At 42.5% G+C, this 72089-nt stretch overlaps 1 protein-coding gene across 2 annotated transcripts; it reads left to right on the top strand.

Moving 5' to 3' along the window:
* Positions 1-11450: 11450 nt before the first annotated feature.
* Positions 11451-71863, top strand: NTF3 (neurotrophin 3). 2 transcript variants are annotated; one of them, XM_034784849.1, is made up of 2 exons: positions 11451-11903; positions 70626-71863. In XM_034784849.1, exon 2 carries the CDS (start codon positions 70647-70649, stop codon positions 71418-71420), a length of 774 nt encoding a protein of 257 aa, XP_034640740.1. In that variant the 5' UTR covers positions 11451-11903; positions 70626-70646; the 3' UTR covers positions 71421-71863. The 2 variants fall into 2 exon arrangements, with proteins under 2 accessions (XP_034640740.1, XP_034640733.1); XM_034784842.1 differs by lacking the exon at positions 11451-11903 and adding an exon at positions 12631-13350.
* The last annotated feature ends 226 nt before the right edge of the window (positions 71864-72089 follow it).

The following is a 72089-nucleotide window of genomic DNA, read 5'->3' as shown; positions in this document are numbered from 1 at the left end:
TCCCCGATTCCTCCCAGCAGAGGAACATGGGAGGCAAGCAGTGATGCACAGATACTGCTCCCACCCTTAATGTTTCTCTGCACCCCTTAGGGGCCTGTGGGACAGGAGGGGGAGTGAGGAGCAACGCCAGCTCACTTTCCCCTCCTGGACTGGACTGTGAGGCAAGCATCAGGAGCTGCTGCTCTCCTGCCCTGCACTTATGCAGCCCAGGTAGGGAAAGTGACCTGGATGCAGGGAGCCCTGACATTGTTCCTCACTCCCAGCTCACAGCCCCCAAGGGGTACACAGAAGAGCAACGATGTGGGGGGGGGAGAGGAGCAAGCAGCAATGCCAGCAGCTCTGTGCATTAGGGTTGCCAACTTTCTAATCACACAAAACCAAATACCCTTACCCTGCCCCCTGCCTTGCCCCTTCTCTGAGGCTCCGCCCCCCCCCACTCACTCCATTCCCCCTCCCTCTGTCACTCACACTCCCCCACCCTCACTCACTCATTTTCACTGGGCTGGGGCTAAGGGTTGGGGTGAGGGAGTGGTGAGGGCTCCCGCTGGGGGTGCAGGCTCTGGGGTAGGGCCAGAAATGAGGGGCTCAGGGTGCAGGAGGAGGTTTCGGGCTGGGGGGTGGACCGATGGGTTCAGAGTGTGGGAGGCGACTCTGGGCTGAGGCAAGGGTTTGGGGTACAGGCTCAAGAAGGGAGCTTGGGTGTGTGAGGGGCCCAGGACTAGGGCAGGAGTTGGGGTGCAGGAGGGGCTGAGGGCTCTGGGTGGCAATCTGCTCCATCCAAAGGACTGCAGCAGATTGAACATCACCCCTCATGCACAAGGAGCAGTCCCAGAGAGTTTCCTGCTCAGGCTGTGCATTTCTGCACAGCCCCAGGCCAGGGCTTTGGTATAAATACCACAATCTGGCCCAAAGGGCCAAAATCTGCTCTCAGTTACACTGGTGAAAATCCAGAATAATGCCACTAACTTCAGTGGAATTTTGCTGGATTTACACCAGTAGAAATGAATGCTGGTTTTGCTCCAGAAAGATGTTTGGTTTTACAAGCTAATCATTTAATTCTTTGTTCAGTTTTTATTAGTATGGGACATGATCCTGTATGGTTCTAAACCCTTTCATTAGAATTAAGGGCTTGATTGTGATCTCCCTTGCCCTGCTCTTTCAACAACACAAATCCATGGACTACAATGGAGATACTCCTGATTTACACCAATGTCAGGCCAGAAAGCGAGATGATCAGCATCTTCAGCTCTGAGGATTAGGTCAGGATTTGTTTAAGAGAAACTGATATGGGGCTGAAAAGTTTGAGTAGTGGTTACATAAGCCACTGATCTGCTTCAATTTCCTTCTCACATGCCAACAACAACAGGGAAATTTGCTTTCGGAATCAAACCTGTAAATGAAAACGGTAAATGAATTCAAGCAGCAGTCAATGAACAGGACTCCTGCCAGATTCAAGGCAGTACATGCATTCACTCAGTGTCATTTGCACAGCAGCCAGATTAAGTCTGTCTCTTTTATTTAGTGAAATTTTGACATGCTACATAGAAATGAGGAGAAAGTTTTTAGAGCTTTGGTGTGGTTTTTGACGACACCTCCACTGCATCCTCTCCCTCACCATTTTCTCTCTATTATCTTTCTCATCTCCCCCTTCTTCCTGTCTTTCATCAACTCCTCCCATCTCCTTTCTTAGTTGAATGCTTCCACCTTAAAAAAGAAGGATGAGCCAAGCTTGAAACACATTGGCAGATGTGGGACACTTGCACTACAACTGCCCAGACTATGTTCTGGGGTTCAAAAGCGTATTTAATTCCATCACTTTTCAACAGGAGGGGATGGATAACCCAGTGGTTTGAATCCTAATCTGGGATTTTGGAGACTCAGGTTCAATTCCTTGCTCTATCCCAGCCTTCCTGTAGGAATTGGGAAAGATATTTAGGCACTTAAAGATGCAGATAGGCACCTAGTAGGATTTTGAAAGTGCCTAATTCTTATAAGTATGAGATTTTGAGTGCAGTATAAATATGCAGGGAGATTATATTAACATTTGGGATTTGACTAAAAAGTACAAATATTTTAACATATCTTGTGAGTATAATAACAAACTACATATATGCAATTTACATTTATTTTAATTGCATACTACACCACCTGGATAAACAGACCTAAACATAGGAAGAGAAACTAAAGTGAAAGAATAAATGGTAAATTAAAGTGAACATATCTGAACAAGTGTATCAGAAACTAGTGGTATATCTAATTTCAAAAATGTATGTTCTCTCTACAAATCTGCTAGTAATTCCATTTGCTTTATCAGATTTTTGTAGATGTCACAAAATGCTAGTACCAGCTGTCATGCATATAATCAGAAAGGAGGAGTTAAGAAAGGAGCATTTTCAATGCTTTAAAGACCATGTGGGAGAGGCGGTTGAAAACAAACAAACAAACAAACAGAATTTCTGTCCCACAGGAAATTCCAATAGTTTGAAATTTGAATCAGGAAAAAAAAGTCAATATCAAAATTTTTCATTAAATGGAATATTAAATTGATTTGGAAATGTCATTTGACATTTTCCATAACAGTGAAATGCTTTGCTATTCCTCAATCAAAATATTTAGTTTTGGTTTGTTGAACCAAATCAAAATACTTCACTTCAATTTAATACAAACATTAATCTGTGCCCATTTAAGCTTCCGCTGCGCTTCATGGGAGTTCAGGTTCCTCATGCTCCCATTCTCCTGTGTGGGCTGGGATCCCCATTTAGACTACATCTTCCAGGCTGCACCTTGATCACATGATTTCCACAATGCACCACTGTGGTTTAACTGGGATAGAGATGCCAGTGCATCCTGGGACATGTAGTCCATCCAGGGAGCCTAGAGAGGAGAATGGTGGCCTGAAGCATTTGAATTACAACTTCCTTGAGCCAATGACACAGCTCAGACAGACACAGATTAATAACAAACTGACCTCCCCATTTTGTTTTTATTTGGGTTGACAAACCAAAGTATTTCAATTCAGGGTCAATTAAACCCAAAACAAAATATTTCATTTTGATTTTCCCAATGGAAAACTGAAAAACTTTCAACAAACCCCAGAATTTTCTGGCAGAAAACCCCAACCATCCACATTTCAGTGGAAGATTCCTAACGAGCTCTACTTTCAGCCTGATTCTCATTCACCCTAAAGCAGTGGTTCTCAAACTTATTTGATCACGCCCCCTTTCTTTGTGTCTAGAAGTTTATGCCCCTCCCTCACTCCACACAAGTACATATACCAATAAATTTTTTTTAAAAAATCAACATGCAACTCATTAAATATAAAAAAAACAATAAGGCATTGATTTAAACAGAGCCCTTTAAATATATAGCATGTAGCTCTCCAGCCACCCAGCTCTGAAGGCAGTGCCACCACCAGCAGCAGTGAAGAAGTAAGGGTTGCAAAACCATACCATGCCACTCTTACTTCTGCACTGCTGCTGGCAGCAGAGCTGTCTTCGGAGCTGGGTACCTAGCCAGCAGCTGCCGCTCTCCATTCTGCCTTCTCATGCTCTCCAGTTTGAGCGCCTCCTCCCTAAAACCACTTTACCCCACTCTGCCAGGGAAGAGGGGCTTTAAAGTGGGCACAAATGATATTTATATTCATTTTAAAGGCCCTTTACACTGGCAGAGCGGTGTAAAGTGGCTTCAGTGTAAGTGAGAATCAGGCACTTAGAAGCCAACCTTGGAAAGCAGAGAGAGTTTCTGAAGTGCCTGTTAATCTGATAAAGAGAATACATTGCTGATCTTGCAAGGAACAAATGGGATTTAAAGCATCAATCTGCACTAACAATAGACACACTCATGAGCGGTTTTCATAGCTATAGCTAATGGAAGGGAAAGGCTTATTTACTTTTCAAATCTTTTCTTGGACAACCCAAACCAAGAGCAGTGACATTTCTCAGCAGAACTGCTGCTCCCTCCAGTGTGGGATTACAATGTTTACCTCCTCAGGGACTGAAGAGAAGCCCTCCCATTGCTACTGTTATGCCAGCCCCTAATACTCAATGTTAGTCTTGCCTGCCTGGTGTATGACATCAGCAGACTCAAGGGAGCTGTGGAAAACTCATCAATTTGGCTCTTTGCATCAGGAAAACAAAGCTGGAACAGTTCACCATACTTTCAAATGAGAGTAACTGATCTCTGGATCTCCTCTGACAAGGCTGCCCTTGACTTCTGCAATTCATAGATTCCAAGGCCAGAAAGGAATATCTTTATAGAGTTGCCAACCCTCCGGTATTGTCCTGAAGTCTCCAGGAATTAAAGATTAATCTTTAAAGAAAGATTATATCATGTGATGAAACCTCCGGGAATACATCCAACCAAAATGGACAACCCTATGTTGTGATCATCTGGTCTGACCTCCTGTATAACACAGGCCATAGAACTTCCCCAAAATAATTCCTAAACCATGTCCTTTAAAAAAACATCCAGTCTTGATTTAAAAATGTATTAAGGGAAGGTCCATCCTTGGAATGATCTATGATTTGTCCCAGGCTCTTATGGTGTTTACACCTTCTGCATGCAGTAATCAAGAGGAGAAATGCCAGTACCACACACAGCTCACATTTACACTAGAAACCACACTTTAGTTCAGTAGAGCCCAGTCTGCTGCTATTGACTTCAATGGCAAAATACCCAAGGCCTATTCTCCATTGTCTTTCTCCATGTTTAGTCATTTTCACCAGTGGGCAGTGGATGTACAATGCTGCAGTTCCGATGTGGTGGTGTTTTACAGCCTCTTTGCACTTGTGTGAATGAATAGACATGGTACAAAGCAGTGGGCGTATCATAAGTCTAGATTGACCAAGGGCAGAATGTAACTCATATTCTTCACAATTCACTTGCTGTCATCACCACGGGCAAAGAAAGGTTGTGGAAAAGTAAGTGGACTATACACCAAGTTGTATATTTTCATCAAAGTAATTTTGACATAAATGGCTTTTCAACAAAACTGAATTTTTGATGGCAAACTTCATTTGATTAAATTTTCCATTTTGCAGGGAAAATGAGCATTTTTACCAGAATCTGAAATTCTTTTTGCCACAAGGTGTTTTCAAAACCCATTTCTTAAGCCAAAATGCAAACAAATTTTCAAAAACCAAAAACATTTTTCAATTTTCCGTTTGTTTTTCCATAAAGAAAAAACAAACCCCTTTTTATTGGAAATTTTAACAAAAATGGAAAAAAGGATTTTTCAACCAGCTCTACTGTATTATAATATAAATGAAAACATCTACTGAAATCCTGAAGTTATATGGAAAATCCCATCAACAGATGCTAAACACTAACTTGATAATACAGCTGCAAACTATCCTGCTTCCATGTCACATCTGGGTTCTGGACACACATTTCTGAGCACAAAGGATGATCATTTAAAGCCCAATTGTGGCTTTTAGTCACTGGCCTAAGTAGGAAGTGGTGTGGAACTGCACCACCCTGAAGCAACTCCAGAAGGGATGGGGCACCTGGTCAGAATGGGTGGAGGAACAGAGTCATGACCCCACCTCCTCCCTCTTCCCTTTGGGATGATTTGCACCACCAATGTGCACAGAGGAAGCAATCTCTGTGTTCTTCTAAATTCAGGGACTTATTGTCCTGGTCCTTCTTGAAAGCTTCTAATGTCCCACCCCTCACCCACAGAGTACTCTGCTCTCCCACCCAAGAACTAGGGACAATCTGGCCCTTATTAGGGTGGGTGGTGTGTTAAGGTCTTGATTCTGACCACATATTGTGCATAATTGGTATACATGACCCCACACATGCATAGCACCAAAAGGTGAAATTCTCTATGAATCTGAGACATTAACATCAGCCTGTGCACTGAATGGTTGCTGCCATGGGACACTGCCGCCTTTTAGAAAAAGTTACTGTAGGTCATGTAGGCATATCCAGTTAATCTGTTCTGGAAGATGAAAGTGAGCCATAAACTGGGTAACATTTGGGAGATTTCAGCCATAGGCACCAATTCCATGCACACTCTTGCCTGAAACAGTCATACTTGGAGCACAATATCTTCTATATTCACAACCCCCTTCCCACCAATGCAGCTGTGTCACTGTAGCGCTCAGTGAGGACGCTACCTATGCCAACGGGAGACCTTCTCCTATTGTCATAGGCACTCCACCACCCCGAGAGGCAGTAGATATGTCGATGAGAGAAGCCCTCCCATCAACATAACGTGGGTATAATGCGTCACTCAGAGGGTGTAGATTTTCCACACCCCGGAATGATGTTATACTGACATAAGTCTGTAGTGTAGACCCAGGCTCTCATGCAAAACCCAGCATTCACATAGATTTATACCTCCCCTTGGTGGAATTTGTGCCACCATCCTTCTTTCCCCCTTCCCACCCCCACAAATGTATCACATACAGCCATATTTTTTTCACCTGTAACAGTGAGACTTAAGTTCTTCCCACTTACACTGTTGTAAATCAGGGGTAACGCCACTGAAGTTAATGGAGTCACTTTCATGTAAAGCAGGTGTAAGTGGGAAGAGAGGCAGAGCCACTATATTTGAAAGATTAGTCCAAGGATAATTTCGTAAAAATTCTTTTGATGTTCTCCATTTTATTTAGCTGAGTCAGAACACCATCCCTAGGAAGACACATTGAAAGAAGCATGAAAATTGTCCTGAAAATTTGAGCCGTTACATGTGGCAATTCCTCTCTGTGCAGGGAAAGGCACGTTGCATGTTTTTTTTCCAAGCAGAGCCTACCTTAGATGACACATCACAGCATAAAAATCAGTGCATGGGGGAGCACTGAGAAGAAGACCACATGCTACAAGGTCTTTCAGTTCTAGCTGCTAAATCTGGCAGGGTATTCCTATGAGGGGTCCTCAAGTAACATATGCCTTATACCACAAGTGTTGTCAGGTAAAGCATTCTTAACTCCTATATTTCACACCATTATATAAATTAAAGATGCACTCCTTTGTCTCATAGTCATAGGACTATTTCCACTGATGTCAATGGAAAGTCACATAAGTAAAGGTTGCAGGACTGAAATCCTGCCTTTATAATATACTTCTAGATTTCCAAACCCATGGCACTGGGTTTTTCAAAATAAGCACTTGAGGTGGGGGGAGGGGGGGAAGAGTAGGGGAACTCTAAGACGGATAAATGTCAGACAAAGCTTGACATGTGCACGATAACCTTATGGTGTGACAACGTGAGGGGCCCCATAAAGTTTTCTATTGTTATTTGTTTTGGAAAATTTGTATGAGTCATGCATTGGGCTTTGCCACTTGTGAGCAATGTATGACCATCCCTATCTTGTTGTAATAAACACTCTGTAGCACTCCACACATCAGAGTTTCTCCCTCTCCTTCCTCACAGGATACTAACCTCAGTTACTATTCTGGTCCTTGTTATGCTTGATAAAGAAATGGCTAGATTGCACGACTGGAATGAGGCACATGACAGACAACAAAACATGTGAGTAGAAGCCTTCACATGGTCATAAGTGTGGGTGAAACAGTGACCATATTTAGCAGAGATCTGCCACAACCAACTAACAGAGCAGTAATCAGCATGAACAAAGAGATACGTTGTTCGGGGTTACAGTTATTATAAACTTCAAGTGGGCAAGAACTACATCTTGTACAGCACCAAGCACAGTCGTTATTCAATAGTAAGTAATAATAATACACTGGCTTTTTCCAGTAATTCTCCTTTTTCACATAAAAATCAGAATCAAGCAGTTTGTAATTTTTTGTAATTTCAAATCACTATCTAGCAACCCTGGTAGAAAATACTATCGTTTAGATTGAGAAGGGCACTGCCATTCTAAATTCCTCTTTCTTATTCCTTCTAATTTTCTTTTACAAGTTTACCTTTGAGGTGAAACTTCATATGCTTGGTCTCCAGCTAAATAAATTTGGGAGGATGGTCAGAGGTGGATTCTGAGGAAAAATTGGTTCAGCTAATTTTTTGTGAAATAAGTGGGGAAACAAAAATACCTTGTCAATTTAAACAACAAGGAGTCTAGTGGCACCATAAAGACTGACTAAGATTTATTTGGGCATAAGCTTTCATGGGTAAAAAACCCACTTCTTACCCACGAAAGCCTATGCCCAAATAAATCTTTTAGTCTTTAAGGTACCACCGGACTCCTTGTTGTTTTTGTGGATACAGACTAACATGGCTACCCCCTGATTCTTGTCAATTTAAGTGTTGTTGGGGTTTTTTTGACCACAGTTAAGCAAGGTACTTAGGCACATGTTTAACTTTAAGCACTTGATCAGTCCCATTGACTTCATGTGTTTAAAGTTGGGCACATGCTTCAGTACCTGCTGAATCAGGACCTTTTCTAGCATATCTTGAAAAATGAATGAATGCTAAAACTTCAAATCTGGGCAATGTTCCTGCAAGCCCTCTGCCCAGGGAAGTCCTATTGAAATCAGTACGTTTTGCATGTGGCGGGCTTGTAGGATTGATATGTATGGCTAGGTCTAGCACACTTGCGAAGTTTCAATTTTTTTAAATTGTAGGGTCAAATCATGGGATCACTGATTTCACTGGGAGTAGAATTTGGCCCATAATAATTTAAAATTATATGTCTGTGCACATGCAGTAGTTGTAGTAGATCTTTCCGTTCTGAAATTCGATCTGCACTGTGCCTGCTGCCCCTTCCCCAGCAGATGGGATTTCACATGAAAGCTTTTGCAGAATTCAAAAACTGAAGCAAGTAGTCTGCCAGCAGAGTCAGTTAAGCAAAATGTGTAAATATGCAATTAAAATTACAGGACTGGATTGCACAAGCATTTACTACAGGATACGTCATTCTGGGAGTTGTCCCATTGACTTCAAATGATTGACTCCTTGTATTAAACATGTGGCATTGACTGTATTCGGGATCAAGATTCAGTCTACTCTAACATACATAATTTAATGCAAAAAAAAGTGAATGGATTATGAAAAATTCCATTGCCCAACTGCAGTTCCACTTTTACCCAACTTGTCTGCTGCTTGCAAAGACTATTTAAATGCCATAGTTTGGGGTGAAATTGTTTTACTTAGTATTCTTATTTTTTCTCCTCCCCTGCTTCTTCTCTCTCTCTTTCTCTCTCTCATTTTTTTAAGGATATTACAAACCCAACCACCACTTTAATTCAACATTAAAGCTGAACATGTAAACACACTGAAGTCAGGAAATGATAACACTTAGACTTCCCTGAATCTGGAGCAACATTAAATTTCTCACATTACACAAGTGCACTAATCATGTTGATGATTGTTAATGCCTTTAAAAACAACATGGATAGTTCAGGCAATGTAGCCAAATGAGCAAAGCTTTGGGAATCTAAGCTCTGGAATTGTCTGATTTTTTGTGTTTAGGTTTTTAAACTTAAAATTGCATTGAGGTAATGTTTTGCATTTCATTCTCTTTTAAGCTTTCCTGACACAAATACTGGGATCCCATTAGATTTTACAATCTAAGCAGGATTAGACCTGGTCAGCCATTGTACATGAAACCACGAAGGACCAACTACTTACTGGAGGAAGTGGTGTTAGTGTTTCAGTAAGCAGAACTGCCATAGGTAGCTTTTCAGTAGGGAGCATGAAGTCAGTGCTGATCGAGCCCCACAGCATGGTGGCTCAAAATCAAGCCATAGATATTTCAGCAAACTTCTCAGTTGGATTTCAATGAGGAATTCTGCATTAAAAACAATGCTAGGGGATATTGTGCTACTAGAAATAGTGTCTTTCAGGTAAAATGTATGTAATGTCTGACTCTGAATCTTCTAGACTATCTTGAGTAATTAAAAATGTACAAATTCCAATTTATGTAGGTACTTTTGCCTGTTTAAATTCTTCCTGCCATTTTAATTGGATAGTTTTCTTCCTTTTTTTCTATTGTAACATTACTGGAAGTCTACAGGTAGCATTATTGCAGATAATGCTAACCGGGAGGGGGGCGGTGCTGAAAATTCCCAGTGTAGACACACCCTATGTCTACATATTCAGCCCTGGTGTGAGTGGACACAAATCCAAACACATTAGTTAGCTTACATCCTAGCATTTCTTTTAAACAATCTAACCCGATTCCGCACCACCACCACTTTTCCTAGTTGTAAAAAAACATTCAGTCTCATTTTCACGCCACAGAAAAATCTTTACTGAACGTCTTTTTGTTTACTTCACAGAGTTTTCAAAGTGATGTTGATGTTTGAAAGAAAAAAATCTCCTGAACTTCAGTTTTTACTTAAACAAGTTGATGAGTAAAAGGAAAAAAATAAGTTAAGGCAATATGGAAAAATAGGGAGATACCATTTCTTTGTTTTCTCTTATTTACTTTGGAATCAAAACTACCTTTTAATAAAATGGATCATTAAACGTATTGTAACACATTTCCATTGCAGCTTGTTGTTTTTGTCAGTGTGTATCAATGCTACTATGGAAACACCACAAATTTGCTGAAATACATGTAGCATACATATGAACACAGATCTTTCCACACCTTTACATTTCTATTCAGTATTTCAACCACAAAGTGGCGCTATTGCAAAAGCTAACAGTTAGTGGGCAAACCCTAATTCCCTCCTTTTCTAATCACCCAAGATGTAGGTAAACCCAATGAAATATTGACTTTAGCTACCCTTTTATTTACTAAAGTGCATCTCGTATGTATATAAATGTCATAATAAATATACTGTTTTACTGTGTAATACCAAAATTAAATAGCTAGAGATATATGTTTAAAAATAGTTTCTGTATATGTGCGTGTAAATGTTTGAAGGCTCACCCAGGCCTAAAATGAACAGATCAATGCTTTAGTGATCAGCACAATTTAAAACCACAAAATAAATAGCATAATTACTTTCCATGGCATGTACATAGTAATATTTGTAAGTTTTCAAAGTAATCTCATTTATTTTTAAGGACTGAACTGAGTATCAATTTCATAAAGTATTACCATGTCAGTACTTCTGACATGATGGTTACTTTTAAAACAAATCAATCATTTTCATATGTAAACATTCTACTCTGACTCTATTAGCAATAGTTTTACATAATATTGAAAGTTGTAGAAGAGCCACTGGTAGTTCTAAGGATTATGATGAAAGTGTAGAATAAATAAAGATAAACACGTGTAAAAGTGGATAGAAAAATCAGGAGTAGTTTTGAACCATTTAAGAGGAAGTTTGGGAAACTGAAAGTAATGAACATATCTTCGCTTCCTCTAGCTGTGAAAATAAATACCCCGTCTACAATGCTTTTTACAGAGCACACATATTTGGCAAGATTAAGGTGTCACATCTCAAATTACAAGGCGTGTTGCTGGCATGCAGACACAAGTACAGAGCAAAACCCCTCAAATTGTGCACAATGCATGGTTCTGGTTGGTTTACCTCCCATCAGAGGTAGCCAGCCCCTCTATGCAGAAATCATTTACTTGTAGCCTACTTGTTTCCCTTCTTTTTGCTGGACTGGCTGCAATAGCGAAGTTCCCGGCTCTGGGCTGTCTTCAAAAACTTAACCCTTTGACTGCTGCTGCTGGAGCATAATACTGGCCTGCCACAGGAAAGATTTCTATTGCTGGCTCTTCAGGAGATTAAAAAGGCACCCAGGTCTGACTGCACTGTGTGTATGAGGGGGAAGAGAATTTACATCTGACTCCACTTTTTGTTACAAAGGCTCTAAAAAAAAAAGTCTTGATGGAAGTTCTGCAGACAGGCAAAGTGTGAAGAAGAAAACGCGTTAGAGTTGCTCAGCCTTTAAGCTACGTGTGGATTGTGAGAGCAGCAAATTTTAGAAGAATATTCTTAGGAGGCATCGGTGGAAGATTGCACTTTTTCCTTCTGAGCCTGGGCATTCAGATGTGACAATCAGCTCAGGCAGTGATGATGATATAAGACAGGTACACTGTGTATAGTACAGAGGTCCCCAATGGTGTTATTTTACCGATGATGATAGTAATATATATTTTTTAAAAAAAACTGTCAATTTACAGCTGAAAATAGATCCCTAAAACGTGACAAACCTCCAGCTAGATTTAAAGGTTCAAAGGGGGGTAGAAAGATGCTCTGAGGGCATGAAGGGTGAAATGACACTATACAAAACAAGAAGGAAACTAGTTTGATTGAATAAGGAAATAATATAAACCACATTATCTCATAGAACTGAGATTCTTGAAGGAAATGTCTTCCCCAGAAGAGTGTGCGCGCCATACAAACGGTTCTGTGTGCCCCCTTGATTTGGGTTATGACTTGCTCAAATTATACTTGAATCAAAAGAAAAGAAAGATGACATAAGCATTTAAATTTAGAGAGGGAGACTATTAGAGGCACGCAGCTAAAATTATCAACGATCGCTGTGAGCGATCACTCTAAATAAAAAAGTTTGGAAACCAGTCACTGCTGACGGCTGATGAACTTTCCATGTTTTTGGCACCCCCCGCCCCGTCCTTTTCTTAATGGACTAATCTACAAATCAAAACGTGAGGAATATCTGGCCACGAATCCACCCCTGGGTTCTCTTCTTACAAACGAATATTGCTTCCAAATTGGGGGGGGGGGGGGCACTTGGCTGACAAAAATGCTAACCGACCAACCAACCCAGCAGGTTTAAAATTTGGAGTTAAATAAAAAAAAAAGGGGGGGGGAGAGGCTTATTAGAATGTACTTCCTTCTGCTTTTCTTTTTCACCTGTTTTATGTGCCCTTTAATGACTTCTGAACGTGGGTAAGAATAGCAACACATGTAAACAGTTTGACCAGGGTGTGTGCGGGCTGGAGAGAGGGTGGACCATTACAGTGCTAATGCATAGACATTTGGGCTATAAAATACTTCTCTTCTGAGAATCGTATTTAGACAGAGATGTTTATGATTTAACAAAGGAATTCTGTAAAGCGTTCCCTGGTGCTGACACTGTTCTTAATAGGAGGAGATCCTGTTAGGAGGGGGATAACATGATCAACAAGTCTTTTAAATTGTGCTTCTTTAAAACGCACACGGGGGAACTACCTTTATGGGGGCTTGTTCGTTTGCAAATTAAAAAAGGGGCTTCATTCGCTGACTTTCCCAACCAGGCAGCGTTATGGGAAAGGGTAGGTAGGGAAGGCAGCGTGTGGCAATAAAGGGGTTAATCCGCAGAGCACAGAGCCATCTGGCTGAGCTGGTTTGTTATAATCGAGCAGATTATGTTCACGGGACTCAGAGTTTAAGGCTCCTCTCCCATAGAGCAACTCTGCACAGCCCAGGCAAACCAACTTTGGGACTTTGAATGAACATATTTACATCAACCTCTCTCTTCATGTCGACTTTTCTGGAAACATTCACACGGATGCCATGGTTACTCCTACCACGGTAAGGGAAAGATGACATTTTCTAATAGGGTCGTGAAGGGAGGGGGGGTCTTTAAAATCTAGAGGGGAGTCTTGTTGAAAGATCTGTCCCAACCTCTAGAGCCTGTTTCAGTGCGTTCACCCCCCCAGACCTTTCTTTAGTCTGGAGACTCCTCTCTCGCTGCTCTCCACAGCCTGGCAGTTCAGGTCCGCGGCAGGGAAGCAGCCGGGGTGGGGGGAACTATGAGGTGCTAAAGGAATCCGATTTAAGAGGCAAAAGCAAAGAAGACTCGTGGCTTTATTTTAAGAGAAACCAGCACCTTCAGATATAACAAAAGGATTGCAAAGCCTGAGCGGGGAATGCAAGAAATCAGCTTCAGCACACTTGCCCCGAGGGAAAGGTAGAACCCATGACAAGCAAAGTCAGAATTCCCAGTTTCTAGACCTCGCCTCTCTCAGGTAACTAACTTCGTTGGTGCTTTTTCTTGTGCCAGACACAGAGCGCCTATGCATGACCTTTAAAACTACCCCCACATTCCCTTCAAACCCAACCACTAAATTCTCTGGAAGGGACTGGAGATCAAAGGATTATCTGCACATCTGTGTCTAGGTGAACTGATACATTCACTTGCAAGGCAGGAAACGTATTCCGACGCTGTACGATTTCCAGTTTTTGGAAAGTGCCTTCTAGGAATGTAGCAGGCAGCCACACACGCACAGAGAGGGAAATAAAAGCGGCTTCTCGACCAAGCAGCTGAATCGAAGCTTAAAAAGTCAGTTTCGGGCGGGGGTTGGGTGTTTTTTGTTTTTTGTTGTTGTTTTTTTGGGGGGGGGGGGGAAGACACCCAACTGCTCTTAGCCAAGGGATAGTAGTAGTGGTGGTGGTGTAGCCTTGAATGGCTCAGATAGTTCTCCAATCAGTTCTTAATCCTTCATTAAAACAAACATTTCCCTTCTCTCTTGCTCTAGAAATATGCTGTATCTAGAGAGAGGAACAGTTGGGGTTGAATTAGGCTACTACGAGGGCATTGTCTGATTCCCATATTGCAAACCAGTGATGTAGAGACGAGAACCGTCTCAATAGACAGGGATGTGCGAGATCTGCTCCGCTCTGTTCCCTATAAGCTCTCAGAGAAAGTCCCCTTTGCTGCTAGGCTCGCGTGAAGCGTGCAAATAGCGTGCGAAGTTCGCCCTAACGCTGTGCCTACCGACAAGTGCCCTGACAAAAGACAGCCCTCCCAGGCTCAGCCATACCTGCTCTGTGTATAAGAAAGTGAAGGGTGACAGACTGCAACTCCTGCCAAAGGTGTCAGCAACAGCCGACGTAAAACAACCCCAGTCCCCACGCTTATGGCACAATGGACAAAAGCAGCCGAGAGGCAAGCGAGTGAGGAGTGATTCCAGCTGCTTGTAGTACGAAGGCTGGTCTCGGATACACACGTGTCAGTATCAGGAGCGCTGCGTGTGCGAGAGAAATTGGCGAGGGGGGAAGATAGGTATAAATGTGGGAAAGAGTGTGTAGGGAAGTGGGGCTGGGGAAGGGGTGCGTGGCATGGTAGGCTGCTACGGTTGAGGTTAGGGATGTAGGGTTTTTTTTGCTGGGGGGATTAAGTGGAGTGTGTGCAAAGGGGAAAGACCAGGGGTGTGGGGGTGAAAGGATTATGACAGAGGAGAGGGAAGGCTGTGTGTTTGGTGCACATGACAGGTGAGGGGTGCAAGGGGGAACGTAGCTGGGTGGGTGGGAAATCACGGGTGTGCTTGGGAGACCATAAGGGAAAGTAAACACGTGGGGGGGGGGGGGGAAGAGAAAGGGTGTGGACTGGGGACAGGGGTGGGGGGGGGGGGGGGTGGGGTTGGGGGGGGGGGGATGTATGAGTGGAGGGGGAAGGGCACAAGGCTGTTTGTTTGGGGAGGACAGGCAGCCAAGGAATGCCTGTGTGGGGTCTAAAATGAGGCCTGTAGGATTCTGTCGAGGAGGAGGTGAGGGGGAGGAGTCTGGGTATGGAAGGTAGGGGCCCTGTGGAAGCAGAGAGCACCTCAGGGAGTGGGGGGCTGGAGAGGAAAGGGTATGCAGGGCAAGGATGGTGGGTGAGTGTGGGGGAAGATCAAGGGAACTGCAAAGGTGTATGGGGAAGGAAGAGACCAGAGTATGCAGGGCAGGTGGCCAGGGGTCATGGGTGAGGGAGGTCAGGAGGCTGGTGGAGCCAGGAGAAGTTATAGTGTGTGGTTGTGAGGCAGGTTGGAGTAAAAGGTCGGAGTGGGGATTGGAAGGGGGGTGAGCTAATGGCAATGGGGGGGGTGAAGTGTGAAGGGAGGGTAAAGAAAGATGTGGTGGGGTTTGAGGCATGTGGATGTAGGTGGGAGGATGGGGAGATGTAAAGGGGGTGTAGATGGGGGAATGCATGGGGTTCATGTGAAGGGCAGGTGAGGGGCACAAACACAAGGCATAGTTTTAGAGGAGAGATGGGATATGGAAGTGAGAAACATTGTAGGAGAAGGGCGAGCAAAGTGCAGGGGTATATAAAATCATGGGCATGTAAGGAGTGAGGTAATAGGTGTGAGGTGCATAAGGGGCTTGGGCAGAAGTGGGAAAAGATGCATATTTGTGGGGAGGTAGGAAGCATTTGTGGAGGAGGGGAGTGTGGTATGGAGGAATGTAAGGCACATGAGGGCAAGGTGTGACGAAAGGGATGGCTATAGAGTTGTATGTGTTGGGGGAGGTCAGTGTGAAGTCAGGGCTGGGTAAGGGGAGTGTGATTGTCTGAAGGGGGATTGAGGCATAAGGTGTGGGTGTGATGGGAGAATGGTGGGGCCAGGTAAAGGGATGTGAGGGAAAGGGAATTAGCAGAGAAAGGGCCTCTAATTATTTATTGGCACTATGGAGGTGGGGGCTATAAGGTGTGGGGAGCAGAGGGAGTGGGAGGGCTGGCTATGTGGAGGGGTAGTTAAGGGTATAAATCTGAGGGGAGTCAGGAGCGGGAGTAGAGCATGTGGTATTATGGGAAGGCAAGGGGTGTTGGTAGGGGCATAGGTTACATGCAGGGGAAGAGGAAAGGGGATGTTGGAAATAGTTAACGAGTGAGTGATGAGAAGGCCAGTGTATTTGTGTGAGGGGTTCAGGAATAGGGTGGTCTCTTTGGGAAGTATGGAGGGATGGTGACAGGTTATGGCATGAGTGGGGAGGGACATTTATGGATGTTTATGAGTGTAGGAAAGGGCTATTCAAGGAAGGATAAGAAAGTTGTGGTGGGGAGGGAAGAGGGTCAGGATGTGTGAGGGTGCATGGATAGTGTAGGGGTGCGTGGGAGTAGGCACGCAGGGAGATGGAGTAGGGGTGGATGGAGTGTGTGTGGTGAGGAATAGGAATGAGTGTGGGGGCGGGGAGTCTGGGGTAAATGCAGGGCAGTATGGATGTAGGGGTAGAGAATGTTGTGTAAGGGTGTGGGAGGTTACATATGCATGCGTGGCACTGTGAGTAGTTTTTGAGTGTGTCTGGTGTAGGGGAGAGGGTATGGGAAGGGTAGATGAATTCTTGTTGCAGGTGGACCCAGATGACGTGTTGGGGGGGATTGGTAGATGTGGCTACTGTTTGTGGATTGGGTTGGGGATGTGTGGGTACATGGGGATTGCGTAGGAGGTGGTGTTTAGATTATCGTCAGAGAGCTTTAGAGAGAAGTGTGTACTGGGGCAGGGAGATGGTAGTAAGTTTGGGGACATGCAGGAGTAGATGAGCTGTGTAAGAGCCTGTGGTTATTGAGGGGCTTGTGTCTGGGCAAACGTTATAAAGGGGTGTGTGTGTGTGTGTGTGTGTGTGAGCAATGCTGTTTGTATATGTATTGGGGAGGCTATTGGGAGAGATGTGTGTGATGGGGTTGCAACAGATCTGAATGTGGGGTCTGGTTGTTTTGGCATAAGGGGTGTGAGGAGCAGTATAGGTGTTTGTACGGGGTTAGATGATGTGTTTTTGTGGAGGGAGTAGGGAGAGATGGCTAAATTGAATATGAGTGTGATAGGCTGTATGTAGGGCAGAGAAATGTTGGGGACAGAGAGGTGAATTGCAAAGGTGAAGAGCACCATCTCAGTGTACCTGAAAGAAGAGCATCTGGCTGAAGTTGAAGACTGAGGCAATGCTGAAGGCAAGAGGGAAACACTGAGGAAGTCTTTTTCTCCATAACAATCTTATCCATTTGAGGCATGTGTTCTCAGATTGTTAAAATTGATCTGCAGCCTCGGGGTCCTCTTGGGCAGCATTTTTCACTGTGGTTATCTGAGTATCCAAGCATAGCACAGTGCCTATTTCCATCTGCAGCATTCCATCTGTCAGAAGATGGAGTCTGGTATGATCAGGCAAAGATGTGGCTACTGTGATCAGCTCAAACATAACACCACAGCTTGACTATTGCAATTCTGTGGGCCATGACTTCAGCTAGCACTGAAGCCAATGTAGTTTTGCTGACTTACACCAGCTGAGAATCTGGCCCACTATAACCAGGAATCCCAAGTCCCGCAAAAGCCCTAGCAACTTCAGGGCTCAGCAAACCCACTTGGTCAGCAACAAAGCATGCCAGGAAAACATCATCCTAATTCAATACTGTCTGCACTGATTCTCCATTGAACGCGGAGTCCAACTCAGGATCCTTTTCCTAATTTTTCAAATCCATGCGTGAAACTGGTTCTAGCTACCCAATAGACCATTTCCCTCTGTGTGTGATCACAAACTCCCATGATCATTACATCCCACTGGAACAATGAAGCACTTGACCAACAGAGGGAGACTCATGACCACAGGAGACAGACACTTCATAGGAACTGTGCCAAGACTATGGAACTCATTGCCAGATGAAATAAGAATGACTACAAGTGTGCTGAGCCCACAACTTAGTCCAAAAAATCCCACAATTATACCTTACTTATACCAAAGCTCCTGCTCTATATTCCATAATAATTTAAAAAACAAACAGCAGCAAACAAATCCGTAAGCCTGCCAGAAGAGAAGGGAAACACATTGGTTCCAGGGGTGCAATTGGTGCTGTAGTTTCAGGGGCATACAGGAAGGTGTGGGAGTTTAGGGGCGAGAGTATGGGGATACGTATTAACTTTGGCAAACTGCATACACAATCCTGACAACAAAGCTATTGAAATCTATATTTGCAAAGGGTGGAGTATATTATTTTCTGTGGGGACGTCTGTGTCCATGATGAGTAGGGGTTATGTTTCCCTTTCTGTTAAGGTTAGAGGAGAGGTAAGAGTAGTAATAGTTTGTGGCAGTAGGTGTGTGTGGATAACAAGGACTGTGGTGTATAGGAGGTGTTTTTGTGTGGGTGGTGTCTAGCCACCTATGGATAGTGCAGGATGTGGAATTAGGTGGGGGGAAGGGAGGGGAGGGGAGGGGAAGTGTGTGAAGAGTGGATGGTAGGATGTATATATGGAGTAGCTGGGGTGTTGAGAATTAATTGTGTGTTGGAAGGAAAGTATAAAGCTAGATTGAGAGAGAGAGATAGACACAGCCTTGTGTATACTGCCTCTAGTATGGTGCTGTACTTCCCAATGAGAAGCCCCAGGAAAGATTATGCCTGGGGAGAGATTATAAAAGCGGCACCATCCATTCAAATACTACAGCCTACTTCCACTGATGCAGCTAGCCTGCTATGTGGACCACTGCAGTAGGGGGTGGTGCCAGGGTTCTGCCTCCTCCCTATCCCTTTGTGTTCTTCTGGGGAACATGATGCCCCAAGGGGAATTGTCCTTGTACTCTTTTCCCCCTCCACACTCACTTTCCCAAGCACACTCACCTGTGTTTCCCAATCTGCTCTATAGTGAGGGATTGGGAGTTTTGTGTAGGGTGGAGGTGTGTATAAATGGTAGGGGGTTGTATATAGTAAGGTGATGTCATCTGGAGCGCAAATACAATCAATCAGTTCCATCTCAGGGTTATGGAAAGAGATGGCAGTTCATCTCATGTGTTTCCAGAACAAGGCAATCTTCAAAGCACAGTAAACAGTTTCTGTGCATCAGCTAAGTGCTTTGGTCTAACCATCACCTTAAGCAAGACAGCAATAAATGTCCCAGCCATCAGCTGGTCATTCACACCCTTTGAACAATAAGTTCCTCTACTATGGGTTTGTCCAGACTACAGATTTTGCACTTGTTACTCATGTTAGCAGAGTTAATAAATTTGGACAATCCACAAATATTTGTTCCGAGGCAGAGCCTTAGGGTAAACCACACATGTTTGTGGACTGTCTAGATTAGCATTTCCAAAGCTGGTAGTTAACTCAAATTAATTGGCAATCAGTTAATCAAGTTAGAACAGAAGCAAAAAGCTAGCATAGACATACCCTGAAGGGCTTGTCTATGCTTGAAAGTAAATTTGGATTAACGGAGGGTGTGCATTTAAACAAGAGCTATTCTGCAATAACTCCATGTATAGACAAACCCTAAGATAGTGACCATCACTCATGAGGTGAATGACCAAATTCACAAGACTAGCAGTTCCTTTGATCTGTTGAGAGGCAGGATTTGGAATGCATGAGGATTCAGCTCCAAACCAAGATCAGATTTTATCCTTCTGCTTTTGCAGCTATGATATATGGGCCTCATAACAATGGCTCATAAATCTATTGGCTACATTAAATCAATGTTTCCAAAGTACTATCCTCAGGATAAATTTTCAGGACCACCAGGCACTGAAGTCTTTGATAACATTGGCATCAAAGCTGCAGTAACAAAGGTAAAAATGAGACCTAGAAGCCATGCCATCAACTGGCCTGATTAAAATAAATAATAAAATGATACTTTATAGCCAGCTGAGCTAAGAAAGATGCATCTAAAGGAGAAGGGCAGAAGAAATGCTTCAGACACATTTTGGAAGAATCTAAATGCATGCAGGGTTGTTTTGTTTCATCCTGTGAAATACGCTGCATACAATAGAGCTAAATGGAGGATATTGGAGCACCAAGATGCAGGCAGCAATGCCCAGTGACACCTTTGAAACAACAGAAACCTCACCCTACGTGGTGGCACTGAACCTGCCAGGAGTACGGTTGTGAAGGGGTAGATGTGTGCTTATGTAGAGAAGTACATATGATCTCATGGTGTATGCAAGACATCTATACGTTTGTGCCGGGTATATTTGTTAGGAGCTTGTACATGTGATTATAGAAGAGACCTATTAAGTTTATCTGCTGGATCTCCTGTCGACAATGTAGCATTGTATTCTCATGCACTCTCGTACAGTCACGTTTTAAATGACTGTTTTCGTAGCCTCCATTTGGAGTCAATTCCACAACTTAAATCTCAAGGTATGGAATTTCCTGATTCAGCTTACATTTGTTTGTTCTCCTAGTTAAACCTTCCTTAACCCTAAACACCTCCTCCCCCTCATTGGTGTTTACAATTTTCAAATACTTGTGCCTAGTTATCTCCCTTAGCTGTCCACACTTAGTCATTGTTTGGCTACAATATAGAGTACATATTTAATTTTTCCTTATAAAACATTCCTTCCAATTTTTAATCATTCTTGTTACTCTTCTATGAAGTCCCTCCAATTTATCCCCGTCTTTCTGGCACTGAGGTGGCCAAAAATGAAGGCAGTATTCCAGTTGTGCCAGAGATGGTGGACTTCTTTCAACTCTTTGTTCCATGACATGTTGCTTCTGCATGTCACTGTTAATCACATTTGATTTTTTGAATACTCCCATATCACACTGGAAATTCATATCTAATTTATTGTCCCACGTCATGCCTAGGTCTCTTTCAGCATTACTGCTTTCCAGCTTTCTCCCTCACATTTAATCTTTGTGCTTCATATTAATTTTCCCCAGATGTATTAGCTTTGATATTTCCACTCTGAATCTTTTACTTTCTGCCCATTTTTCTAACCTTTCTAGGTCCCATTGTATTATTTCCCTGTCTCTCATGGCGTTTGCAACACATCTCAGTTTAGTATGGTCTATACATTGAACTACATGCTGTTTATTCCACTTCTTCCAGATCATTTAAAAATACTGTTCAACAACAGGTCTAACCCTGATCCATGCGGTACCCCACCAGACACCTCCCCTACTTTGATAATCACTGTTTATCATTGCTCTTGGTTTACTACCCTTCATCCAGTTTTCAATCTGGGTATTTTTTGGAGAATAGATAGGAGGCATGTGTCTGAACAGAAAGTGTCTGGGGCAGGTGCCTGTGTGTGACTGGGAAAATATTGTACTTTATTACTTTCACCTCCTCTTCTCTGGGCTTCCTGGCACCCTCTTTGCCTCTCTAGTTCACATGAGCACTGCCACTAAAAATGTCTTCATTTGTTGCTCTGACCAAATCATTGTTCCGCTTTGAATTTCTGCACTGAATCAAGATCAAGCTTCTTATTACTTTCAAAGCTCTGAATAACTCTGCCAATCATGCAAGCCTCATCTTGCTATTTGTCAGCTTCTCTCGTAAATATTCCTGTGCTTTTTCCATGCTGTCACCTATGCATCACATTTCCCTTCCTGAGCACGTTCGAGAAACCACTACACTATGAATTCAAGTCTCTCCTGAACCCCCACGGCTGCTGTGACACTTATGGGGAAACTAGCTAACTTATTCCGACAACTATAAGGAGTAATTGGGAGTAAATTTATATATTCTACTTCAAAAGGGAAAATACCCTGTGTAAACTTAACAGTCTATTATAAAGATGCTGGCAAGCAACACTTCAACCACTCTACTAGAGCTTAGATAAGAGAACAACCATAACCTTGGTGATCACTCTACTTAGAGGACTATCTGAAAGAATAGGAATGAAGGATACTCCTGGAAATTAATAATTTTCATCTTTAAGCTCCAGAAGACTGAAATGGAATAATATTGTACAAAAATTATTAATGAATTACAAGAACTAGGTCACTCAAAAAAGCTACTTGTTATTCAGGATTTTCTTTTGATTAATTGTATTTATTGGTCAATACTTAAAGTTCTCCCATAGGTATAGGTAAGAAAACTCATTTTCAAGGAATTAAGAGCAAAACATTTCATTTGATGAACATATAAAAAGTAAAACTTCTTAACGTAGCTAGATATGTGAGGGCTTCAGAGTACCTAGGATTTATAATGTCTAGAGAGATCCTCCAGTGACTTCATCATAAACTTATATAAAATAAAAAGCAGCATTATATAAAAGCTCTTTGGCACCAATCTGAGAATGCTACAGAAGAAGTCATCTACCAAATTTGGGAACCTGGTGTTCTTAGGCTCCAACAAATATGGGATGGGATTTTCAAAAGCACTCGGCATTGGCCTAACTGCTCCCACTGAAGACAGTGGAAGTTTTACTTTGTCATCAGTGGGAGCAGTTAGGCTAATGCTGACTGCTTTTGAAAATTCTACCCACATTGTCAGTATATCTGTTATATTCCCTCAAATGAATAATTATAATATTTTATAAATCCATTTATAAAAAGTAGAGTTCCTGTTTTTCTTCAGTCATGCCTGGTGGGTGTCTTTAGCTCCCAAACATATCCCAGCATTCTTTGTCATCTGCAGCAGCATTTCAAAGAAGTCCGGCCTTTGCCTGATCAAAGGACTTCGAGCCATTGTGGTGGTCAGAGGAAGGAGTGTGGAGGAAGTGGAAAGGTGATGTGATGTGGTATGTGTGTATTGTGCATTTGGGAAATGTGTTCTGTCTGCCTCTGATAATGCAGGGTCAAGTAGGGTTGCCAGGTGTCTGGTTTTTGACCTGAAAGTCTGATCTAAAGGGGACCTATACTGTGTCTGGTTAGATGTACTGACCAGACACCAAAAGTTCAGTTACTGGGGGGGAAGGGAGAAGCAGGTGCCAGGTAACCAATCCATGCCAGCCTCTGCTCAGCTGGGGCCACCTCCTACCTGCATCTCGTGAGCAGGCAGGCTTTGCAGCTCCTGTCCCAGCCCCAGAGCACAGGATCCCGGGGGGAGGGGAGTAGTGGAGAGGATCGAGTGACAAGGAAGGGGAAATTGGACATCTATCAATCCACTGAAACTATTCCACAGACTCTCTTATCCACTTAACTATCTTAGGGTTATATATGACTACCTATCACTGTGGTGCATTAGTACCTTCCTTGTAAAAATCAGTAACAATAGCAAAGTCCTCAGTAGACTTCATGGAGACTCCGCACATCTCTCATTTGGGGGCAAAAAACCCCTCTGCTTGGGTAGGGTTTTGGGGACTGATTGTTTAGATATTAATTTACTCTTTTTAAGGGGCTGGGAGGACGGTAGAGGGTTCTGGGGTAGAAAGGGGTGTCAGTATTAGGAGTATCACCCTTATAGCAGAGAGGTCTTTTTCAAGAGGAAGGCTTTGCTGTGTCTCCTAAAGATGATCAAGACTCTGGATTTGCTCAATGTTGTCTTGGAATGTGTTCCATAGTCAGATCTAGTAGATCTTGCCAAGGGTATGGCTACACCACAGTGGCCCAACTACAGTGCTGCAGTTGTGCCACTGTAGTGCAGACACTACCCACATCACTGAAAGGGGTTTTTCGATCAGTGTAATTCATCTACTTCCCTGGTAGCAAGGTCGACAGAAGAACTTTTCTATTTGACCTGGCTGTGTCTACATCAAGGGTTAGGCTGACTTAACTATGTTGTATAGGGCATGATTTCCCTCCACTTCACACCACCCAGTCCTGAGCAATATAGCTAGATCAATCTAATTTTTAGATATAGACCAGGCCCAAGAATAGACTAGACAAGGTCAGACTGTGCTTTCAAGGCACTCCTTTGAGTAGAAGGCTGTGTGAAATTGCATGGCTTCACGAGGACAGGGCCGGCTCCAGGCACCAGCTTACCAAGCAGGTGCTTGGGGCGGCCACTTCAAAGAGAGGCGGCACGTCCAGCTGTTTGGCAGCAATTCGGTGGACGGTCCCTCACTCCTGCTTGGAGCGAAGGACCTTCCACCGAATTGCCGCCGCAGATCCCGATCGCGGTTTTTTTGTTTGTTTGGCTGCTTGGGGCAGCCAAAACCCTGGAGCCAGCCCTGCACGAGGAGCTCAGGGAGGCAGTATCCCTCACTGCCATCCACTGCATTTACAAGCAGAGCATAGGTTGCACTTCATTTAGGATACAACAGCCTTCTCCCCTCCTTTCCCTATTAAGGCAGGAGGTCCCTATGCTCCTCAAAGTGGAGGGTCTGAAACTGTACTTGGTCCTTGAGCAGGATGTGTAAGGGGAAGGGAAAGTTCTTTGTATCCTCTCTCCGCCCCATGTGAGGGCCATTCATAGCTTAAATCATTCAAATATTTGTACAAGCCAGCTGTATAGATTTAGTTATTTTATTCTCTATTTATCTATTGCTCTTTGCATTCTGTCCAGATTTGCTACTCCTTTTTGGTAATGCAGGCAGGCTTCTAGAATTGAAAGCAGCATTTCAGGAGTGAACGCACCAAAGCTGAAAAGGCAAGGATTCCCCTTCCCAGCCTTCTATCTCCCTCCCCACTGTCCCCAGCCCCCTATATTTTTTTCATCATCTGAATATACAGCTGCCAAAAATTTAGCCAATAACTAACTTCACTGGGTTTGATTCTGATCTCACTTAAACTGGTGTAACCCTGCTGACTACAATGGAGTTACTCCTCAGTCATACCACAGTGAGATCAGAATCACGCCCTGTGCCTTTAAAGCACACACTAACACAAGTCATGCAACTAGATTAGTACATTTCATACATACATTTAACTCTGAATTCATAAATGTGTATCCAAATCTGAAATTGCCAAATTTCAACTGAAAATTCTGCTAAAACCTATGTACAATTATATGCCACCAAATCATACTGCACATTCCTATCTAATTTACTCTGACCACGGTGTTTTTATTTATTTTATTTATTCATTCATTCATTTACTGCTTTTGAAAGTGTGTCCATCTGTGTGACGGACTGTTACTTTCATCCACTGGGTCACCATCTGGATTTTCTTTGGTAAATCCTAGAATATAAAACCAGCCATTTTACCTCCCGAATTAAGACCAATAACTATGGATACTATCACATTTCATTTTAGTCTTCCTCAGGAATGAGTCTGGCAAAAAGTCCCTCCAAAGCTCAAAGCCTTTTCAAAAATAAATTCCTTAGATATTGTAATATGTCTTTACAGAATTTCCTTGTATTCTAACCCTTTAATGTAGAAATGCTGTGCTAAGGGTGGAATTGTCAAATGTGTTCTGCATTGTCTTACCACTGACTTCAGTGGGAGCAGAGTTAACATTTCCATTGATTTCAAGTGGAGCAGAGGTATGTTAATGCTGAGTGCTTTTGAAAAAAAAATCCACTCTAAATATTCAATTGCACTGCAGGCTTTGAAAATTATATATTGCATAGTAACTTTCTTGGGTTACATAGGGAAAGTAAACAAATCATTCAGACCTTATTGTTTCCATTACAAGAAGCTTGCTTTCTTTGGTGCTTTCTTTGGTACTTTCTATACTACATTTATGACTGTGTGAGGGATCCCAGTTACAAAACAGTAACTGTGTCCCAGCTTTTTTTTATTATTAATAATAATATAAGAACAAGGGGCCACCAAATGAAATTAATGGGCAGCAGGTTTAAAACAAATAAAAGGAAGTTCTTCTCCACACAGCGCACAGTCAACCTGTGGAACTCCTTGCCTGAGGAGGTTGTGAAGGCTAGGACCATAACAGGGTTTAAAAGAGAACCTCCATGAATTTATCTAGTTAAGTCCATTAATGGCTATTAGCATGGGTGGGTAAGGAATGGTGTCCCTAGCCTCTGTTTGTCAAAGGGTGGAGATGGATGGCAGGAGAGAGATCTCTTGATCATTCACTGTTATGTTCACTCCCTCTGGGGCACCTGGCACTGGCCACTGTCAGTAGACAGGATACTGGGCTGGATGGACCTTTGGTCTGACCCAGTATGGCCATTCTTATGTTCTTCTTATTAAAGTGTGACCGTAACTGCTCCTTGATGCCAGCTGGCAAAGGACACACTGAAAACACTGTTGTCAGAATATCTAGCCAAACAGTTCCTTGGAATGTGTATTAAAACCTGGCAACACTCTTGTCATGAATATCATTGTGTGGTATATGTATAGGTTGTGTATAAAGAGTTATTTGTGTGTACTGGAAATATGTTCTTAAAATAGGTTTTGGAGGCGGTGGATACACAAGTCTACCCAAGCCAGACAATGTTGTTTAGCCTGTGTCTCCAATGCAAATTGAGCAAGGTGAGACCAAAGACAATGAAAGAACATTTACATCTAAGGTAAACAAAGTGATTAAGCCAATTAAAAAACAAACAGACCAAAGGATGAGAGAGACAGCATGGTGTCTACACCCCAGCAGAGAAGAGGAACTTTGTCTGGGTTTACTTTGCAAAGAATAAATTTCAAAGGTTTATTGGACAATAAGAAGAAGGAGGAGAGAACCCCTTAGTTATCCATCATTACGGAACATAAGGAACAGTACCCTCTGGTTGTTTTTTAATAGGATAAATCTCCTGCCCATGTTTCCAACTTTATTTAATTCATTTATACCAAATGTGTTCCTACTTTATTATTGTCATCTATAATACAGTGGCTACCACCTGAATGCCCCCACATGGTCAAAGGTCACTCTGTGGCACCCTGCATCTGTTTCGCCCTCTTCACTGGTACCAGAGATCCATCTCACTCTCCCCTTGTATCAGAGACCAATCCAAGTGCCTGTATTCTCCAGTGTATGTGACATGGCAGGGCTTCTCTCCCATTTAACAAGCACTCAGAGCCATGCTCAATCTCCTTTAAATAGAGTTATTTGTCCAAACATAAGCATATATCAGACAAAAACAGTTCCTCTGCTCATCCTTAGTCCTAGGGTTTCACAGCCTCCCCTCCACGGGGTCTCTGGTAATCCTGCTTCTTGTAGTTTCCCAGTTCCAGTAAGCTCCCTTCTTGCAGCCAGTTTTCCTTCAGCCAGCATTGCTCTCAGCTAGTTCTGTTCCCTTTCTGGAACACAGGCCCTAGGGCTACCTCTCGCTTGTTCCAGGGAACCATCACCAGAGTTACTCAACTCCTCTGTGGTTCCCATCCCCAAGCACAGCCTGCCCCAATTATTCCTTCTCTACCTGCCTTCTGACAGGTCTTTATAGCCGCAGGGCTAACCCTGCCCTCTTTCATTGGCTCAATTGGGCCCATCTGCTCTGACACAGGGGAGCTGGGTCTGACCTACTCACGGGGACAAGCTACCCTGTGACACCATCCAACAACTGGGAGGAAGAAAAGATTCTTAAGCAAGCACCTTCTGGGATTGGGATGAAGGAGAGCATGCCATGCCTCAATCTCTTGCCCCCCTGAAATACTTAACTATTAATTAACATGGAATTTCCTAAAAGTGAAAAAGCACATTTTAAAAGTTAGATTACAACCCTCATCCTACACACAAAACAAAACAGCTGTCAGAAGTACACTCCTGGAGCAAGTCATCCTTTTTTTTTTTAAATATAGGACATCAGTATTCTTCAATAGCATTCAGCCATGTAGGGCAAATAGAATTTTAAAGCTCACACCTGCAGCTGGTGCCTGATCTCAGAAGCAGGAACATTACCTACCATGCAGCTAGAATGGGAACATATGAATCTAGTACACCTCTACCCCGATATAACGCTGTCCTCAGGAGCCAAAAAATCTTACCGCATTATAGGTGAAACCACATTATATTGAACTTGCTTTGATCCGCCTGAGTGCGCAGCTCCTCTCCCCCTCCCCCCCACCCCGGAGCACTGCTTTACTGTGTTATATCCAAATTTGTGTTATATCGGGTCGCATTATATCGGGGTAGAAGTATACCATTTGTGAACTGAATTAAACGTACAGTTTACTTTCTTTTCCACATTATTAATGAAGTTTTAAACATCACTAATCCCTCCAGCATTCCCTTCTAGAGAAGTCCATCCACACCGTAAAGTTGTTCAGTTTAGTTCCCTCAGAATAACAAATTCACAGTTAAGATTGTGACAGATTTCTTTCAAGTCCTATTTTGACATCTTCCCCCCTCCCCACCAACCCATACACACAGGCCTGGTCTAGATGGGAAAGGGTTTGTATTTTTTTTTTTCTTTTAGTATAACCTAATGTCTGAATTTAAATCAATGTAGTTATACCAGTCTAATCCCCGTGCAGACACTCTTATTCTGGTATAAGAGAGCCTTTTTCAGTTTCTTATGCCAGTGGCATGGGGAGTGGTATAAGCTATACTGAAAAAAGTTATTCTTATCAGAATAAGGTGGGGGTGAGGAATATACTGGTAAAATTATAGTGGTATTATTGATAAAACTTTCCAGTGTAAACAAAGCCACAAATTTTCTGGAAAAAGCTCCTTTCCACATACAATTTCTTTTGTGTGGTCCATGTTCATGGAGAAGTTTTTATTGTATTTATTTGTTTAGAGCAGTTGGAGGTCGATCAGACGGAAGTGGTGGTGATGGTTGGGGTTTGGGGGAGTTGAGAAATTCTGGAAAAGTGGTGGTCTTTCACTCTTCAAAATTCTTGCAACATCTATTTGCCCAATTATAGTTAAAAGAATGACTCTGGGTTGGTTTGTCTTTAATATTTCTGTTACGCACATGTGATTGATTTGCTCTCCAGTTTCCATTTCTCGCTATGTGCTACAGTTTCTGGTATAGAATGAGACACTTCACTATGGCATAGACCACGAATGTAAAAGCTGCAGACCCGGGATCAAACAACAGTTTTCATTTAACACCTGTGCAACCCCCTAGAACTCAACAGGGCATCCCTCTGGGTCTTGCCACTGGAAAAGGGGGATCCATATGTGCTAAAATGGCTGACTTTCTTGTTGCTGTAGCTGGGAAAACACCAATCCCTAAGTGGTTCTGAATCTACTAGCGGGAGGTGGGATCATGTGTTCCTACCTTCCCTCTCCTTGTGGTAGCACAATAACTCCCCTCCTGGCTGACAGAAGAGGGATTGAGTCAGGGTCTTTCAGACCTAGAAGTATGAGCTTCTACAGCTTTAGTTAAAGAGCCAAGGCTCTGTAAGTGGGGCTGTAACAACTCATAAGGTCTGTGGAGCAGCAGAAAGCGACAACCTGTCGTACACCAGTGGGTTACATGGATGACACTAGCCTTCCAGAGGAGCAAGGGGCAAGAAATGTGTGCCCTTTACTGCAGTCAGAAAGATAGCGGCTTTGAGATTCCTATCCCCTCAGCGATGAGGAAGGGAGGGTAGACTAGCTTGACCCACTGTCAGGAGGTGGAAGAAAGGAGATGGGGGTGGGGGGGGGAAGAACTGAAAATATCTGTCACATGAACAAAGGAAGTAGAATATATTGCAAATGGAGTGTAGCTTTGTGGGCAGGTCAAGGCATCAAAAAAGAGGTAGCACTAGCTGGAAGGGTAGGTGTGTATCAGATGCCTAAAGGCCATGTTGTATGACTTTGTCTACCTAACAGGGAAGATTGAAGTGTCATAAAAAATAGGTGAGGGTCTCCAACTTACAGGTGAAAAGGTGGATGGTGATACTTGGCAGCGTTAGGATTGATGATACGTGAAAGAAACTCTGGGGTCTGTCTATTGACTTTAACAGGAGCTAGATTAGACCCTTGTTTTGTTTCTGTGCTTTTAAAATTACAAACTGTTAACTTTATTTTAAGGGGCCGTATATTTTCAGTCTGAACTCTCACTTCAAGTTTTCAAGAGGTTTTTTTTTTTGGTCTGGAAATTTATCTCTGCTCTTTGTTTATGGTCCATCAGCCAATTTTGTATGCATATGATAATGTTCATGTCCAAACCAATTTGAATTCCTTTTTCAAGGAAGATTTCATGAGACACTATGCCAAATACTTTGCTAAAATACAGAAAGTTTATATTTAATATACTCCCTTTGTGCTTTAATGTATAATTCTGTCCCAAGAAAACCCAATCTGGTTTATCTAGAATGGCTTCTTCTTTTTCTATATGCTTTTGTTCAGACTTCTGTTACCTTTTAGGTATTTACAGATTATCTTCCCCCTTTATTTATTTTATTTATTTATTCATTCATTCAGTTAATATACTAAGGATTGAACTAGCTGGATGAAATCCTGACTCAGTTCAAGTCCATGGCAAAAATCCCATTGATATCAATGGGGCCAAGATTTCACTCCTTCTGTGGAGATTCCCAATGTTGTACTATTTTCCTTTTTCTGAAGATCTGTACCTCATGTGTATTTGTTTTCCAATTCTCTGATACCTCCACAGTATTCAGAGACTTTTCAGATGTCATGGCAACACCACTGATGTTGCACCAGAGTAATTTTGAAAAGATAACTTATCTTTTAGATAGATTTAACAAGAAGGTCCAGTCTGACATGGCAGAATATCTATTTCCTCATTAGAGCTGAACAACTACGGCATACAGTTTTCCACCAAAATTGTTTTGGTTGTAATACATGCCCCTTTGTGGCTCCTTTCTATGAATTTTCTTGAAAGCATATCTACTGGCATGCCTTGCAGCCTAGTTAATTTAAAAGGAATATTGGAGTAGATGCACTGAAAACTAACTTTGAATTTGTAAAAGTGAGTATTTTCAATGGAACCCTATTTTTTTTTTTTTTTTTAATGTTACACTTCATCAAATCAGGGGACTGGCCACGTGCGATATGTCTATGTGCTCAATTTAAAATCAACCAATACAGCTTGAACTTTGAAAACCAAGCAGTAATAATGAAGTGTCCAGGAACGAGCTCCACCCCAAAGTTTTATTTGAAGAGGTTTCTTGGCTTAAGCCTGAAGAGAGCCATGTAGGACACATACCCTGTGGGTTCAGGAGTGTCTTTACTTGCCTAAGCCATGCCTTGCCATTTACACTGCTCTTTTTACCCCTGTGAGGTGGTCATTCCGTATACGTGCTCTACACGGGACCATAAGGAGTGTGCCGTGTAGATGTGCCCTTAGAATAACAAATACATTTGAGAAAAATCACAATCTGCTCATGGACAATTCACAAAGACTGAAATTCAGCCATGTGCAGAGGATCAGCATTCGGCCTAGATAACATTTATGTCCACCTTAATCTCTGTTATTTTGACTGCTTAAATAGTGCTGAGGCCTTTTGCTGGCCCTCTGCACAGGGGTCACTTTAACCTAGAAGGAACAAAGAAATGAAACTCATTTATTACCAGGACTGGCACCAGCCCACCAAGCATGTGCTTGGGGCGGTGCCTGAAGGGTGGCAGCGCGGCGGGGTGCTCCGTCCTGAGAGTGGGGCCACGACTGGGCTCGCCGCCCTCCCCCCAGCTCTCCAGCCGGTCGGGGAGAGCGGCCCTGGCCAGGCTCGCCGCCCTCCCCACAGCGCTCCGGCCAGTCGGGGAGAGCAGGGCCCCGGCTGGGCACGCCAGCCAGTCGGGGAGAGCGGAGAGCCTCGGCGGCCTCCCCCCAGTGCTCTGGCCGCCGGGGAGAGCGGAGAGCCCCGGCTGGGCTCTCCGCCCTGCTCCCGGCACTCTGGCCGCCGGGGAGAGCAGAGAGCCCCAGCCGGGCTCTCCGCCCTCCTCCCGGTGCTCTGGCCGCCGGGGGCTCTCTGCCCTCCCCCCGGCGCTCTGGCCGCCGGGGAGAGCGGAGAGCTCTGGCCGCCGGGGAGAGCGGAGAGCCCTGCCGCATTGGGGTGGGGTGTGTGTGGCTTTTCTGCTTAGGGCGGCAAAAAAGCCAGAGCCGACCCTGTTTATTACATTCCTTTTAATGAGTTATTTGCTCAGTTCTCTTCATCAGAATGTACTGTGATGTCCCTGATGCCATTAGATCAGTGCTGTGCATAACACCAGCACCATCAAAATTGTGCAAACACCCATGAAAAGTGGCTTGTTTTCCATGGTCTTTGATGTAGGTGGTCTACCAAAGGGAGAGAGGAGCCTAATCAGTGGGAAACAGGAAATCCTCAAACAAATTTGGAGTTGCCTGCTGAGTTAGGAGTGTTGACAGACACAGATCCCTCTGTCGGGGTCTAAAAACAAGACTGAATCCAAACCTCTTCAAATTTCAGCAGGGGGTGGGGAGGCTCAAGAGGCCAATTCTAACCCAAACCTTTTGGTTCTGGCTCAAGTACAAAAGTGCTTCTCATAAGAGATATCAACCCAGGATGGTGGAACTCTTGCAGAAAGGTTGCAGCACTGTCAAATCTGAATTTAATCTAAATTTAATCCATGTCCAAACACTGCCTCCATAGCTAAGAAGTACACAAAGCATTTATGGGCACTGTTGAAGTTTAGCAGGCTGTCTTCCCTCTCAACAAGCTGTGCTGTCAGTGGAGTACATGCAAAGTACATTCAGTAGTACCCACATTTTTTTTCTGAACTGTTTGAGCTAAGTGCTCGTATTTTTCTCTTCTATGTATCATTTGAGTCTGTTAACTGTCTAAGTAGTTGTATAGCACTGTAGCCATGAAGATGTTCGTGGTTTTGTGTTTCTATCCTGCATATCATCTCCATTCGTGTACAATTAATTCAGGCATTTTTAGGAATATTATCAGATATTACAAGCTGCTCTTCTTACGGTGGTGAAGATATTTCATTTGCCTTTAAATTATTCTGTCCCTATCGGCAATGGGCTTAGTTTCAGTTGTTTTCATAGGCTTGGCTCATAAATATTGGATGCTTGCCTAGCTGGGAAATTGCATTTCCATTTCCAACACCTGCTATGTGCTAGACTTTTATGAGAGGATAAATAGTTCTCTGTAATGATGAAATGCTTTAGCCTTAAAGTTGCTACCTGAGACATAATTGTTACTGTTTAATATTTGGTATATGCTCATGCAAATTTTGCCCTTCCTTCTAGGCTATTTTTATTTGGTATTATTCTTGAATGAGGTCTTAGCTTCTTATTACAGTTACAGTGTAATTGAGTTCCTGTCTACTGTATGTGGACATTAAAGATTGTACAGTGCTTTTTAAAAGGGTGAATGAGGTTTTCTTGGCCAGAATTTCCCTGTCCCCTCCTCTTTCTGTGCAGTGTATGTGTTGGTTGCTGTTCTCCAATGCAAAGATGGCTGCATTTACATGGTGCTTTTTGCATACTTGTTGCAAAGTACTTTGGGATCCCTATGAATAAAAGGTGCTAAACAAACAGAAAACATTCATGGAATAATAATTAGTGACAAGTACATGCAATTATTTATGGAGACTTTGAAACCTGATATTATATATTTTGTTAGTTCTTTTCCAAATTGGGATGATTATTTAAATAAGACAGACATATTTAGGGCTTTTTAAGTTTATTTAGTGCTTGACTGACAAACCTGGATTTTTTTTCATGCCCAACATGGGAACAGCAGTTTAGGTTTCCCATATCCTGTCCTCCATCAATATACATCAAGCTCTGAATAGCAGGGACAACTTCTAGGAGTTAAGAGCAGAATTCAGTGTCTACTGCTTCTCCAAAGCTCCTCCATGACCTTTTTTTCCTAGAGATTGCCTATGAGGGGCACAATTAGTACAGGAGTGGATATGATGTTTGTAACTATTCTTCCAGGAAAAGCAGATCACCAACTCCCCAAACAGTCCCTTTATGGTAACTTCTTTCCATAACTCTCAAACTGGGCTGAATTTGAATTCCTAAGCTGTAAGTGAAGGTCTATGGGGCAGATTCTCCAGGAAGCACAGCACAGCATCATTGGGGCAATGATGGTTTTAAATCACCTTTGAGCCACCCTGCGGTAACTGACACTCCAACATGTGGCAGTTTCTCATGGCTGCCTACAAACTGCACTGGAGCCCAGAATCACGTTGTCATTGAGCACTCTGTGCACACCCCATCCGAGCACACGACACTGGGCCTGCAAGGGGGCAATGTATGGATACTTATGTCAGCCCCATGCTGCTCCTGCACTAAAGGAGTTCTCCCATGTGCTGTTGTTACTCCATTATGGCCCATATATGGCACTGGAGTGGCACATATGAGCCAGGGCGGGACCTAGAAGCAACCCCTTGCTCTCATTTTCATTTCTAATGGCATAAGTCATCCAGTCACCTAAACCTATTGAGGTTTAATTCATTTGAGGCGTGTTAGTCATTTATTTCTGTATTTATTTCACAGTCATGCTCACAGCCTCCTTACATTCATTGCTCTGAGAGAATTGCGGTCTCTCACTGCAACATCAGGCTTTATTTACTATACTTTCCTTTCACACACTGCAGAATGTTTGCTTTGGTTCCACCTACGTGGTTTATGGCAATGAATATTCAATTTTCTATCCATAACCTACTGGATTGTTTGTACAGCCATTGAATTTAGAGAGAGATAACTACATGTAACTTGTGGGTGCATGTTTTGAGACATTATTTCAGGTTGTGTTACCTACTGGGCTGATCCTGCAAACCCATAGTCACATAAGAAATTCCTTCCTCAATAGGGTGACCAGACAGCAAGTGTGAAAAATTGGGACGGGGGTCGTGGGTAATAGGAGCCTATATAAGAAAAAGACTCAAAAATCGGGACTGTCCCTATAAAATCGGGACATCTGGTCACCCTATTCCTCAATCACCCGAGTAACCCCATTGTCTTCAAAAGGACAAAGATGAAGTCAATGGGATTACAGTGTGAGTAAGGGCTTCACAAACTGGCTCTAATGGTTTCAAATTGAGAATCTCCATATTTACATAAAGCCTAAATTGTAAGATCCAAATGATAGGGATTGTCCTCATCCATGTAAAGTGTTCTGCCTCCTGTGGATACATTAATGTCAAATAACTATACGGTTGGAGTAATCAGCTATATACAGGTTTGATGTATCCTCTTTGTTGCAGCCTGTCTGGGCTTCCCTTCAGTACACTGTCAGTAATATCTGACCAGCGCCCGGCCCATTCTTTCAGCCCATTCTTATTGCTCTCTTGATCAAAGAGATTGTTAGAAACACAGGGATAAATTCTGCCCTAGCCTGTGCCTGTGCTACACCGTTGGCAGAACTTGGTCCAAGAATATTGAGAGCTGGCTGGGCTGGTCTTTAGAACTTCTTCAGAAAGTAGGTAAATATGCTTGGGCACTAATAGACTAAAGATAACACTAAATTCCTTCATGTATTGGTTCAGGCATGTGTTCAGGTTGTTCTCTGCTATGAAAGGGGTAATAATACTTAGCTCTTATAACATTAGTCTTGTCCCTATCACCAAACAATGATTCACTAATTAATCTTCACAGCCCATTGGGTAGGGAAGTGTTAATATCCATATTTTACAGGTGGGAACAACGGAGGCATAGAGTTAAAATGATTTGCCCAAAGGCCGCACAGCAAGGGATGGATCCTGCTGAAGTCAATGGAATTCTTGTCATTGATTTCAAAGGGAGCAGGACCAGGTCCCATGTCAATAGCAGAACCATAGAGCTCAACTTCCCAACTGCCAAATCCAGGCAAAATGTACCCTTGTGCGGAGAACAAGCTGGAGGTATAGGTACCTCTGAAGCCTCACAATAGCACTTCAGAAGCCTTCTGCTGGCCTTCTGCACAGGGGTAAAATATACATATTGTGCTTATTCCTCCAGGCCATGTTAACAGTTATCACTGTTATGGGTTTTGTATCGGCTTCTCACACGTATTCATCAGTAGCCAAAAATACACATTGACCTTTTCCCGGGGACTTGCATAAATCTACTCTCATGTCCAAAGTCAGATAAACAAAATATTATTTGAATGATGCAAAATAGACATACTGGATATTGATAAGAATAAACAAGAAGTGAATATTCAAAAGACAGAAAAACATACTGTGCTTAGAGCTTGATTTACAGGCTTAAAACGGAGTCCAAAGACTAATGCTGAGAGTCTTGAAAGTTGGATGTGCAGCAGTGCGGGCTGCATCACCACTAAAAAATGAAAAATTAAACATTGCTCCCATTTAGTTAAGCTAAACTAATATCATAAGTGGGTTATGAATTACTGAGACACACTCTCATTCCAAAAAAAAAAAAGTCAAACGAAAAATCAAGTCACTGCAGCTGGCGGGATGCTCCTTTTAAGTCAGGAATCAGTGAGACCAACGCATGCTTTTATCATCACAATAGAGGCTTGTCCAAGAGAGGACAAAATAAATTATTTCCGTATATTTAAAAGTAAATGACTTCCCTGAGCACCGCATTACAAAGGCCCCACAGTCTTGCAAGCTGCCTCAGCTCCCAAGGGAGTCCGTGGATATTTAACATGTGCAGCACTTTGCAGCATCAGGCCCATTGATTTCAATCGCAGGTGAGGCCACTCAGCACCCAGCAGGATTGGGCTGTAACTGGAGAAGCAAATGTAAAATCAGAGGGTTTTTTCACTGATGCAAATGGAAAGCTTAGCACAGAGGAGGTTCTAAAACAATAATCAAATGCTGTATACATAGTTTCCAATTTAAACTATGAAAATCTAATCCAAAGTCCACTGAAGTCATAGAATATCAGGGTTGGAAGGGACCTCAGGAGGTCATCTAGTCTAACCCCCTGCTCAAAGCAGGGCCCATCCCCATCTAAATCCCCAAATGGCCCCCTTGAGGATTGAACTCATAACCCTGGATTTAGCAGGTAATGCTCAAACCACTGAGCTATCCCTCCCCCCAGAGTCAATGGAAAGACTTGCATTGACTTCAGTGAGCTTTGGATCAGGCCCTTCAAGCGAGATGCAACTGCTGAAGACAGAATTCTTGGGTAGGTCTGTGGGTCTTTAACTATGAAGGATCCAGTCCTGGTCACCTTGCTCATGTGAATATCTCTAGTGAGCAGCAGTTGAGCCCTGGGTGTCGAGCCCTGGGTGTCATTCCCTGCCTGCTACATGGATCAGACTAGGCAAATCTGTCTGTTGGAGGAATTTCCAGATCCTCACTCGCCTTTGTAATACTCTGTGTTCAACCAATAGGCCCATGTCTTGAAGTATATTACACCGTCTTTTTAATCTAGTCTGGGGTTGGTCTAGCTGTCCTGCCTCCAGGAGCACAGTCAGAGAGCCCACTTTCCCCTAATCTCTTCTGGGGGTATTCAGAATATATACCCACCTGCCAATTTTTTGTTCCAGAGCAGCAGGCACTGGAAACTCAGCCAAGAGTCCAACTCCTCTAGGCCTTTCAAGTTTTAAAAGTCTGGACTTTCCATACCAGAGTACAAGAGAAAATTGAATTCCAGTTCTCAACCAAGACTGAGGATTTTATACTTAGGCAGACTATCGAGTGTAAAGCCCCAGAATGGTTTTAATAGCTAAAGCATGGCGGTAGGGTAACTTGGTTGCTTCTGTTCTCAGGAACTTTTCTGAGAAACTGAGTCCTTACTACTTTTTCATACCCAATTGTACCAGCCTGAACATTGCTGTTGCTATTCCAGGTAGCTAGCTTTTGTGGGTCCCCATGGAAGGAATTTGGTATTATGGGGAGGGGTTACAAGGACTCTGGCCAATGCTGAACTACTGCCAGGAGCCTCAGGTGTAAGACTCTTGAAAGCTTTGGCTGGTGGTATTTTCTGCCCCTACTGCAGATTTCCTCCTAGACCACTGATGCTTCTAGGGAGGGATGGGGTGCTACTGCTGTATGTCTCTTGACCTGAACTGGATAACTAGAGAAACTAAAGACGACACCACAGTAGAAGTGAGGTTGATGGAAGTTATGAGGCTGTACATGTTATGGGGGCTGGTGAAATTAAGGCGCTTGGTGAGGTCTGAAGTATTGCTGGGATGGAGTGTTTACAGGAAAAATCCCACAGCTCATATCTGTACTACATATTTAAAAACTCCTGGAACTTCATTTTACAGGGGAGTTGATTAATGGCTATGCTGCATTTCAGCTCAGAGCCTATTGAACTTACTCTACTGGAACTGAGCAAGACATAGACTAGCCAAATATGAACTCTACTTCTGGACTGTGATTTAAAGGTGGCTCTTTGCATAAAGGCATTTGTTTTGGGGCTCTGCTTATTGTATGCGTATAGTAGATAGTACATCTGTAAAAATGGACCTCCCAGGAGACTCTTAAAAAAGATAAATCAGAAGCATTTTTTTGCCTCAGATACCTACATGATGAATAATCTGAAGGGCACCTGAAAATACTATCTTTCCCCTTCACATTTATCATCTTTTAAAATCAGGGGTGAAAGTAACTTAAAGAACTTACTGGTACGTTGGAGTCCTGAGCAGGGGGCGTGGCCTCAACCAGAAGAGGTGTGGCCTTGACTGGACGAGGCGGGGCCTTTAAATACCCAGGCCCTTTAAATCAAAATTTAAAGGCCCTGGGACTCCGGCTGCCTCTGGGAGCCCCAGGGCCTTTAAATCACCGTCGGAGCCCTGCCACTGCTTCCCCAGGGCTCCAGCAGCGGGGCTTGGGAGGCAATTTAAAGGGCCCAGGGCTCCGGCCACTGCAGGGAGCCCCGGGCCCTTTAAATCGCCAGCCTGGGGAAGCCCATCCAGTCCAGCGTGGCGTACTGGCTCTTGCCGGTACGCCAGACCGGACCGGCTTACTTTCACCTCTGTTTAAAACCCATATGAGTTCAGCATATATGTCAAAATATGGTTTCTCCTGATTATGCTGTGTGTATTTATGCTGCAACTAGGGTGACCAGATAGCAAATGTGAAAAATCAGGACAGGAGGTGGGGATAATAGGAGCCTATATAAGAAACAGCCCCAAAAATCAGGACATCTGGTCACTCTAGTTGCAACAGTCACTGTACGTTCTAGGGTCATAACTAAATGTTGCTACCTCCTTTTAAAAAAAACAAAACAAAAAAAAAAAACAGCCGATGGTGGTATTTGCTATGTGTTATCACACAATGGTATGTGAGATTAGCACTGTTTCTCCCCCATTTAGAAGAGGAGACATCTGTGGTTATGGTTGGCAAATGCTGACTTTTTAATTGCTTCTACTATATCATCATCAACACCAGCAATTTCATTCAGTTGAGTCTGGAATCTCTTCATTACGTACAAATTCTTACAGCTGTTAAGACTCATGAGGAGAAATTGATGTCCACAATCGCTGGGTTTGTGAAGTGAAAGAAAACACGACTCAACTGAAGGCAATACACCACAAAAAAGATGATAAAACTAAAGGATTTTACACTCTGCTGGCGGACTATTGATTGTAAAGCCCCAGAATGATGAGAAAACTGAAGGTTTCTCACAGAGAAAGTTGTGAGACCCTTAAGGTTGTAATCTTCACAGACTGTGCACTGCTGTGCTGTAAATTGGAGACAGTGGAAAATAATTTTAAAAGATGCAGCCTGTGTTAGATCCAAGAGAGGGTATGCAAGGAAAGGATCTCTGTAGCATTTTGTCTACATTGCTATAATCCTCTCTTCAGAACAAAAATGTATTTATCACTGCAGATCATAAAAGGCTCCAGAAAATATCACTTACATTTACAACCCTTCTAAATCTCCATAAGATCAAGCAGCCAAATCCATTCCATCTCATACTCTAAGTTTTATATCCGTATGATACAAAGACCAAGTTATGTGTTAAATTTGGAAACACTATGGTACTGTGTCTTCAAAGGGAATGGAAAAATGGTATTCCAGATAGCATAGGCAGCACAAGAAGAAAATATATTCTTATGGAAAACTGAATTTGCTACTAGAAATTGATACCACTGTATTATTTTTGGCCAAGCTTTTCTTGATAGCTGATAATTTTTTAAAAGGGTTGCAATGATGCTAAATTACTTAGCTGCCCTAGTCCAAGAAAAATGAAGAGTTGGAGAGTCGGTGCAGTTCAGATGATTGTTATTGAAATCCAGTGTTCTTGACTATAAACAAATGAAAGATTATTTTCTTATGAAAATGTTACTGATTGTTCTGACTGCATCCATTTGGCTAAATGCCCTTTATTGTTCAAGTCTAAATTATTATGTGTGGGTGACTAGCACGATGCATTTATGGAAGGTTGCTTCTCTTTTTGCTGTGTCTGTATTCACTGGGCTGTTTTGATACTTTTATCTTCAATTAATTCTACCTTTCTTCTGTTCTTACTTTTTTTGCATTTGATTCTTATAGATTTAAGGCTTTAAAGGGTGATGGTGCTTTTTTCTTTTTCTGTACACTATTTTGATCAATCAGTATGGATGCTGATTATATTAACAGATTAAAATAAACAATTTAAAACACAAAAGATTGGTGTATATCAATGTAGCCCCACTGAAGTCAATGAAGTCATTTTAGTAACTTTTATATCAGCTGAGAATTTGGTCCCAAAATGGGTGTCCACACATTTTCACATCTTAAAAAATAAGTAGAGCTGGTCAAGAATTTTTTCACTAAAATGGTTTTTCAATGGAAAATGCAGTTTCCACAAAATGGAAATTTTCCACAGGATTTTCAGTGTACTGATGAGAATATGAATATTTGGGTTTGTTGAACCAAACTGAAACTGTTTCAAATCAGTTTAACATTAAACTCCATGATGCTGTGTTGTCTTTTGGGGGTTGTGCTTCCTGTTCCTGTTTTTGGGCCCCTACTGTTCCCTGTAGGACAGGCTGTGTGGTCAGACTACATCTCCAATGATGTAAGATGCGATTCCCTCTGACTGACCTGCATGGTGCGTCATGGGAGTCATGTGATTAACACATCATGGGAAATGGAGGGAGGGAAATGCAGTTTAATGTACAACTGATTCAAAAAGAGGCATTTCAGTTTGACTCATCACACTGAAATGAAGCATTTTAAAATTCTGAAATGTTGTGGGTAGGAAATATTTTGTTCTGTGACAAAAATTAATATTTTAACTTTTCATCCCAATTTGGGATGGGGGAAAAAAATGGAGAAATATTAGAATTACCTGTGGGCTGGAAATTCCTATTTTCTCTCCACCCTAAAAAATGAAAGGAAGTTACATGTGCTTGCACTTCCTAGAAACAGTTCTATAGGGAAGACAGGACATGCTGCTTAAGAGCTTGATATTAGTCTGGTCCCAGAGGCCAGCTTTGAGGAAGGGTTTGCATCGAGGAGCCCAAAGGTACCACCAGCTGAAGCTGCCACTGAAGGACCATGGAGAATGACTATCAGGTGTTTCTTGGCAACCTTAGAATACTCACAGCCAGCTTAACAGAAGAGTGGTGACCAATCATGTTTATTTTAAATACAATCATTGCTATCATATCCATAGACCCTGGGGAATTGCAAGCCCATGGCCCTTGGTCTGTTCACCTCTCTCCACTTTAAACAGTCCATGAGAATTCTCGCATTGGCAGAGGCAGCTGCTCCTCTTCATTTTTCAGTTCACTCTTTCCTTTGACTGCCAAAGACAGCCTCTTTGCTCACAGAGTGCCCCTCAAAGCTCCCTGGCGTGCAGTAGGAGTGTGGCAATTGTTACATCCTTCTGAGTGTGCTCCTTTTCACAGCCAGCTAAAATAGCCAGCGCAGTGTGGTAGGAGGCCAGGATTCATCTTCCTCCTCACCCCTTTTTCATGGGAGGGGGGCCATGCCAACAGCAGTTCTAGGCCATACAATAACTAACTGAGACTGGCCCTGGGGGAGGAGGGGCGGAACTACAAGGAAAGGTTTGTCTCGCTCCCAACTGTGCACATTTACACAGCAGCTGATCATAACCTGTCCATAAATGTGAAATAAGGAGTAGTTCCCAGTTTCACTTCTGGACTAGAAAGTGAATAAAGAAGGTGTCAGGCCACCAACTGCTGTTGACAGGGCAACTTGACACTTTGATGTAAAAAGAACGAGGAGTACTTGTAACACATTAGAGACTAACATTTATTTGAGCATAAGCTTTTGTGTGTGTATGGGAGGGGGGTATCTTAAAACCTACCATTTTCTCCTCTGGCTCCAGTGCCTCCCTTGCCTTTCCCCACCTGTCTCTCACTCCTCAGTTCTTCTACTATCATTGTCCCTTAATAATAGGTCTGGTCAAAAGATTTTTTTTCTTTTCAAAACACATTTTGGTGAAAAATAGCCACCCCCCCTCCCCCTTAACATTTTTCTTTCAAATTTGTCCAGTTTTTCAATGGAAAAATACCAAACAAAAATTGTTTTTGTTTTTTCCTTCCCCACTCTCTCCATTTTTCTTCCTTTTCTCATGTCAAAATGGAAAAAAAGAATCAAGGAGCAAAAAAAGGGAAACAAATTTGGGGGAGGATAATTTTTCCATCAAAAATGGAAATTTGGAAGTTATGAAGAATTTTTTTCCCCAAAAAATTTCCATCCAAAGAACTTACTATTTCTCAACTCACCCTACTTATAACCTCTCCCCCCTCTTCAAACATAATAGATATAGGGATTTTTGTTTTGTGAGGTCCTAGCTGTGCACTGTTGTGAATGGTTGAAAGCTCGGACATCAGCAAACTGTGTCCCCAGTCAGATTCCAATGGAGGTCATATGTACTCATGGAGACAGTATGGCTAGGAACCTGTAGTTCTAATCAGGGGAGGGAGGGATAGCTCAGTGGTTTGCACAGTGGCCTGCTAAACCCAGGGTTGTGAGCTCAGTCCTTGAGGGGGGCCACTTAGGGATTTAAGGCAAAATCGGTATTTGGTCCTGCTAGTGAAGGCAGGGGGCTGGACTTGATGACCTTTCAAGGTCCCTTCTAGTTCTAGGAGATAAGATATCTCCATTAATTTTTAAAAAAAGCACGTGTTGAGGCTCAGGGGAAAAGTGGAGGACTGCACAAATGGGATGAAAGGGAAGGAAAACTAACTAATTTAAATAGCTGACAGTTTACAGATATGTTCTCTTTCACACAGGAACCTTTCAAAGTAGCATTGAGGTAGGAACAGCCTATTTGAAAGTAACAGCATCCAGAGTTGAGCCTCAAGGGTTCCGTGCATAAGAGTGTCTACAGGCCTTCATGCTGGATATTTAACCTATCTGTGAACTGGTGTTCCTTTCGGTCTTGAATGTTGTCATGTCTGGAAGCATCATGCCCTGGAAGGGAGGGGCAGCAGTGAATGACCTCATCATTTAACATTTTCTGATTCCCAGAACTAACAGCTCTTGGTCACAGTGCTTACAGAAATGATGTAAAGAGATGATGGTCCCCAGTGTTTGGCATAGCTGTGGATAATGGGATTTAGGGGATAACAGACTCTAGTCTCCAATAGCTGACACACAGTATCACTGAGTACATGGAGGATTATGGAATACCAGAGAGAGCCTGTATTTTCATCTTGACCCATTAAGTAATTTATTTCTTAATCTTCCCATAGGTGTTTCTCTCAGCTCCAGGGGCCTGATTCAACTGCCACCAAAGCCAGTGGAAAGACCCCCATTGACTTCCTTGGGTGTTGGATCAGGCCCTAAATGTGCTATATCAAAAAACATGTCAAATACTCACACAGAAACCTAAAGACAAATGAACAGAATACATAGAAACTCATGAGTTGCAAATCTTTCTGCATATATTGTACATGTCGTATGGCCCATGAGTTAGGCCTTCACGGAACAGGCCCGGTGTATCCTCAGAGTCATGAAAGGGACTAAAATGCACGGCAGAGAGTAACGAGAAGAATGTGGTTCTGAGGCCAGCAACACTATCACAACTTAACTTCTTTCTTATTAGGCAACTCACTGCACTGTGTCTATTTTCCAGGAAGTTTCCCCCACCCCTCACCCCACTAGCAAACTTTAACTCTAGCTAGGTAAGTAAGCCAGGAGAGCAGCCCTTTGCCATTTCTTTCTTGGAATTTGGGATGCAAATCTGATGTTTATGGAAAGGGAAACTAACTGCAATACATTTGAGCAACCTTTACACTCTGGCCTATAAAACTGTTTGTTTATTTATTTAGTATAAACTCTGTGGCAGACAGTAGTTTTCCAAAACTCCACATACTAACATTCCCAAGTGGTGCTACGCTTTGGCTAGTTTGAGAATATCCTACTAGCTTCTACTTTTTCACAATGCTAAATTACAAAAGCAAATTCCACCTCTGGCAAACAATGTGGTGATGGAAAGAGCAGGACATCCCTAAGACGCCACATTTAGAACGTAATGGAAGAGCTCTCCAACCACCTTGCTGTCTGGTTTAGATGTCAGGACTATTTATAGATGTCAAACCATGCTAGAGAGACTTCCCTAGAAGAGGATCTCTCAAACTATGGTCCATGGAATACTTGGCAGTAGTACGTAGAGCGATGTCTGGTCACATGGGTTGAGACTTTCAAAGCCATTTAGGGGATTTTGACACTCAGAGAATTGGGTAGTGTTAGGCAGCTTCAAAAATTCCAGCCCTGGTGTTAGTTCTCTTTGTTTCCAGCTGCTACATTTCATTAAATACTTTCCTGAGTTTTCCATGTCAGCAATCACTGTGGTTGCCATGCCAGGATATAATGAGCAATGATCTATGAAACCATCTCCCTATTAAGGGCTGAATTACACAAACTTTCCCCTAAATAACAAAAAGAGTGAGTGTTCATGCAAGTGTGTGTGTGGAGACTTATTTAGGATTAACAGGGACATATTTCAATTTAGCTTAAGTTGATTCCTTACCGATTTAAACAAATGGCAGAAATAAACATGTCCAAACAAGGGGTTTGCACCAATTAGCTAAATCCATTTCTAACCTGCTTTAGCTAAACCAGTGCCACCTGTGTGTGTAAACAAGCTATTATGTGGTCCACAATATTAGCAGTGAAATAGTTACTTATGGTGGCATTTAAATGGTCCTAATACCTCTCAGAGTCATTGTTTCAAGCTATCTGTAGCCCAAGGACTTGTCTACACTGGGATTTTAGCTCCTGATATAGTTACATCAATATAGCTGCATTGATGTAAACCCCTTTCCATACATATGCTGCACCAGTGAATACAGTGACTTGCAGAGGCGTGGCTTACCCGGATTTGAAATGAGTTGCACAAATACCAACTATTTTTCACACTGGGGCAGCATGTCTAAGGAAGTGGCTTTCACTGGTGCAGTTCAGACTGCCATTACGGTATGGTCGTAAGAGCTTAGATTCTAGAACACAAGATGGCAACCACAATGAAATGGGTCTTCAAGCTGACTAGTTCCATATCACCAGATACAAAATATTTATTGTGCATGTGCAAAGGCAAACACAGAATCTTAGGTACTTGTATGGCACCTGTTACTGTAGTTTTTAAGTACTTCACAATCTTTAATGTATTTTTCCTCACAACACCCCTGTGAGGTAGCAAAGTGCTATTATCCCCATTGCACAGATAAATTAAGTGACTTGCCCAATGTCACGGAGAAAGTCTGTGACTGAGCAGAGAACTGAACCTAGGTTTGCCAAACTAGTGTCCTAACCACTGGGCCATCCTTCCTCTCTGCTAGAATATGGAGAGAAAATCTTGTGAGTTATTTGACTAGTCATGTATCAGCTTGATCCAACCATGTTTGAGGCCCTTAGCATTCACAAAGCTTTGAAATTGAATACATGTATTCGATCACAATTGTGTGTGTGTTCCGCATAGAATGAATATTTTTGACTCACTATCCATCTGTGTGCCAGATTCTGAACCTTGAGTTCTTAAGATTAAATGCCAATAGAAGAGGCTTCCCAATTCATCCATTTATGAAATTTGTCAAATATTTTCAAAGACCACATAAACTATTGCAAATAATAGGACTGGTTCACAAATGCTTTGTAAAGCCAGTTTGTGTATGTGTAAATAATCAGCTTTATTGGGTATACAGTTATGATTATTTGTACCACATTAGCATCTTGTGGCCTTAATCAAGATCACTGCCCTATTTTGCCAGAGCACCGTACAGAGTATAAGACGAGATTTAACACATGGGCTAAGAACACAGTCTACACGTGGGAAGGTGTATCAATAGTACAAGGATGTTTTAGTAGGGCCTAGCTAAGTAATAAGCCATTCAGTACCAGTAAACACAATAATGAACTGCGCATGCAGCAGTGCCCACTTGCATCCTACTTTATATATAGATCCAAATAAATGTTATCAACATTCTAGAGTCCTAACAAGAATTGGAAGTGGGAGAGGGAGTTTTCAAAGATCCATAGATTCCCAGGCCAGAAGGGACCATTGTGATCATCTAGTCGGACCTCCTGTATAACACAGGCCATAGAACTTCCCAAAATTATTCCTAGGGCAGATCTTCTAGAAAAACAGCCAAACTTGATTTAACAATTGTCAGTAATGAAGAATCCATCATGACCCTTGGTAAATTATTCCAAGGATTAATTACTCTCACTGTTAAAAAGCTCTCATAAGGAAATGAAGCTGCAAATCTTTGACCTGGTAAACACTGGTTAAAATCAAGTGCAACTGGCACCAAGACATAAAATAGGAATGCGTCACACATGCTAATACATAGTGCTCTGTCCTTAATATATTTCAACTTATAATGCACTGGAGCATTTTTTTTGTTTTTTTGTTTTTGTTAAATAAAGTAGATATATACCTAGCAGCTGTGAAATGTCTAAGTGTATAAGTATAATGAGCCAGATTCTTAGTTGGTATAAATTGGGATAGGATCACTGACGTAGATGGAGTTATGCTGATTTACACCAGCTGAGTGCCTAATCCCTTTTAAACCTTGATCTCCTATTCAGATGTAAAATATGGGTCAGGGGGTTGTTTCTCTAATTTTCCTGTATGTTAAGGGCCAGGTCCTGAGATTAAACAAACCAGAGTAATTCCATTGCCGTCAATAGAGCTGCACCAATTTATACCACCTAAGAATCTGGTCCTGAAAAATCAAATCCTAGACCCATTGAAGTCATGGAAAAATCCTCACTCTTGTATTTCAGACGATCAGCCAGTTTTTGATCTTATATTTCATTTCATCTTATATTATTGCTCCATTTCTTAGTCTTCCCACCAGGATTCACTGTACTATTTCATTCTTAAAATATTTGCCACTTTTTTTTTTTTAGGGTTGCCAACTCTTGCGGCAATTTTTTGGTGTCTTAATATTTGATTATTTTCTTAAGATTGCAGCTCCTAGAGTCTTGTGATTACAGGAGACTCTGCTTTTCCCTTTTTTCTTTTTATGGGGGGCGGGTAAGTGGCTGGACTGCAAAGAAATATCTGTCAAATCTTGAGTCAAGTGCAGTCTAAAGGCTCAGAAACCAGAAGGCAAATAAAAAAAACACCCACAATTTCTTTTCTTAAAATCTCATGATTTTTAAGCCAATTTCATGATTTTGGGGGCCCAACTCAAGATTTTTGAACTCTTGGAGTTGACAGTATCTCAAGTCTTTGGGGCTATCCCCCTTCTCCCTTTGTCATTTAAATATTTCAAAACTCTTCTCCTCTTTTTAACACCACATCTTCAATTATTTGAAGTTTCTTCTAGGGTTGCCAGGCATTTGGTTTTCTACTGGAACACCCGGTCAAAAAGGGACCCTGGCGGCTCCGGTCAGTGCCACTGACCAGGCTGCTAAAAGTCTGGTCGGTGGCTCAGCGGGGCTAAGGCAGGCTCCCTGCCTGCCCTGGCTCCTCACAGCTCCTGGAAACAGCTGGTATGTCTGGCTCCTAGGCACAGGGGTAGCCAGAGGGCTCCACGCACTTCTGGCACCCCAAGCACCAGCTCTGAAGCTCCCATTGGCCGCGGTTCCCGGCCAATGGGAGCTGTGGGGGCGATGCCTGTGGGCAGCACATGGAGCCCCCAGCCCCTCCGCCTTGGAGCCAGACATGCCGGCCGCTTCCAGGAGCTGTCTGAGGTAAGCGCCACCCAGCCAGAGCCCACGCCCCAAACCCCCAGCCACACCCCAACCCCCTGCCCAGCTCTGAGCCCCCTCTTGCACCCAAACCCCCTCCCAAAGCCAGAACCCTTTTCTGCACCCCAACCCCTGCCTGCACTCCAAACCCCTCATCCCTGGCCCCACACCAGAGCCTGCACCCCCAGCCCGAGCCTGCACCCTCTCCTTCACCCCAAACCCCTGCCCCAGCCAGGAGCCCCCTTCCGACATGCCAACCCCTCATCCCCAGCCAGAGCCCCTTCCTGCACCTCAAACCCCCTCATTCCTGGCTGCATCCCAGAGCCTGCACACCTAGCCCTTAGCCTGCACCCCTTCTCACACCCCAACCCCTGCCCAGCCCAGATCCCCCTACTGCACCCCAAACCCCTCATTTGTGGCCCCACCCCAGAGCCTGCACCCCCAGCTGAAGTCTCACCCTCTCCCGCACCCCAACCCCTTACCCCAGCCTGGTGAAAGTGAGTGAGCGTGGGGGACAGTGAGAGAAGGAGGTAGGGGGATGGAGGGAGTAGGGGGTGAGGCCTCAGAGAAGGGGCAGGGCCTCAGGGCAGGGGGCAGGGCAAGAGTGTTCAGTTTTGTGTGATTAGAAAGTTGGCACCCTAGTTTCTTTTGTCTTTTGCAAGCCCAAGATTTCATTTTAACCAGGAGTCATCCGTTGATGACTGCTTAGTTTGCCATTTATTGTTCTTTCCTCTCTATATACAATCGTATTCTAGCCTATGGATTCCTATACAACCTTCATCACCATAGTATCTGAGTGTCTTCCAGTAGTACGATAAGTTGTATGACTAACATTTGTCACACACAGTTTGTTCTTCCTCTCCCCAGAGGGAGAATGGTGTGTACGGTGGAATGTTTTGTTTTAGTGGGTGGTTATTTTTGCTTGTTTTGTTTTCATTGTACACATTGATATGTGCTTATATTAGGGATGGCAGGTCAAAGATGTGTGCCATGCACTTGTCTTAGACCAGCCCCTGAGACAGCTGTCTCCTACATAGAAAAGCTTTCCCTTTCGAGGAGATAAGTTTCACTGTGCCTAAGGAGCAGAGTTGTCAACCCCGACCCTTCTGTTCCCCTCAAACCCAGGCCTTTGAATTAGAAGCACTGTATAGATAAACAATTATAGTTGACTGGAGTAAGATTGAGGCAGAAGACATTTGTGCAAGACTCACTATAGGTTTTTACACTAGTTATTACATAGTTTGAACTGCGGTGGAATGGCTAAACCAAAACCCTGAATCCCAATACTTTGATTTTAGAGTTCAAAATCTAGGATTTTGCCACTTGATCCTTTTTCTATATGAGCCAGATCTCCAGCCCAGACTCAGGAACCTAAGGTGTACACTATTCCCAGACACCACAGATAGAGTATTTGAGGGCAGGATCCTGGGGATAACAAGATGTCTGCTCCACCCTGACAGGGACAACCAAAAATAGAGCACACATACTCATACTGCTACCAGTCTAGCTCCTTCTATATGCCCTTGATCACACTGCCCCAGTACCCAAACATTCCCTGCATTATTACCATAACACTTTGGTGGCAGACAAAAATTCAGAACAGTAAGTATATATATACACACCACTTCAGTAGGCAGACTGAGTACAGCTGTCCTTCCCTCCCTGTAAATTAGTTAATTAAAGATCCATGTCCTCCATGCACATCTCCAGCTGTAGTGTTTGTGTTACTTGGGAGCTCCTTTGGGGAGGAGGTGGAAGGAATCTTTCTCACCCGTCCATGCAGTGGGGCCATTCTGTGGCTGCTATTCCAACCTTAAGAAGCTATTTACACTGCAGTGCTTGGCAGATAGGGGCTTCTTCCGCAGCAGTGTGTGGGATGGTTGGTGGGACATATGAAGGCTAGTTTGAGGCTTGCAAATTGTGCCTATCTGGATCTAAACCCTCCTTTGGAAGGATGGTGCACCTGTGGAGTACTAAATCCCTGAGGCTACAGTAGTGGCAATAGAGCATAAGACAGAAGGATCCTGCCCCATCTCTGGTCCCTAAACACCTTGCCTGCACATGGCCCATCTTTTCAATGTTTTTGCTCTACAGATTAAGTACAAATATTCTGAACTTTAGCTGAGATGCTTGGGGCTTGTCTACACCCTAGAAATCCCACAAATTTAACTTAAATCTGTTTATTTCAATTCCTGCTCTGCCACAGATTTCCCGTGGGGCCTTGGGCAAGTCACTCAGTCCTTCTGTGCCTCAGCTTCTCATCTGTACAAGGGGAATAATAGCACTTCCCTACCTCACAGCGGTGTTGCAAGGGTAAATACATTACAGATTGTGATGCGCTCAGATACTACAGTGATGGGGACTAGATACGTACCTTAGATACTTAGGTAAACCAATGCAACTTTTGCATGAGGGCTGTTATATCAGTTTAAAGCTGATTGTAACGGTTTATCTTTCACCTGTAGATTTACCAGGCATTGGTAAAATTAAGCCACAATTAATCTAGCTCGATAACAGAAAATAATTCTGGCTGTAAATACTGCACTGGTAGTTCAGCACTGAAAAGGAGGTGCACACAGAGGGTTTAATGCTTCTCTCACTCACACTGGGTTTATGCCAGTTTAATTCCATTGATCTCACTGGAGTTTCTCCACTGTTTGCACCAGTATAATTGAGAGAAGTGTGAGGCCCAGAGAACAGCAGGGATGCATGGTGAGAATAAACCATTAGACAGTTGTATTTCTCTTAACAGCCTGGGCAGTTTTCTAGTGAATAACTTGTACCTCACATGTGAGCACAACAAGGAGCAATAACAATTATGCTGTTGATTTACAGATGTTCAGTACAATTTATTCCAGCACAGAGAATCAAAAGGAATAACTGCCCCAGAGAAAAGTCATGTTGTATACAAAGGAGAGAAAAAAATGCATTGGAAGCCACTATTAAGTGAACAAGCGCCCCCCTTTGGCATTTACCCCAAAGTGAAGCAGTTGAGGGGGGAAAAACAACAATAGGCTTCTGTGTTGCATTACTCTAAAAATGCACTTGAATGAAAGCAAATAGTATCATAATGAGCTAAGTCAGAGAGCACTGTTCAATTAGCTGTAGAACTTAAAGGAGTTTATAATAGCAGCTTTTATAAAGAAAGACTCGGTTGGGATTTGTGTCATGGAAAAGAGGAGAATGTGTGGTAAGTTAAATGCCGCTTATAAAATGGGAGAGTCTGATCAAACTGATCCAGATTAGTCCTTCACAGCGGTAAGACCTTAAAATTAGGACATGGGGATAAAAAGAGGGTTTAGTCTAAACTATTTCATGCAAAGGGTATTCAACATATGGAATATGTTACCCAGAAGAGTAACTGAAGCAAGGAGGACTAATGTTTTCAAGAGAGAAAAGGACAAGGAACTACATAAGGAAATTTCAAGCTTCAAAGGGATATTAGTCAGATTTTTGCTAAAGAGAAGCCAACCCATTTCTGGGTGGTGTGCAGGGAGGGGGGTCTGAGGGAAATTTTGTGCTGATCATGGATTTTTTTGGTTTGTCCCTCCCTAGATTGGGGGGGAAGGGTTGCACTTTGGCTTTTTGTTGTTTCATGACAGTATTTTTGCTCTTCTGCAGTACAGTGAACAACTAATAACATTTTAAGAACTTCAAATTTTGTTGTCGAAAAATTCTAACATTTTGGCCCAAATTCTGGAGTCCTTACTCATTTCATTCTCCCCAGTTGATTGTACTGGAAGTTTTAGGAGAGAAAAGATTTTTCAACAGGAGTTGGGTGCCTAGTTCTCTTCCACACTTGTGAAAACATCACCCTAAATAAAGAAGCCCTCAGGGCTTGGTCCATGCACTGCAGGATAATGGCAGATTTGTCAACAGGACAGAGCATGGGACAATTTATAACAATGCTGCTGACTGTATTCTGCTACGTATGAATCTATTACTCAAGTAACACTCCCATTGACTTCAGTGGAAGTTTGTATGCATAAGAACCACAGGTCTAAAGAATGGCGAAAAAATTTGGCTAACACCTTTTTTCAGAGAAAAATGCAAATTTGCATCAAATTCACTGAACTGTTTCAATAAAAAACAAAAAAATCAGCAAAAACCAAAATATTTAGTTTCAACATTTTCTAAAGAACACATTTTGATTCTAAACATGTTGTTTTGAAATTTACTTCAATTTCATAAAACAAAGTTTAAAAAGGTAAAAATAACCCCAACAAACCTAAATGTTTTATTTCAGGTCAAATGAAACACTTCATTCAACCTAACATGATTTTTTTTTTCAACTTTCTGGTTCACCACCAAATTTTTAAAATTTGTTTTGTGTTGGAAAAAAACTCCTTTCCCCCCTCTCCCAATTTTTTTGGAACAGCCAGCAAATTAAAAAATTAGTTATTTGCCTAGTTTGACTCAGGATCAGTAGTCTGCTATACTGAAGGTATAGATGGCTGTGTTTTATTGTTGGATTACTCCCTGTCCAATGACACACTGCTATGTGAATATGTAAAGAGACTGTTAAAGCTAAAGTAAACAGTAAAATGAGAAAAGCAAAAATGGCCCAAAACCACAACCTCTAATCCAACCCCCTTCTAATTCCAGGAGTGTTTTACATCCAACTTATGTATTTTTTTCTGCATGGGGGGAGAGCATGCAAGATATCAGTATAAACCACTGTTTTGGAGGTGAAATTTCATAAAAATAGTTTGAGAGATTTTGGCATATCTAATCCAAAGCTTCAATCCAATCCCAATTTATTCTCTAGCCCAGTGGCTCTGAACCTTTCCAGACTACAGTACCCCTGTCAGGAGTTTAGTGTATCCCCAAGTTTCACTTCACTTAAAAACTACTTGCTCACAAAATCAGACATAAAAATACAAAAGTGTCACAGCACACTATTGAAAAAATTCTTACTTTCTCATTTTTGCCATATAATTATAAAATCAATTGGAATATAAATATTGTATTTACATTTCAGTGTCTAGTATAAACAAGTCATTGTCTGTATGAAATTTTAGTTTGTACTAACTTTGCTAGTGCTTTTTATGTAGCCTGTTGTAAAACTAAGCAAATATGTAGATGAGCTGATGTACCCCCTGGAAGACCTCTGCGAACCCCAGGGGTACCTGGTTGAGAACCACTGATCTAGCCCAAACCTTGAAAACCATTCTAAAACCTAATCTCAATCTGAGGACAAGTTCCTGGGTCAATTGCTAGGAAGGGGGGGGGGGGGAACAAAACAAAACAAAACAAAAAACCTTGAGCTAGAGGTTCTCTTCTGTTTCTAAGACTTCGCATACAGCACACCTATATGCTTTTTTAATAGGTGAGGAATCTATTTTGAAAATCAGGTACAGATGTTTTGGTCATGGAGCTCTCATTTCATAGGCAACTGTCAATCCACTGCATCAAGGGGTAGCATAAGAGGTCTAATCAGGTGCCTGATGAATCTGCTTATGGCTGACAAGCCCAATTCTAGAGGGACAAAGCTTGTTAACAAATTTCATAGATCCATGAGTTGTCTGATTGGAGTCCAAGATTACAGTACTCTGCTTTCTTCTCTCCTTTACTGGAGTGTATTCATAAATATAACAGAAATTAGTCCATTTTCTCATTAATTAAGTTCTTTCCTTCTGCTATGTAACTGAATACCATTTGGGTTAACACTAGTGGTGGCTCCAAGGTTCAGATCCATAATTTATCAAAGTTTGGGGGAAAGGGAAGAAGTATTGGGATCAGAGATCTTAGTTCAGGCCCATGTGTAGAACACATCAAATCAGGAAAGAGGACACTATGGTTTTATAACCACATTGCCCATAAACTTCCATACATTTCACTCATTCCATCTTCTCAGGTCCAAGATACCAGTTATGTTCTACACTGAGACACATTCTGTTCCCAGTTGCACCAGGGTAAATCAGGAGTAACACCACTGAAGTCATTAGAGTTATGCAGAGTCTGCACCCATGTAATTGAGAGCAGAATACATCACATTGTTTCTTAAATTCTTTCAGGTTATTTTCAGTCATGGTGATCATAAGCATTAAAGCCTGACCCATTCTCTTTTGGGCTCCCTCAAAACATCTCACCAGCACTAACAGTAATCTAATAGAAAACTGACCAGCTCAGACATTAGGCCACATTATAATTTCAATTATAAGCAAGTAAATCTAAAGTCACTTGGTTTCTGTGTGAATGAAAGCAGAATTTGACCTAAGATCTTTGATTTCAAGTGTTGTATGTAACCCATGCCCACTTGACATGGCACTCTGTCCCCCTTTGGTGATGGCTTGGCCACCTAGAGATTGATGAGCCTGCTACAGCCTTGGCTAAGTGAGTTGGGTGTTTTAGGTCAGGTAGCAGCTACCCATGCATTAAGATCTAAAAGTCACAGGTTCAATCCCAACAACCAGTGGGCCACCCAGAGGTGTTAGTGCCCCATCAAATGGGAGTAAAGGCTCGGTCCCATTTTCTTCTTTTTTCAGTAGTCCCAATATGTGCCTCTAAAATTCCTTATCTTGTCTAAGTATATCCAGCACAAATGTGTTCCGTGTAAACCAAACCTCTGCCTATGCACTGCAGTCTGGTGGAGTTTAGAGAATATTTTTTAATTGCATCAATGTTGGGTTGTCATGTTCTTCTCTTCTCTTCACTCACCGAAGTCTTAATCCAATCTACATTCAAACCACAAACCTGTCCCCATATGTACTGTAACTATGAGGGGTGAACTCACTCATATGGTATAGGAGGCCACATTCAATTCTTGAGGTGTGGTGTGCTTTTGAACCTTAGCTTTTTAACAGTTTTCCAAGAGGGCATGTGAGCTCTTTTCCAAATGTGTATATTCTTCCCCTCAGTGATAGCCACTGCAAAAAACTGCCTTCCCCTCAACGGAAGCCCTACACTCTTGCTTGCAGCTCAGTAAACTGCTTAAGCTTCCTGCAGTCTGAAAACTTATTATCCCCCTTGCATCCAATTATCCCAGGATGTTAAGTGACCTCTCACCTTCTCTAAAAAGTTTCCCCATCTGTACACCTCCCAAAAGTTCCTAAGGATGTGATTGCTTTGCTCTGTTTTTACACTGGGCTCCCTTCCATATTTTCTAGGAATGGATTATGCTTAGGTTAGGAAGATGCTGGTCTTTCAGAGATTTCAGGGAATAATGTCCCAGTTTTCTAGCACTGGTAATGTTGTGGTATTTTAACAGGGCCCTTCATTCTCCAGCTACATGGATTATATTTGCTGGGTTCAACTCCACCATAAATGCCTTCAGAGAGTTAGACTGTCACAGCCCTTATTCAGTGGAAGAAGAGAGAGGATCAGGGCCGGCTCTGGCTTTTTGGCTGCCCCAAGCAAAAAAAAAAAAAAAAAAAAACGGGGGGGGGGGGGGGCCGGGGGGGCGGGGGGACGGGGGGGGGGGGGGGGGGGGAGAGAGAGAGAAGGGGGCGGCCAGGGCTACAGCAGGGGTGCTGCCACGTGGCCCCTCCCGCTGCGCCGCCTCCTGCTGCCTGCCGCCTGCTGCGGGGGCTCCGCTCTGGTCGGCGGGGAGGGAAGGAAGAGGACTGCCCTGCAGGATGCTCTGGTTCTCCACGCTGCCGCCCCCTACAGGGCGGCCGGAGCAGAACAAAATAAATAAAAAAAAAAAGCGGCCGTGCCGCCCTAGGATTGGGCAGAATGCCGCCTCCAACAATCTGCCACCCCAAGCACCAGCTTGCTCAGCTGGTGCCTGGAGCCAGCCCTGGAGAGGATAAACCTCTCCTGTTACTCCCTAGCTCAGCCTGCTTACATTCTGATTTTGGCAGCAGTGGGGAGATCGGGGCTTCTCACCCAATAGCCTCACTACGGATATGTCTACACTGCATGCAGGTGTTGTGATTGCAGAATACATAGACATACCTAAGCTAGCTTAGATAACAATAGCCGTAAAGCTGAAGGGGCACAGTTCACTGCATGGTCTAGCTAGAGTGACCAGATGTCCCAATTTATAGGAACAGTGCAGATATTTGGGGTGTATTTGTCTTGTATAGGTGCCTATTACCCCTTCCCCATCCCGATTTTTCACGCTTGCTATCTGGTCACCCTGGGTCTAGCCCCACCCACTCAGGACACTCAAGCAGCTGCAGTCTATGCTGCTGTGGCTTCACTACTATTATCACTCGAACTAACTTGGCTCTAACTAGATGAAAGCTAGCTTGGGTATGTCTACTTACTCTTTCACCAGAGCAGAAGGGGAGCAGGGGAGGAATAGCGAATCTGAATCAATTTATTTTCTGGGCTGCTCCTGGAGTGATGCAGCTGTGTCTGGCCCTTTACTCAGGCCACATTTAGGGTTATGCTGAGGTCCAAAATGAGCATGCTTCATTCCCACTTCCTGTAGGACAACAGCACTTCGATTATTTTAATCAGGGATTTTTACTGAGCACATTACAGTCTAAAATTTGGCTCACCCTACCTGAAAAATTAATAAAACATCTCCTGATTTTGTATTGCTAATGCCTGGGGAAAGCAAATTAAGTGCATTACACCTGAATTACATTGATCCTCTATAATTACAGGCTGTTGCCAAATCATTCTTAATTTCAGAAGACATCTGAGATCATCAAATATGATTTACCCATAGATGTCTTGCAATGTATTTTCTAGACCCTTTTTCATCTCTTTCCCCCAACACTTCATCTTTTAGGGACCCAGATAAATACTGAAGAAAGTTGCAAGTAATAAGTTAGACAGAGGTAGAAGCATTTCTGATTTGACCTGTTAACTTTATAGAGTTTGCTTGGTACAGCATGAGATTGGAGGGGAGGGCAGTAGCTAGAAGCCAGGGAGAGGAAGGATGGGCCAGTGGTTAGGGCATCCCTTAGAACTAGGGTGACCTGGGTTCCCTTCCCTGTTCTGCCACAAACTTCAAGTGTAACTTTGGGCAAGTCACATAGGGCTTGTCTATACTTACCAGAGGATCGACACTGCTGTGATTGATGCAGATTAACGGGTCTTGTTAAATCGACTGCCAATCGTTCTCCCATGAACTCCTATACTCCATGGGATCGAGAAGAGTAAGGGGAGTTGATGGGAGAGCGTCGCCCATTGACATCGCGTAATTTGGACCCCGTGATAAGTAGATCTAAGCTATTAACATAACTCAAATTGCATAGCTTAGATTGACTTTCATGCATAGTCGAGACCAAGCCTTAGGCTCTCTGTGCCTCAATTCCCCAGCTGTAAAACAGGAATATTATCTCTCACAGGGGTGTTGAGGATAAATACATTGAAGATTGGGAGGTGCTCAAATAGTGTGGTAATGGGGGCCACATAAGTACCTACAATTTGAGAGTTGATACAATTTACCACTGCTTCTGAATATACCATAACAGAGTTCCATCATGCTTCACCTTTCTTCATTTAACATGTCCCCTTCTGTCCTGACATGCCCCTAAGCTTCAGAGGAGATGGCAGAGGCATAGGACCCAGCTATGGCACAGATGCACCACCAGGGAGTTTACCTACACCATTAGAATTTGTTGCTGGGCATTTACAGCTAGATCATGGCCCCTTTTGTGCACCTGAAGTAGCACAGAAGGGCCATAACCCGATGGAAAAATCCAGTCATGATAGCCATCTGGATAACATTCCAGAATATAATTGGGAAATACAGCTCATTGAATTCCATGCAGAAGAGGTCAAATAAACAAAACAGCACATTTTACACATGAGTTGTCATTATAGCATGAAAGAGCTTTGTCAAATATTGGAATGTAATGTTTTCTGTAACGCATTAGCCTATGGACCTGATCCTACAGTGATCTCCAATCTGACACTAGAGTCCTTCTCAGATTTTGTGTGTCCAATCCTGTCTCCAGCAGTGGTGGACACCTAATGATTCATAAGAAACTGAATCCCTATGCCACTGCCCATATAATCATCTAGCCAATGCAGTAACTCTTGTGATCAGCTGTCAGTGGGATTCCTCTATGAAATATATAAAGCATGTACATGAAGGACAGAAGAGAGCTGAGCAATGAGCTACTCTAAAGTCCTTTCTCTAGTTCCAGTTCCCTGGTTCCTCCTTCACATCCATGCACTCAGCTGTATAATTATAGTGAGCTTCATAAGTACCATTGCTTTGTTACACAGTAGCTAAAAAGGGTTGCCAGTTACCTGATTGCATAAGGGGAGGTAATTTCCTAGTTTAAACCAGCTGCAATGTATCTAATTTGGCTACCACCTGGACCCACTGCCAATAGTGTTCAAAGCCTATCGTTTTCTTCTAATATCTAGCTATCAGTATATGATGCATGCTGCCAGACATACAAGATATTCCACATTCTGAAATTATTCCTTCAAAGACTTTTAGCCATGAAGAAGGAGGAAATGTGAATTGGCATCAAGCTGGCATCTGTATTAAGATATAAGTGAAAGTATGATGATTTTGATGTTGGTGTGAGATGTGCAAAAGCAAGGTGGCTTTTGGTTTAGGGTTTGGCTTCGTCCAATAATTGGCAAAGGTGCAACAATTGCATTTGTATAATAAGGACGCAAAGATCATGCTTTGAGTTTACGTGCACGGGTTTGTTTCTCCATGATGCTGAGCACTCTGAACCCAATCCAGCAAAGCACTTAAGTATGTGCTTACCTGAAAGCACATGAGTAGTCCCTTTGAACTTAACAGAACACTTAACAGAATTTTAGACTAGAGATTTTATGCAAAAGTACACTAGTATACTACTCTGTGAACTTCAAAGCTAAAGTTCCACTTTAAAACAACAAAACATGGAGAGTAATCAAAGTAATTTGAACAGCCTTAACACTCATGGTAACACCACACATACAACTGGTAGTTACGCTTTTGCTGGTAATGTGGGCTAAGGGTGTGATTTTTTTTTTATGACGTTTCTATACCAGCAAAAGCCCTAGTGGAGACAGTTATACTGGCTAAAAGGTCCTTTTGCTAGTATAGCTTATTTCATTTGGGGAACTGGTATAATCTATGCCAGTAGCATAGCTGTGTCTACACTAGGGCTTTTGCTGATATAAGTAGTCTCCCCACTAGAAAAAGTTTGCTGGTATAGCTATATACTAGCAAACTTTTTCTAGTGGAACCTAGACTTTGCCTGTTCTTTCCAATAACAGAAAATCTCCAGTCTTACACCTAGAAGGGGGGAGGGATAGCTCAGTGGTTTGAGCATTGGTCTGCTAAACCCAGGGTTGTGAGTTCAATCCTTGAGGGGGGCCACTTTATGCACATGCTTAAGTGCACAGCAGAATCAGCATCTAACTATGATTCTTTGTAATCACAGTCTCCTTTGTCCTTACTGTCTAAGAGCCTTTTCCAAAGCTCACTGAATTCAATGGCAGATTTACCAGTGACTGTTATGGTGTTTGGATCAGGCCCCAAGTTCTGTAGTGAAACCTCTGGCCTTAGGAGTTTTTGTATCTGTATATATATTGGAGCTGTGGGTCAAACAAGACTTTTCTGTTTGGAGGCATGTGTACCTTCAGGGAAAACAGAGAAGAGAGTTCTCTCTTTTTGATTCACAAAGTAGCCATGTGCATAGTTCTTTGTGCTGTATGGCTCTAAAGAAGCCAGGAGCTGTGGGACCTTGGAAAGCAAACACAGGTGCAGTTTTGATTTAAATTAAATGTAGTTCCCCCACCATGTATTTTGTGCAATGACCCGTCACGGTTGCAATCCCGGTGCTCAGTGAAGCACAATGACAGCTGCCTTAATACTCCCCCATGGGTGAACATCACCCCAGAGGGATGAAGGAGAGATAGGACAATGGCTTTGCCCCTCACTGTGCATCAGTCAATGGAGCAGTTCTGGTGCAGCAGAGGAGGGTATCAGTACATTGCCTAATGTAGTGGTCCCCGAACTTTTCACAGTCACGACCCCCTCACCCCTAACCTTGCCTCACCACAGGAGTGGGGCCATGGCTCCCAGGGAGCATGTGGGGGGGTGCACAGGGACAGGGGCAAGGGGGCCAAGGCTGGGGCCAAAGCTGGGGGCAGGGCTGGGGCCAGGAGCAGAGCCAGAATCACAACAAAACTGGGGGCAGAGCAGGGCTGGGTGGTGCTCCCTCCCCGCCCCCCATGGGGACTGGCCCCAGGCCCCACCATGTCCCCCCCAAACATTTCTCCATGCCCCCATAGGGGGGCACGCCCTACAGTTTGAGGACCACTAGTCTAATAGGACATAGCGTGAGTCTGCTTTCTCTAAGTGCAAGAAATTCTCCAGTGGCAGTACAGCTCCCCGCCACCAGGCTGTACCTGAAAGACACGTTTGAGCCCAATAAGATGAAGAGTAAAGCATTCTAATAAGAGTACCCCCTAATTTTGGGAGTCACATGTAAAATAAACCATTATGTTCTTTAGAAATCATATTAGAGCTGGTCAGAAAATCCATTTTTTTTTTCTTTGCAGAAAATTTTGTGGGAAAAATCCCCATTAAAAATTCCTACAGAAAACTCTGAAATTTTTTTTCTCAAATTTTGGTTTCATTTCAATTCTAAACAACATTTGTTGTTGTTTCCTTTTGCTCTCCCAGTTTGTCTGTATCCAACTGTTCTCTCTTATCTTATACTTAGTTTCTAAGCTTTTGGTGGCAGGAACTATCATTTTATTCTGTTTGTACAGCACCTAGCACAATGGGGTCCTGCTCCATGACTGGGGCTACTTGGCATCGCGATAATACAAAAAATAATAATTTTGAAATGAAATCAAATTATACCAATTGCAAAACAACAAAATGTGAAAACAGTTTCTCTCACATGCACAGAATTTGTTTTTACTGTTCCTCCCACTGTTTTTCAGTGGTGAAAGTGAAAGAACTCAAAAGGGAGGGGGTAATACCCAGAAAACAAAGATCATAAAAAAAAAAAATCTTTTCTTTTCCATTTCCAAAAACCAAAACAAAAATTTACATTTTAAGTCAAATCCAAATAAAAAAAAGTCATTACATTCTGAAATGTCAGTTTGAAACAAAAATGTTCATTTTGAATTCTCTGACTGGAAAATCTAAAAGCAACATAAAAATAAGCAACATCTTCCAAGAGAAACTTGCAGTGCTGATGAAGCTACATGTTCCAATGGAAACATTTTTGTGCAGAAACTTTTGATCTGCTCTAAGATTCTAATCATTATCAGTATGGTAGCAGAAGGACAGGACCCTGATGGTTCATGTGCCCGTAACTGCATTTCCCCTTCTCCCACTGCCCTAACAACTAGTCAAAGTCACCAGTATCAAATGGAACAACAAATTAAAACAAATTTCGTCTCTGACTAATGTAATTTTTCATTTTGGCAAATCAAAAATAATTAGGAAAATGATCTAAGGGAGAACAGCATTTAAAAACAAATAAAACCAAACCATTTCACCCAAATGCCTTTCCCAATTCTTGAGATCTGGGCCTTGAACTTTCCTGAGGAATTCTACTCTGAAATAAAGATTGTGTCTGTGAAATTTCAAGAGGATTGATTTGTGTTCAGCAAAATAATGGGGCATGGGCAGAAGTAAACTTGAGATGGAAGACTGGTCTCAACCTTAATTATGGGGAGATTAAGCCTTCAAAGCAAATCTCAGTTGAAACCAAGAGGAACTGCAACTATTGCCTGATTTTGATGCAAAACCATTAGTTGAGCCAGACTAGGTTCAGGTTTACTTGGAAAGTTTGTGAACCTTTACAAAACTGTTCAACAAACTTAGATGGAGTTTCAAGCCTAATGAAACATGAAACTATGCCTCTTTTGTGTGGCTTTGGTCTTGTTAAGAGCATCTTGTACAACTCAAAAACTTCTTATTCTTGATAATCAGCCTTAACTTCCCTTTCCTTAGTTTAATCCCATTTCTCCTGATTACATCCTTTTCTACCACTCTAAAAAAAAAATTCTCTCTCTCAATGGTGCTTTCCATTGGGTTATCATGGCCTTGTGCCCTCTTTGTCACCACATAGCCAAGTTATACAGATTTACTTCTTTGACCTTTCCTCCAAAGTCAGTCCCTCAAGCCCTAAATTCATTTCTGTTCGTCTTCCATTATCTTCCTCTGCTATGGCCTTAGAATTGCATGCAATATTCTATATGCCTTCCAGTGCTATAGAGCAGTGTTTTTCAACCTGTGGTCTGCGGAGTCCGCAGACTGTCTAAGATTTCCAAAGGGGTCCACACCTCCATTTGAAAATTTTTAGGGGGGCGCAAATGAAAAAAGGTTGAAAACTACTGCTATAGAAAGACCGTCCCTTCTCTGCTCCGTAGTAGGATGCTTCTCCATAAACAGCTCAAACAAACATTGGATTTCTTTGCCATTATTTCCCATTTTATGTTAACATCTATGTTTCTGGCCAGTATTTATCTAGATTTATTAAATATTGTGCCTCACCAAGGCTTTATATCACTTCTAGGTCTGGTTAGGCATTGCTGCTTGTTACGTTTCTCTCTCCCACTGAATAGCTTTGTTTAGGATTATTATTCCCCTGGTATACTAGCTTGCAATTTCTAGTTTGACTCTCGTTTTGTTATTTTCTGCCAATTTTTCTAACCTCTTCAGGTCCCCAGCAGAGATTGTATTTCTCTGCTCACTGGTGTTTGCATCCCCTCCCAATTCAGCTGCAAATGCAATTAATTTTCTGTTTGGCTCTTCTGCCATTAACGATCATTAATGAAAAGGTTACATCAAACTAGGCCTAATACTAGAGCTGCATGAACTATCGGAAGTGAACAATTTGAAGCATTTGACCATTTTTCCATTTGAAAATGACCTGGGGGTTGGGGGATGTGCAGGCCAGGTTTTCTGTTGGTGTAAAATTAGCACAGGTTCCATGTAGGCAACAGAGATATTCTGATTTACACCACCTCAGGATATGGCCCTTAGATTTTTACAGGTGTGGATGGTGCTCAGAATTATGCAGTGAATTATATACCTGGAACTATTTCAGCTTCTGGACGCTTACAAACTATTTGCTGCAATGACTGCTTTAAGTATTTGCTGGGCTTAATTAACTATTTGACCGGTAACTTAAGTGACATGGTATCATTCTGCTTCCTCAGTAGATGCAGGAGCGCCGCCAGCTTTTCTGCCGCCCTAGGCGGCGGAAGGTCCCGCCCCGAAATGCCGGCCCCCACAGAGGCAGCGGAAGATCCCGCTGCTGAAATACCGCTGTGGTCACCGCCCCCCAAATTGTAGTGCCCTAGGTGACCGCCTAGGTTGCCTAATGGGTTGTGCCGGCCCTGAGTAGATGACAGGCTGTCTACACATTTAGCATGATAATCACTTGACCATTTAGCTCCCAAACTCTCAGCGAGCTTCCAAGGTAGTCTTTTGAGGTTAAGGCAGTAGACTAGGATTTGGGAAATCTGGCTTCAGCTTTCATCCCAGACTTCCTGTGTGACCTTGGGCAAGTCATTTAATTTCTTTATGCCTCAGTTCCACCCTTTGTAAAAGGGAGATAATAGAAGTTTGCTTCCTCATGGGAATGTTGTGTGGCTGAACCTATAAATGTGTGTGTAATAGAAAGATATTAATGGGATGAGAGACATATATGTACCTAGATAGAAGATTGCTCAAACATTTCCACTCTGCATACTCATGTAAATACATGAGTTAACAATGCCATAAATGACATTAAAGAATGGGGAGAAAGATACTGCAACATACTGAACAGAGACACATCGCTATGTATTCTTCTTCAGGTAGCCCACTTACATTACAGGGGACTCGATCATTCCTCCCCTGACATGCATGTCCTCTTTCTAGATTAACACCAAATGGCCATTGTGCATATTTCTCTAACCAAATTTCACTCTCCAGGCACAGCATCATCAATCTTTCCTTTGAGAGATGAAACGAAAAGGAAGGTCAGGACGGAAGGAAGCAAAAGGAGTCCTTTCAAAATGAATTTTTCCTCCCTTTTTTTGTAATCAGCATGTCATAATGAAAAATATTATTAGTTATAATATTTTGTATGTATAGCACCTTTTGTCCAAGGATTTCAAAGCAATTTACAAACAGTACTTAAGCCTCACCCCATTCCTCATTTTGCAGATGCGGAATCTAAGGAATGGAGATCATGATTTGCCCAAGGTCACCCAACATATCACTAACACAGCTAAACAGAACCGCGGAGTCCTGACTCACAGTCCTTACACTTAGCACCATCAACACAACAAAGTCAGTCAATGGAGAACCAGGCTACAGCAATCTTACAGGCCTAGACAGACAGGGCTTAAATATCAAGCCATGAAAATGACAGATCAAAATAAGTCACAATTGGAAAGGACCTGGTGGGTGATGGAAGCGTTCTGATTTCTGAATTTGATTATACACCTGGGGATACAGCTAGCATGGTTGATATCATGTCTCCTCTCAGTCTTCTCTTTTCCAGACTAAACAAACCCAGTTTTTTCAGTCTTCCCTCATAGGTCATTTTTGTTGCTCTTCTCTGGACTTTCTCCAATTTGTCCACATCCTTCCTGAAAGGTGGCATCCAGAACTGGACACAATACTCCAGTTGAGTCCTAATCAGTGTGGAGTAGAGTGGAAGAATTACTTCTCATGTCTTGCTTACAACACTCCTGCTAATACATCCCAGAATGATGTTCGCTTTTTTTGCAACAGCGTTACACTGTTGACTCATATTAAGCTTGTGATCCACTATGACCCCCAGATCCCTTTCCTCAGTCCTCCTTCCTAGCAGTCATTTCCCTTTTTGATGAGCTAAGCATTTGAAGAATTGGTGTTAAGTTCTCTGTTGGCAATGGTCAGGTATTTCTGAGGTGGTCACGTTTCTATCAATTAGAAGATGCTCTTGCTAAAGATGAATGTAAAATATGGCTGTGCATGCCCTTATGGTCTGCTGTGTCTGAAATTAATAGACAGAAATAAACATATACATGTCATTTTTAACTACCCAGTATTCTGAAATCGGTTTATTTGAATTTTTAATACAAAACTGTCACTACATGGAAACATTTTACCATTCAGTGAAGCTTTAGAAAAGGCTTGAGTGGCCATTTGACAAGATATAATCAATAAATCAGAGCAGCCCCACAGACTCATCATGAAAGCAGATTACAGGTTCAGGAAATCTTCACATTTTCCCTCTCCCGCTCCTCCCTACCATGCGGTTGACTCAGCGTGCTACCCTGGGCAACTCACTTAGGTACTTTTGACAATTTTTCCCTAAGTGACTAAGAAGCCCCAGTCCATTTTAAAAAGTGATTTAGGCACTTAGGAACCTAAATCTCATTGAAAAGTCAATGGTATTTGGGCTCCTAAGTGCCCAAGTCTCTCTTGAAAATGGGACTTTGACACATACAGATGAAGTATAAAATTTTCAAAAGTGCCCATTTCTGCATCTGCAAAATGGGAACAATATCTACTTTGGTAACTCTCTGAGGTTCTCAAATGGAGTTTCTATAGAAGCATCAGTTATTATTCTTTAATATTGCACGTTTTTTCAGTTGTGGTTATTCTGCTGTTCATGTCACATTTCTGATTTGAGTGTCCAGACTATTACAATGTCCAGACTACAAGCTATTATCCTTGTCCCCTAGTGATTGTGAGAAAAGCAAACCATGTGTGTTTTCATAGAAAGAAGGAATTAGAATGAGGAAAGTAGCAGAATACTCCATTGCTAATAAAAAAAGACTTGTTGCTACATATGGTTTTGAGAAGTAAACAAACTGCCTTCTGAGGGAGAAGTCTACTTGAGCTTTAAGCCATAGAAGTTGTTCATCAGCTGATAATTTTGGAAAACAAATTGTTCTTAAAGAAGCCTGATTTTTAGAAAGTGCTGAGGACCCTGAGGAAAATCAGTTGTCACATTGGGCACCTGAAATCATAAGTCACTTGTGAAAATCTTATTTCTATTTAAGTTCCTCTTAGTAAAGATTTAGTAGCAGAGAAACGAGATCTCACTAAGATTTCATTATTTTTACTAAGCACACGATAGAACATTTGCTCTTAGTCTGTGAAGTATTATCACAGAATGATCAAAATAAATTAATATAATTTTTTTAAAAACCCTGGAAAGGGAGAAGTGCTAGAGACTCCATGAAGTCCTTTAAGGATTTTGCTATTAATTTGACATGGAAAAGTCCTTGGATACTGTGGTACTGGGCAGGAGTATAAAACTCTAAAATAGATAAAAACTGAACGACAGTTTACAAAATAAAAGAACAAAGTCCATTCTGTGATGCACCGTCATTGCCTTTCTACAAAATTCAGCAATCTGCAACAGGTCTAACAGTCTTTAGTGAGAATTCATGTTCTGCTGTATACCAAAATGAAAATATTAATTTACTGGTTTTCCTAATGATCTCAGCTACCATGTTGTGCCATCTTCTTTCATAAATAGCCTAGGTAACTCATTACACCTAGTCATCCCTTCAACTTTTTAGTAAAGGATCCACCCCACCCCCACTCCTCTTAATATATTTTTAAATCTGTCGTGAGCCAAGGTTGTTTCATGAACACCATGGTAAATCTGTTACAACTACTCCACAGGACCAACCAGAAGAGAATCTAACCTTTCACCTTGGCAGGTAGTACTTAAAGTTTCATATAGCAATATGTTTTCCAACCACATCTGACTGCCAGTTTTAGAATTACAATATCTTTTTTCAATAGCTGCTGATAAGCAGTTCTTAAACCTTCAGATCTCTTGAGACTCAGTGATAACTAGACCTGGCTTATATTAGAAATCCTGCACCAGTGAAACAACATCGATTTAAAAATCTATCTTGTTATACTGGTGCAAACCCCTAACAGATGCATTTAAGTCCATTTAAATCACCCTTAAACTGATATAGCTTAATGGGGTAACTTACCCAAGTGTCACAGCTGACCTCAGCTAATGTGACAGCTCATGAAGAAAAACTGGTCTCATGTAGCCCTGGGCCAAACCATTAAGGGCTTTATAGTTGGAAATAAAAAAATCTTGAATTGCACATGGAAACAAATAGGAGAACCATGTAACTATCAGGGAACAAGTTTAATATGCTGTCTAGGGCTAATACCATGAAAGGCGAGCAGACATCGACCAGCGGAAGCTTCTGAGTGATCTAAGGCTATATCTACACTTACGGCAGTGTGTAGAATATTGGTGTAACCCACACACCTTCTGCGTGTGGTGTTCTGTCCCATCTAGTAGCACCAAGACCACTTAAAGAGAGAGATAAAATGAATCTGCTCTACAGCCTTAGCTAAGAGCCAGTTGGCATTTAGCTCCCGAGGTCCCAGGTTCAATCCCGCCCACGGGCAACCAGGGTCTGTGGGCATTACATTGGCACTATACATGTAGCTACACACTGCAATGAAAGCCAGGCCAGGCCTCATCCACATTTGTCACTGCAGGATAGCTACATGCAGCACTGAAAAGCTCTGGCAGCGGGGAAATGCCTTGGGAGTGAGGAAGCCACACTAAAAATAGCAGTGTAGATGTGGGAGGCGTTGCTTGGGCATGTAGAAAGCAGTTTGGGTATATATCGTGGGGGTTCAGGCAGCTGGAAACTCTATTCTATTCTACCCGTCTAACCTGTGCCTCACCATCTACACGGCTATTTACTCCCATGCTAGCTGGGCAGGTGGTGATTGTATGCTATACAACACTGCAAGTGTAGGTGTACCCAAAAGTATCCTGCCTGTGATACTGCCTCAAGTATGCTCTGAGTGCTGGATCTGATGTCTAGCCTTACAACTACAAGTCATGAATAGGATTTTCTGAAAAAGCTACTCATGAGGTCCTGATCCTTTACTTTCCACATGCTGCAAGTCCCTGTCCAGCTAATGCAGAACATCCACCTTCACTTTTCCCACATTATCAACTACTTCCAAGATGTATGTTTTGTCAGCGGCTACTTTGCTTTTGAAACCCGATAGCCAAGTTATTACATGCAACTATATATCGGCATGGGTCATATTTGGAGCATTTGAATTGAGCATAGTGTTAGCTAGTGTGACCATTATGCTGACCTTTCTACTGGTGGCACAGCGGTAGCCCCTCTGAGTGCTGTGTTAAACCTGCTGGGCAACGTCTTATAAAATGTTGGCTGTTCAAATGATTTACTGAGCAAGATCACGTGCTGCACGCATAGGTCTTTTATACAGTGTATCATTTGTACTCTGAGATCCATCTACATTGAAGGTCATTTTTATTTGAAGAGCAATAAGAATTTGGTGACTGATTTTTATTTTATATACGGACACACACATAGCATAACTTTGCTGCAAGCGACACAGAGTTTAGGTTTAGGGGAGCTCATACTGTAAATCAGATAAGAATGGAGAAAACACATTTCTTGTCCATAAAAGGACAGCTCACATATTCTCAGAGGGCAACTCTGATTTTGCTGCAGTTCCAAAGTACAAAGTAGGAAATTCAGTATTGCTAAATGAATTATAGATGAGTTTCATTATAACTGTTCTGAGACTGCTTTTGACATTCTTGCTGTGTGTTTTCCCCAGTTTAACCCTGTTTCAACGTTGACCAATGACACTTATTTGTACAGCAGTAAGTGTAATTCAGATTAAAATAACCACTTCACTTACAGCTCAGCTCAGACAGACACGGACACTATATAACTTGTATTTAGCTTAGACATTCTGGTTACATTCACCAGACCTGAAGAGGAGCTCTGTCAAGTTGGCCCAATAAAATATATGACCTCACCTATCTTGTCATGAACAATATATGGTATGCATTGGGAGGTGCATGCATGCTTCTTGAAAAAAGTGCTCTCTAAGTGTAACTATAGCTATTAAAAATAGAGTTATCTTATACTTATAAATACTGGTCGCAAACACTGCAATGTTCTGGGTAATTACTATAAAATACTGTCATTCTTGTTGATTGTTTTGAATTATTTTTATAATCACTGAATATTATTAGAATATCAGCTGTCAATACAATTGGAGTTGCAATCGTCTTGGGCTAAAATGTTCAAAGTTGGATGCCTAAAGTTACGCACCAAGGCCAAGATTTAAAGCAATGGGAACCTAGCATTTATGACCGCTTTAGACTGCTCAGCACTTTTGAAATTTTAAACATGTAGCAGAGTGTTCAGTTAAACACACACACAAAGTCAACCCAGAACAAATCCCTAACAAAAAGCATGACCCTGCACATGCAATTCTCCCTCTGCAAAGGAGATGAGAGGAAAACAAACAGATATGACTGATATGAGCAGGGCCGGCTCTGGCTTTTCTGCCGCCCCAGGCAAAAAAGCCTCTCGCCGCCCCCAGCGGAGAACGCGGCAGGGGAGGGTGCTGAGCCCGGCCGTGGGCCCGCTCTCCCCAACCGGCCAGAGCACCGGGAAGAGGGCGGCGAGCCCGGCCGCAGCTCCGCTCTCCCCGGCAGCCAGAACGCCGGGGGGAGGGCAGCGAGCCCGGCCGCGGCTCCACTCTCCCCGGTGGCCAGAGTGTCGGGGGGGAGGGCGGCGAGCCCAGTCGCGGCCCCGCTCTCGGGCCGGAGCGCCGCGCCGCCCCCCCTCCAGGTGCCGCCCCAAGCATATGCTTGGTGGGCTGGTGCCTGAAGCCGGTCCAGGATGTAAGTCACCTCTCTTAAGGTACGACTGGAGGACACAGACTGTCCTGGACACTCAGATACTTTGGTGATAACAGTGGTATAAGAAGCCCATAGAATTAAACAGTTGCTGAAACATGGGTAGAGGAGCTAAACTTTAGGGTCCTCATTTTTAAACGCTTGTTCCTTAATCTGTATGCAGGCCTCCTAACAAACATCACAATTTTCAGGGGGGGGGTGAGCCCCTCACTACTCCTATTGAAGTCAATTTTAGCCCACTTTGTGCAGAATGTAAAATAAACTACAGAGAATACATAGTTCAAATGCCCTGGGGATCCAAGTATATTTCATACTAGCCTTGTACAGGACAAATGATTGCTTTCCAAAAATAAAGTACAGTGCAACACTTTGGTGTGCACTGCTATTCACATGCCCCATAGTCTGAACTGCGGGGCAGTGTAGACCAGTGATTCTCAATCTTTTTTCATTTGCAGACCCCTAAAAAAATTCAAATATAGGTGTGAACCCCTTTGGAAATTTTGAATGGAGATGTGGACCCCTTAGGAAATCTATTGTCTGTGTATATATAGTTGAATTCAGTTTTCAATCTGTCTTTTGCAGACCCCTTAGATGGGGTCCACGGATGACAGGTTGAGAACCATTGGTGTAGACAAGTCTGAAGTTCCTTTCTCTACAAAGACATGTCACCTCCACCTGGAAAGCATGGCACAAACTGTAACTCTCCTGTTTGGAAGCTGCAGGTGTGAAATGAGAGGTTCCTACTTCACATTAATGAAGTCTTGTTTGAAGAAGACTACATTAGTGCAAACTATGAACCTTTTAGTTCACACCAGCCGTGTCCACATTGGAGAGTTATAGCATGGCAGGCACTTTGGTGTGCACTGCCCTCACGGTCCTAACTGTGGGGCAGTGTAGACATGCCATATTGTCATACTAACCTTGCTCTCCCTATAAAAATCCAAAAAATAAAATCATCCTGCCTGAAAAGTGGATGAAATGTAGATGGAACTAATAATAAAGGGTCACCCACATTATTTCATAAAATGTAATTAAATATTTGGAATAGCTTGTAACAAACACATGGTCTAGCCTGGTCTACACAGACTAACATCTGTAAGACACGCTAAAAAAAAAAATCAGGACTATCCTACTGCATCCAGTAATTCTTATTTCACTGGTTCTAAGTTAACTCTGTGTTTCTTTTCAGATCTTACAGGTGAACAAGGTGATGTCCATCTTGTTTTATGTGATATTTCTTGCTTATCTTCGTGGCATCCAATCTACCAACATGGATCAAAGGAGTTTGCCAGAAGATTCAATAAATTCTCTCATTATTAAACTCATTCAGGCAGACATTTTGAAAAACAAGCTCTCCAAGCAGATGGTGGATATTAAGGAAAACTATCAAAACACAATGCAGAAAACAGAGGCTCAGCAGGACGTGGATGGAGTTGAAAATGTGAAATCAGACTTCCAGCCAGTTATCTCAATGGATGCAGAACTATTAAGGCAACAGAAACGCTACAATTCTCCCCGAGTCCTCTTGAGTGACAATACCCCATTGGAACCTCCACCTTTGTATCTTATGGAAGATTATATTGGAAATTCTGTAGTGGTGAACAGAACCTCCAGGAGGAAAAGGTATGCAGAACATAAGAGCCATCGAGGGGAATATTCTGTATGTGACAGTGAAAGTTTATGGGTCACGGACAAATCATCCGCTATTGACATTAGAGGACACCAGGTAACTGTGCTAGGAGAAATTAAAACAGGCAACTCTCCCGTCAAACAATATTTTTATGAAACAAGGTGTAAAGCAGCCAAACCGGTAAAAAATGGCTGCCGTGGCATTGATGATAAACACTGGAACTCCCAGTGCAAAACATCCCAAACGTATGTAAGAGCACTGACTTCGGAAAACAATAAACTCGTAGGCTGGCGATGGATAAGAATAGACACATCCTGCGTGTGCGCGTTGTCGAGAAAAATAGGAAGAACATAAGTCTGCATTTCTTTGCTATATAAATTATTACTTTAAATTATGATATGCATGTAGCATATAAATGTTTATATGGTTTTATATATTATAAGTTGACCTTATTTATTAAACTTCAGCAAACCTACAGTATATAAGCTTTCTCTCTCAATAAATAGGAGTAAAAAGGCATGTGCCTCAGCTGTGGGCAGCTGCAGTTTTATTAGAATATGTTTGTGACTCTGCTTATCAGCAGCATACCATAATCTTACTGTAAAATCTGTGTAACATCAGTATTTTTCATTCAGTATTGTCAAGCCAGTGACTGTCATTTAGTAAACTTGTTAAAAATCAGATAAATGTCAAGAGTTGTGTACCCATTTCTATCCCCTGCTATCTATTTTCACAAGACAAAGTGGGTGAGGCAATATATTTTATTGGAGCAACTTCTGCTGGTGAAAAAAAACAAACTTTCGAGCTACACAGAGTTCTTCTTCAAGTCCAGACCTGAAGAAGAACTTTGTGTACGTCAAAAGCTTCTCCCTCTCACCAACAGAAGTTACTCCAATAAAAGGTATTACCTCACCCACCTTGTCTCTCCAATATCCTGGGACCAACACAGCTACAACAACACTGCAAACCACATATATTTTCATATTTAATTAAAAGTGTTAATTCCTCACCACTGAAAGGAAA

Source organism: Trachemys scripta, chromosome 1, assembly GCF_013100865.1.
Source record: "Trachemys scripta elegans isolate TJP31775 chromosome 1, CAS_Tse_1.0, whole genome shotgun sequence".
In the NCBI taxonomy this organism is placed as follows: domain Eukaryota; kingdom Metazoa; phylum Chordata; order Testudines; family Emydidae; genus Trachemys; species Trachemys scripta.
Note: the sequence above shows the minus strand (reverse complement) of the source record. Positions and strands in the feature narration are given on the sequence as shown.